At 26.2% G+C, this 72089-nt stretch overlaps 2 protein-coding genes across 2 annotated transcripts in view; both read left to right on the top strand.

Moving 5' to 3' along the window:
* LOC145835876 (uncharacterized) overlaps positions 1 to 14147 on the top strand; it is a 15961-nt gene extending 1814 nt beyond the window's left edge. Inside the window, exons 3-17 of the mRNA XM_082943624.1 lie at positions 154 to 288; positions 1728 to 1838; positions 2251 to 2397; positions 2757 to 2845; positions 3050 to 3238; positions 7477 to 7639; positions 8151 to 8321; positions 8834 to 9013; positions 9250 to 9429; positions 9837 to 9967; positions 11260 to 11419; positions 12160 to 12318; positions 12614 to 12842; positions 13194 to 13396; positions 13685 to 14147. Of these exons, the coding sequence (XP_082799750.1) occupies positions 154 to 288; positions 1728 to 1838; positions 2251 to 2397; positions 2757 to 2845; positions 3050 to 3238; positions 7477 to 7639; positions 8151 to 8321; positions 8834 to 9013; positions 9250 to 9429; positions 9837 to 9967; positions 11260 to 11419; positions 12160 to 12318; positions 12614 to 12842; positions 13194 to 13396; positions 13685 to 13809 (2372 nt within the window). The 3' untranslated portion in view covers positions 13810 to 14147. The remainder of the gene's footprint in view (positions 1 to 153; positions 289 to 1727; positions 1839 to 2250; positions 2398 to 2756; positions 2846 to 3049; positions 3239 to 7476; positions 7640 to 8150; positions 8322 to 8833; positions 9014 to 9249; positions 9430 to 9836; positions 9968 to 11259; positions 11420 to 12159; positions 12319 to 12613; positions 12843 to 13193; positions 13397 to 13684) is intronic.
* Positions 14148 to 19812: 5665 nt separating this feature from the next.
* LOC145835629 (chondroitin sulfate synthase 1-like) lies at positions 19813 to 51325 on the top strand. The gene is made up of 13 exons (XM_082943304.1): positions 19813 to 20028; positions 23297 to 23447; positions 30463 to 30600; positions 30808 to 30902; positions 34860 to 34986; positions 35409 to 35490; positions 35752 to 35961; positions 39889 to 40090; positions 42493 to 42668; positions 47627 to 47872; positions 48230 to 48482; positions 48808 to 49137; positions 50704 to 51325. The coding sequence occupies exons 1-13, from the start codon at positions 19821 to 19823 to the stop codon at positions 50925 to 50927; spliced, it is 2442 nt and encodes an 813-aa protein (XP_082799430.1). The 5' UTR covers positions 19813 to 19820; the 3' UTR covers positions 50928 to 51325.
* Positions 51326 to 72089: the final 20764 nt, after the last annotated feature.

The raw sequence follows: 72089 nt of genomic DNA, 5'->3' as shown, positions 1-72089 counted from the left end.
TATAAAACTTTGAAATGTGTTTTGTTTTTATTAAAAATGTAAAACACTCATAGTAGTTATAAAGTAACATTGTTACATTTATGTTCTTAAAAGTATTTCAGTGTTTCCAAAACAAAAAAAACATGCTTTAAAATACTTCAATTTTTTTCTCAGTGTTATCAAATGACACGTGTAAGGACGTGAACGTTTGCAACGAATCAATAAAGGACCAGTGTCACCGGTCACAAATACAAAAGTTGTGTCCCATTTTGTGCGATATTGGATGCAACGATAAATGGGTAGACCCTGGTAGGTATTGTTTTTTAAACTTTTTCCTAAAATAACAAAAATAAGCTTTAAAATTTTCTTTTCATTATTTCATGAGTGTTTTCTTACAATATATTATTGTTTGTTTATTTTTTTGTTGATTGCGGTTTTATTATTTTATTTATTCTAATATGTTGTTTACTTATTCAAAACGATAAAAAAATACTTTAAAAAATAGACTCATAGAACTATGATAAGTGTTTTTATTCAGACTTTTATACTTAATTTATATAATTTATCATTTATAACCCACGTTGTAAGCGAGGCTTAACCTTAATTTATTTTTAAAATAAGCTTAATAAAAACGGTTGAGCTATGAGAAAGTATGCTTTGTAACTTTCAAATCTGATCGTTTCTCAACATATTATTTTTCATCAAAAATATTTGAGAAAAGTCTGCGGTCGCCTGGCAACTATTTAAATTTGAATAATTTTACTTTTTGTTTTTGGTATGTATATTACGTAGGTATACTTTTGTTCTAGTTACTATTTAAATTTGTCAAATTCAATGTTTATGAAACATGAAAATAAGTAATACATCGCTTTAGTGTCATTTCATTTTTCACTTGAAAACTTTCTTTAACTTATTTTTGTTTTTAGTTATGTTTTATAGTAGTTCAAGTATGGTCATTGATAATACCATTGGTCAAATGTTGTACTTAAATAAAAACATTAGTTATTTACTTGAAAAATTTAAGTTATCTTGAATCAAATTAAGAAAAAGTTTTTGGATATTTTATATATTGCTTTGTATAGTTGTATGTAGTTAATGAAACAAATTGTTTAATGTTGTAAAGTCTATAAAAACAAAGCTTTAAACTCGATTCCAAGATATACTTAAATAAAAACATTAGTTATTTACTTGAAAAATTTAAGTTATCTTGAATCAAATTAAGAAAAAGTTTTTGGATATTTTATATATTGGTTTGTATAGTTATATGTAGTTGATAAAACAAATTGTTTAATGTTGTAAAGTCTATAAAAACAAAGCTTTAAACTCGATTCCTTTTATAAATAAAAATAAATTAATAAGTATCTAAGGTTGAAGGATGAAGTAATTTAGATGTGTTTTAACTATAATGTGTGTAGCTATTTTTTAATGTTTACTTTACCATTGAAACGAAATTCAGATTCAAATATTTTTTATGGTTTCCAAAAGTTTTAAAGAAGCACTACTAATATGTTTTGATTAATTATAAGTTAACTACACATTTTAAAGAAAACATACTTGTGAGTAAAACATAAAACTAAACATTTTAATTGAATACATATATTCTAAATGTTTTAAAATTTTAACAGTCCAGCTTTCAAAAAATGGTTGTAGTCAAACTTGTGAATACATTCACATGATATTAATTAATTGTCAGTAAAATAATCAATATTAAAAAACTGATTGTATAATGTTTTCTAATATTTTAACAGTCGAATGTGCAAATAACGGTTGCAGCCAAACGTGTGAAAAGCAGTCACACGATGGCGCTATTGAGTGCAAATGCTGGGAAGGATACCAAATGATTGACGGAAAGTGTGAAGGTAAATAAAATAATACTTGCAAAAGTACATGCTTTAATAAATAAGCTTTTAACAAAAAGGAACTATTTTCATTTAAATATTTATAACGTTTAGAAAAAATTTATAAAGAAGATCATGTATTCATTTTTTAAATTTTCATTTAAAGCTTTTGCTAAACAAACCATATTTTAAAGACAATTTTTAAATTCATGCATAAAAAATAACCTGTACCAAAATCACTCTTTTAATTTGTTTTAGTTGAAACAAAATACAAACTATACAGAAATCACGAGTCATTTGTAACCTGTTGTACTGGGCTCTAAACTTGAGCTTAACAAACCAGATTTTGTATACTATTTTTGATGCATAAAATTAATAGTACCAGAATCACTCTTGATTTGTAATGAAGTTTAAATACTAAAAACTTAAACAGATATTGACGAGTGCCTGACGAACCCTTGTGACGAGGGATTGTATTGCAACAACCACTTGAGAGGTTACGAGTGTTCAACCAAGCACCAGTGCTATCAACCTCTCATTTCGTACATGGAACAAGATAAATGCTGCAAAATATCGAAAAGTGAGGCTCTTGTACTTAAACTTTAGGAAAATTTTAAACACTTCTTTTTTGTTTAATTAACTTTTATGACTTTATCGCAATTAAACTTTTTCGTACAAGCATTAAATAAAAAGTTAACTTAACAATATTTTGATAAGAAACTAATAATGCTTCCTATGTAAGTCAGTTCAACTTAACGCTGATAGGTTATTCATGAAACTATTAATACTTTTAGACAAATATGGCTTGAACCGATATATTTTTATCGAATTTTATCTTAACTTAATAACTTTTTTTTTGTAAACAAAAACTCATTAAATACCTATTTTTTACAGTTTAATGTAACATTGATAAACTGATAATAGGGACAATATTTTCAGACAAATGTGGCCAGAACAGACACAATGGGAGGAGGCACGATGATTTATTGGAAGGACAAGATCCAAATTTACTAGACTTTCCATGGACTGTGAGTTTGATTCAAGTGTTTTTGTTTGTTAAGTTTTCTGCATGTACGTTTTAAACATTGAATGTTATCCTATAAAGTTTATTTAACTTAAATTTTAAATACAAACATAAGTTCCAATCTTAAAATTCTAGTTAAATTTAAAACTTCAATTTTAAAGATATGCAGTTGATAAAGTTGTCTAAATAAAAAAAAAAAACATTAAAGGCGCTAGTGTACGTGGACGATCAGCCATGCGTCGGTGTCCTCATATCATCAGACTGGGTCCTTACTGCAGCTCACTGCATAGATGTTGATGACTTTAACAGTGTTCACGTTCAGTTCGGTAACAGGGGTTATGGGGGTTACGTGAGGGATTACGTGTCAGGAGGATTCCAAGATCTGCAAGTTTACGAGGTATGGTAACAGTTTGTTGAAAAAAAGTTTGTATATATGTAAAATCTTCAAATTTAAGTCAGTTACTAACTAATCAAATAGAAGTTATATATATTGTATAAATATAAGCATAAAAAAACCTAGTGTTTTCTTTCAATTTCTTTACTATTTGAGAAGTTTATTTTTTATTTTTTACTTAACGAAAAACTCAGTTTTTAACAAGTTATGTTCTTTGTTTAATATAAACTAAATTTATTGTAGTATTTTGAAATAAAGTTTTATAACGGAAAACTTTAGTTTACCTATTTATATGTTTATTACCCAAGCCTAGTTGAAATTGCATTGTTTTATTGGTTCTACAAGCGACACAACTTACTCTGCAAATACCAAACTTAATAACAGCAATAATGTATACTACATTGAAGTTAGAGGTACTTAAAATAAACGATTTGTTTTGTTGGTTAAGTTATAAGTACAGTAAAATTTCTGCTGAGTATGAGCTTTTCAGGTTAATTTACAGTTTGGTTTGTGCTAAAAGCAACAAGAATATTACTTTAGTTTATTTAAATATATGATTTACTTTGACATAGTTTATAGATATTTATGACCGAACTAACAAAACATTTAATAAAACTTAATTTCAAATTAAAATTATCAATTTTCATAGTTTAAATTAAAAAGATTACCACCACATTTATAACGAAACCCATAAAAAAGGGCAGCAGTTTTTATTTTTAATTGTTACAAAACTTACAATTACAAAACATTGCGACTCTGTCACCACAAACCAAGTTTTCAAAACAGAAAAAGAAGAATATGTCATTTATTTAATACATGTTAAATAATTGTTTAATTTTAATAAAACTCTCTTTCATAAAATACTTTTGGAATTTACGAAGGAATCGAATTGTATTTTTTACCTTGACTAAGTTTTTATAACTTCGAAGACTTCAAATAATTTCACTGAAACATGCTTTTAAAATATATAAATTGAGAAATCAATACGGAGCCAAAAAGGATTTTTTCTCTTTTTTTTTTTTGCAAACTTTATATTTTCAGTTTTATTTGCGTTACTAATACAATTCTATTCATACACGGATCACACAGATTAGGGAAACTTGGTTTATTACTAGTACGAGAACACATAAAAAAATCACACGAGAATCAAAAATTTCACAACATCAAATTATCCCAGGTGCGGCCGAAAAGTCCTCCTGCGACGTTCACCGGACGGAAGCTGGTACCTCAACGTGACCAACCCGTCCTTGTTTATATAATCCACACCCACCTTGATCCCGTCGTCCCTCTCGAAGTCTTCGTTCTTCCAGCCTCTATCCGCGTACTCCCGCCTGTCCATCTTGCCCCAGTTTCTTCCTCTGATCCTGCCGAGGATCCTGCCCTCACCATCGGTCTCCACCCGCGCCAGGTAGTCTTCCTCGTCTCGCCTGCTTCCGTTGAGCGCAAGGTAGAAATGTCTGTCTGGTGGAAGAAACAGTAAAGTTATATACGTACACAAGAGCTTTATTAATTATGTTAAGTAGGTAGGAGTTACGGACTGGGAAGATTAAATAAAGAAATTGTTGTCTTCTTAGTTCAAGTAAAAGTAAGGTACATTAGTAAATATATATTTAACTTGTATTTATTTTATGACTGCCAGGTTAGCTAAACAATAAAAATCATATTCAAACTTAAATTTTGAAGCTTTTAGTAGAAGTGTTTAAGAAAGATGTATACGTTATGAAAGCGCTATCTGCTAACTTTTTTAAGTAATAGACCAGCTAAATAATAAAGGAAAATATTGTATTGAAACTTTGCTGCTTCAACTTTGATGTAGCAATTATTTAATATATTTATCGTAGTAGTTTATCACTTAAAATTTTAAGTTAAGTGATTAAATTTAAAAAGTCACAACTTATTCTTACTTCTTAAGATACCGATAACACGCCTGTAAAAAATGTACGCTTCAACCAAGTCGTTTTCAGGTAATGGTAAGGGGTTTCTGTTGGCTGCCATATCTTTTTTGTTTGTTGGAAGTTAAGTGTATTAGATGCTGTAAGATTAAAAAAAAATATTGTATCTTTTTATAAGATTATTGGAGTAGAATGTGACTTTACAATTAGTATAGATTAATTATTAGGATTTTCAAAAAGAAAGTAGATATTAGACTAAACAGATTTAAAATACTTTTAATTTAAGTATTTTCCCCATATAAAACTTAGCACACTTGTTTTAAAAAATTAATTTAAAATATTGGAGATAAAACTTAAGAAATGAAAGTGTTAATTATTGACAATACTTTTAATTATTCTTGTGAACAATTTAAACGATATTGTTTTGCACATGTGATCCTTTGTTAAAAAATTGTTGTATAAAAAAAAGAATAAATACGTAAACTTATGCTCTTTAAAAACATTTTTAAAATGTCTAAATTATAAAAAGAGTAAAAAATGTTTTTTTTTGTAGTTTAAAACTATAAGAGATGCTTCTTAAATAATGCTTCAGAAAGCTAATTTAACTTGTTTATATAACTTCTTTGTTAAACTTATTAATTAAAACACCTGCATTAGTACATCATAGAAATTATAAATAAAATCTATACCCAAATTAGCATAAACTAGATTTAATAAAATCTAATAAATACTGCTTTAATCTAATGTGATTTACTTAACAGAAGTTGTTAAAACAACTGTAGATATTTGAGTGGTTCTTTTATATATAAACTATAATTTAACAGCAATCATTAAAATACCCAACAAATGATTGATTCTTATTACTAATCGAAAATTACTTTAGATTGCAGTAACTATTGCTTTTGATTACCTTTTACCACTACTATTGTCATTAAAAACTCTCAAGCAGTCTATACCATAATTGATGAAGTTGTTTTGGTTATTAAATTCAGGTTACTATTAAAAAGTTTTTTTTTTCTTTGTTTAATTAAAGGCGCGTTATTAATACTTTTTAAACTTTTAAAACTAATTATACGCAAATAACAAAAATAAGATACGACGTCTGTAATTATTAAAATATTTCTTATTGATTTAGTTTTCTTTAAAATAATCGATATTCTAAATAGCTCAAATAATTTTTATTTTTTCAGATTATTAAAATACTTACAGATAACTGAGTAAAAACTTTTGTCTATCTAATAAAAGTATCATAATTTTTAAAGTTTTCTGTAAATTACAACAAAATATGGCTATATATATGATAACTATTTACGTAAATAATATACTTTGGTAGTTTTAAGAAGTAAAATAAACGTATTTTAACCATACGAGAAACATTTTTAACTTGGTGATTTTATAAACTATTATTTTTTGCTTGTTTGTTATAATATAACTTAAGTAATAACTCGGTAAGTAATATTCTTTTTTTTACTTTTCTCATTTGAGTTTGTAGTGTGTTTGGTTTGAAATTTAGATTATCGTTATAAATTACATGTTTTAATTTTATTTACGAATAAAAACACAGAAAAATTTTATCTACAACATTTATTTGTACTAACTTAAATATATAATATTAATGCTAAATATATAAGCTAAATTTTGTGTTACGTTTATTTTCGTGTACTATAAAACCTAGTTTTAGTTTATTAATTATAAAAGACAAAAAATTACTGCGCTTTTGACAAGTTAAATCTATATTTCAGATTTTTATTTGTGGTGCAACTAATTAAAGAATTTAAAAACATTTAAAATTATTATACACTTTTTTGTACTAAACAACAATAATACTTTTCGTTATTTGTTTGTTTTTACTTTTATTTTTTTTTTGTTTTAGGTGTTTATCATCTTATATTCTACTTAAATTTTAATTTTACTGCTTTAATTATGCTACAACTAGGACCTAAACAACTATTTATACTTTATACTTTTTCATTTCCATAAAATTGTACATCATCACAAAAGTGATAATCCGGGACATGTTCAAAATCCACCCGCGTTCAAGTCCGCCCAGTCAAAATTTACCCAGTCAAATTCGAGAACCGCTTACCGATCTAGGGTTAGCGTTAGAGGTAACAGTGGTAGTAAAAATAAATTTAAAAAAAATTTAAATGCAAAAATATATAAATTGAATAAAATATTAAATAAATAAAGTATAAAAAAATTGGGTTGATTTTGAAAGCGGTGGATTTTAAAAGTATAATGATAATCCACATTGTAGTTTTGTGATTACAGTAAACTCAATTTACTTTTAAGACCTAATGTTTTTGTTTGTTTTTATACAAACTTAGAAAAAATAACTTTTGCTATTAGGTGATAATTCACCCTGATTACGATCACCCCAACAACGACTTGGCCCTGCTCCACCTGAGCCAGGATGTTAAAATGACGGAATGGGCCTACCCGGCGTGTCTTCCTTCCGGGGAAAGACCTAATGTGGGAGACAAGTGCTGGATCAACGGATTTGAAACTCACGGTTAGTAACTATTTCTTTTATTTTTATTTGTGACGTTCCCCTTCAAATTTAAAAAACTATATTTTGATTTAAATTTTTAAAAAATTTGAAACTATCTACAAGATTTTGTTTTATCTTTATAGGATGGTTAATGAAGTTACAACGTTCAAAATTGTTTATACCTTTAGTAAAACATTTTTTGAAGCCTATGAACCCTTTTTACATTGATTATACCAATTTTTAAACGTTACAGACTAAAACATTTATTATTAATAAAAATTTTGTTAATAATTATAAATGTTTTTGTATACAGTTAAGGTAAAACTAACTAGTACTAAAATAATTTATTCAAATCGAATGGTTTCAACATAACATTTAAGTTGAAGTAATACATTTTCAGGATTACAGTCTGGAGTATTTAAAAACATTAAAGCTTTGCAACAAATCAAAAACAAGATGTTTTTTTTATTCAATTTATAAATGAAACAATTTGTTTAAGTAGAAAATTCAACGTAACATTTAACTTAAACAGTTGACGAATACAGCGATGATTTCGACGTAGCGCTGAAGTTCGCCCACATAAACATGACGGTTGCCGACACGAGCACGTGCTTGTATGCGGACAATATGGTCGATTACGATGACAGCAGGGCCTTGTTATGCGGACAGTTCACATACAACAAGTACAGAAGCAGCTGTCCGGGTATTTATGTTGAAATCTTTGATGTTGTTAAAAAAATGTAAAAGTGTTAGCTTTACAAGTTAAAAGTGTTGTGAAATTGTACATTGTAAGTTTTAATTTAACTAGTAATATAAAAACCTAAATATATCGAGGTGAGCTATAACAAAAAAAATGAACTTTATTGCACTTTATTTGTCTCCTAAGAAATGCCTATACATATATAAAAATCTAGTTTAGTTAGAAAAACTTTACTGAAAATCATAATGAGCTGAACCGTACCGTAGATATTATAGTTACAGTTTGAAGGTTATAAGTTTTTTTATTCTTTGTTGTCGATTTTTATCTAAGAACTCAAAACAGACAAGTTCATCATTATTATCTTATAATTTTCTAAGATTATGTATTACAGATAAATTAAATTTTTTAATAAATTTATGATACTTATCAATTTTTTATTTGCTCTTTACTTAAATTTAATCTAATTAACCGAAACAGGCGAGTTTATCGATTGTTATTTTTGTTATTCGAAACAGGCGAGCAAGGGGGTCTGATGATCTGCCAGCGATCCACATCTTGCGATTTCTACATCGCGGGTGTCGCCACTAGAGGCGATAGTTGCGTCTACCCCGATCACACGTCACTGATGACGTTCACGAATGTTGACTGGTACAGTGGATGGATCGAATACAAAACAGGGATCGCAACAGCTACTAGTGAGATACTTTTTGTACTTGTTATAGATTTTGAATCGTTCACAATTATTGTTCAGCAATGAGTAAAACTTTTTGTTAAAAGTTAAACTTGATTTGTTTTGCATCCATATAGTTTTGAAATTTCAAATTTTAGATTCTAATTTTGAATAAGTTACTTAGAAACATTTACTCAGCTGTATATAAAGTCTAAAGTTATTTCCAAAGAATAACTAATAAAAATAAGAAACTTTACACAGCATCTGAAGAGAAAGTGAGACCTCAAGGTTGGTCTGAATGGTCGAACTGGACGGCTTGCAGCGTTTCCTGCGGTGAGGGCACACGTGTGAAAAGGAGAAAATGTCAGGGTAAGTCCCTAAACTGTGCTGGTGATGATGTTGTAGAAGAGAGATGTTACACGGCAAGGTGCAACATGCCAAGTTGGTTTAATACTACTTTGGTTAAACTGGGTTTTAAACCTATATACAATGTGTATGTTTATTTAGTTATCTGCTATCAAGTGTTTCTAAACCATTTAAGTGTATGCTTATCTATATGCTTTGTTAGTTTTATTGTATCTAAATAATGTTAAATGAATCATAACTGATTTTACAACTAAAAAGTTTTTTTTTGAAGCCTGGTGTCTTTAAACCGTTTAGTGTGTTTATTTATTATTAACATTAAACATTTGTTATATAATTGGCCTAAAAGCTTAATATGTATGAGGTTATACTTTTGTTCTGATAAAACTTCACTCAAGCTTTATGTTTTACAATAAAATCATAAAGCCATTTAAACGCGAAAATTCTCAAAAAAAATTATATATACTTTAGTTATATCATTTTAGCTTGGGCTGACTACAAGCCGTGGTCGGAATGCTCACGTACGTGCGGTGTTGGCGTCAGAAGGAGAAGAAGGACTTGCAGCGGGGGACAAGTCGGTCAGTACGGTTGTTGGGGCGCTCCTGTGATGACCGAGGTATGACGTCATAATAGTTGTAATAAAAATAATTGTATGTTAAAAAACCATAAAGCGAAGTCATAATTCGAACAGTTCTGCAAAACAAATTAGGTACTTTACCGTGTATATGTTTAGTTTGACAATTTTTTAAGGATTAAAAAAATGCAACTTTTTGAAAAGTTTGAAAACCAAGTATAGATACTAGGTAAACTTTTATTGATGTCTTTTTCAGTAACATTTACGTACTGAGGTAAGACGTCGTAGCATACTTAAGTAAAAAAATTAGTTTGTATTAGGGATTACAAAATAAAAGATGCAAGTAGAGACGTATTAATATATACCTGTTATGTTTGGAAGTGTACTTTACTGTTAAAAAAGTACATAGCTAGTACTTTTTCAAATACTTTAGAAATATATACTGATGTGTTTGAATGGTTAACATGAAATAACTTATTTCTATAAGTAAGTTTAGGCAAAACTAATGAAAAAATGACTTGAAAACCATTAAAGTGATTGTATATAATTTAATTTGAGTTCACTTTTAAATTTCTAAGTTTCATAATATCGTATATTTTCTTTTTGGGGTTTATCGTTTATATAATTATTTGATCAAACGTAAATAACAATTTACCTAATAAATTACTTATTATTGTTCATCATAGTTCTAAAAAACGAGTAAAGCTTAATGTTTACTCTGTTAACTTTTTGATTATATGCTTAAGTTTTAAAATTTTTGAAGTATAATTTAAAATACAAAAATAAACAACAATTACTTTTGATACTAGTTTTTATTTTATACGTACAGTAAAATGACTACTAAGAAATGTTTTTAAAAATGTAATCAAGACGGATTGTATTTCAAAAGCACGTGAACTGAACTGGATTGAGTTTATTTTAATTACACCGTGTGCATTGTTTTGTAAACAAACATGACTTTGTTGAACGAAAAAATACAAGCATTGATTTCCTGTATGTTAATTACTTTAAACTTTGTACTTGGATTTTTTTCTTTCTCAAATCTATGCTTTTGATCAGTAAAGTAATGTTTTAAAATACCGCGTATAACTTATAATTTAAGCTTCAAAATACTTTTAATACCATAAATCTATTTCTAAATTTATAAGTAAACTTTTAAGCAAAGTACAGTTTACTTTATAAAGTCAAATCAAATTAATTTTAGTCTATTTTCATTTCAAATCGTATTTCGAAACACAGCTTGGAAAATTACCTCGTTTTAATGCAATGTTAATTAGTTCATTACACTTAACTCAATTTTCTTATACGTCATACAACTTTATTACCAACCACAGGAATGCAACGTGCAAGATTGCGAGCAGTGGTCACAGTGGTCGAGCTGGGGCGAGTGTTCTGAAAGTTGTGGGGTCCAATCAGTAAAAGAAAGGACAAGGGTTTGTCAGGGAGGAAACAACTGTCCTGGTGATGATACTGAAGTCGTGGACTGCGAGAAGTGTTGGTTTAGTTTTAATTGTTTAAGTAAAAACAATTTTGAAAACAAATTAACTGAACAAAGCTAAAATTTATTTATAACTTTTTGCTACAACTTTTATAGCAAATAAAAAAAGAAGTTCAAAAAAATCGCGTGGTTTGAAGTCATGTTTTTTTTAAACTTTTAACAAAGAGGTTGGTAAAAATATTTCGTCACAAGTCCAAAACAACATAAATTGTTTTAGGCATTTAACATTTATAGCTTTTTGTTAACCTGTTTTTAAACAAAACTGGTAATTGTTTGTTATTTATACATAAGTCGTTAATAAAAGATTTTTTGACTTGTTTTATATTTTTTTTATTTCAATAAATCTACCTAATCATACTAAAAAAACTATTTAAAACACAATAAGTTTTTAAACAAAAACAAAAACAACTATTGTGTGAAGTGGCACTATAAAAAATCGATAAAATATTATTAAAACCTGAGTGATTAGTTTTTAATAAACTTAAATAACTAATGCTTAGTTGCAAGGTATACATTAAAATATAAATAAAACATTTCAATAGAGATTACTATAAACAACTTGTTTATGTTTATTGATTTTTAATAAAGTCTTAAATCTAAAATCAAAATACTAACAGCATCTTGTGTATCATATATGTTATCAGTATGGCCGTCATGGCATAAACTCATGTTTGTAGCTTTTTAATAAAATATTATAAACTTAAATAAATTATAAAAAATAGAAAAATTTTTACAGCGCCATGCGTAATGTGGTCTTCGTGGGGTCAATGGAGCGAATGCAGCGCGAATTGCGGAGGAGGAGTTAAAAAGAGAGTGAGATTTTGTCCGGTTGATGGCGCCTGTGAGGGTGACGATGAAGAAGAAGATGAATGTAATACTATTTCCTGTGATTTCTGTTAGTTTTTACTAATTGAATACAACTATTTACTTTTAGTTGATAACGTAACCCGTGAAGTAAAGTATTAGTCTTTATAAACTAACAACTGCTTATTTGAAGTGTATAACGAACAGAGTTAGAAGAAAATTAACACATTAATTTGAACTATGAATGATCTCTGAAAATCAAACTTTTAGTTCTTAATCATAATCATAAAATATACTTTTTACATTTATCTCTAAATATTCAGATAAAAATTCTTTAAACTCTAACTTATACTTGTTGATTGTGAAATAACTTACTAATTATCCAGTCATGGACGACTGGACGCCGTGGTCATCGTGCACGCAAACATGCGGAACGTCAGGCGTCAAAACGAGGACCAGGGGCTGCCCGACGGGACAGGTCTGCCCCAAGGACTCGAGTAAAGAGGAAAGAGCTTCTTGTGGCGAATTGCCGCCCTGCACGTTGTGGGCGGAATGGAGCAGCTGGTCCAAGTGCCCGGAAAAGTGCGGAGTTCCTGGGTTGTCTACGAGGATGAGGTTTGTGACGTCATAAGGTCAAACTAGTGTCGTATTTAGTTTTTATATACAACTGTTGTTTCTACAAATTCTTTAAAAAATCTTTTTACTTAAAATGTTCTATGTTTTTCTGCGAGGAAATATTTCAAAAACAGTAAAAATTTCGCTATGGTGGTCACATAGAATTTAACAAGCTTTAGTGTATTTTATATAATAAAGTTATGTGATAAATTCTGAATCACTTACGTTTATTAATTAAACATACTTTAATTTCCCCAAGTACATTGATCGATATGGAAAAGTACATGTTTTAAATGTTCATATATAATTTAAACATGTATTTTGTTTTTATATCGCAAAACTCTTATCCAGAACATGCCCACACGGTGACAAGTGTGCCGGGTTGTCGATGGACGCCAAAGTGTGCATAGGAGAGTGCCAACTAGCGGACGAAAATTGCGATGAGAAAACAAACGAAGAGCCTCTCTCGTACTGCTTGAACAGGGTGCCACAGTGTAAAACGGATGAGAATGTGAGAGTGAATTGCGACAAGACTTGCTGCTACTCGAAGAGAAGTTTGTTTAAATGTTTTATTAATACTTTTGCTAATAGCTTGAATGATAATGAAAACTCTTTTTATTAATTTAATTTTGTAATAATGCTGTTTTGTAATTTTATTTTCATACTATAAATACAAGTTTGCAATAAGGAAGCATTGTGATAACTTATATTTTTATAAAAACTGTTTTTCTACACAAGATTTAGTTAGTATTTTAAACTTTATATATAAATAAAAATTATAAATAACTTCACTAGTCAACAAACGTTAAAAAGTACATCAACTTATTTTCGAACTGTTTTAGTTACGGAGGGAGGCATCTGCGAGGACCATGTTGAATGGAGCACGAGCTGCAAACACTTGAGGGCTTATTGCAGCTCGTTCAGCAGCATGAAAATTAACTGCAAGAAAACGTGCGGGCTCTGTTGATGACGTATTGATGACGTCGTTTTTTTTAATGACGTCGTACTGTACTAATGATTACGTTGTTTTCAAAATTTTACAGTTGCCGCAACCATTTCATACTAGTTAAGATTATTTAAACAAGTTGATACTCAACTGTCTGCGAAAATGTTAACGAACAACCATAGTACGTTATAATAACTTTTATTTATTTTAAGTTTTTCATTACTAAGGATAGTTTAAAAAATTTAACCATTATAAGTCAAAATCGAGTTGTTATGTTACTTCTGTTGCGGTTACACTTGTTATGATAAACTATTTGCTTAGATAAAATATTTATTTCGATACTATTAAATCATAACACCATTAACTTGATCACTGCTGTTTTAGTTAATTTTGAATAGACTTTTTTACATAAGTCATTTGTTATTCATATTTCATTTTTAATGGATTTTAATTTAATTTAAATTATGTACGACAGCCTTGATTTATTTTAGAAATAAGAAGTTGAAAGAAACATTTTATTTTAATTATTTTAAGTTTTTTTTTGTACGTTTGAGTTTTTATTGCTTTTTTTAAATAAAATATAGTTTATTACAAAATTAAAGCTTAGCAAACATAAAACTATTTTTTATGTGTAAGTGACGATATAATGATTAACAAATAAAAATATACATACATAAAGTTTGAAAAAATGTTTTCAATCTTTTATCTTTACAAGCGAAATAAGTCAAACATGTTTCGGTATATTTTATTAAAAGTTATACAAGCTCTATTTTAAACTTTATTTTTATTTTAGGTCTAAATTATAATATGTTTATATTTTGAAGCAGTAGTCCTTACAGAAAAATTACATTTATGGGAATTTTAGAAAACTTTTTGTTTTTTATGAAAAACGTTTCTTATAAAATTAAAACATGTATGTACTTCGTGTACAAGTGCATTTTATTTTGGTAGGCGTCAGAAACGCACAATGGGACACTTTTGCTACGGGTTTATACTTTATTCAATTGTTGTTATTAACATTTTTTACTATCATCGTTACCCTAACTCTTACCCTGAATCGGTAAGCGGTTTCTTCTGCCGGCTTGGCGAGCAGTGGTTGACGATTGTAGCGGTGATTTAACAAGTTAACCGTGCTAAGCTGTCACATGTGCGCAACTGACCCGTCTTGATCTAATCTCGAGAAACAAAAGTTTAAACTTTAGAGCAGTACTATTTTAAATAAAAAAAATACTTAATAGCTAAAAATATCAAACAAACCTCGATCGGATCGAACATGTGTTAGAAATTTGTATTTTAATACTCGTTGAAAATATTCGTATGGAATCAAAAAATATGTGCATACAAAATTGTATGCTTAGCGTGATTTTTTTCTAGTGTATAGTAGCATTCACAATTTCAATACTTTAGAAAGAAAACTAACAATACAGAACTTAAAAAAAACTTACAAGGAAATCTACTAAATGCGAAAACTAATTTATTTTAAAACTTACAAACAACAGTTCAAACTAAAAACTAGTCAAAAAAAGAAACTAAGTCTTGTTAACTGTTTGTAATGTTAAAAGTATAACAGCTAAATTATAGGTTGCAAGTAAAAAATAAATCAAACAACATCCAAGTAAGGTATACGATGTATACTATACGTACTTACTATAAATAAGATATTTGGGTTACGCAGTGATAAAAAATTGCAAAATAAATAATATAAACATAATTTAAACCTTTAAAACTATGTTTAAGTTTACAAAAAGTTTATAAAATATCAAAAATTTTTGTTTTTAGACTTCAATAATTAAAATTATAATTAAAGTTTAAATAAAATAACATACAATTATAACGATCTGTTTTATCTTCTATGTACAAACATTTTTTTTTAATAATCTAACTAATTTTCAAAATTCAAATAGTCATGCTATAGTCGTTTTTTAATTAAAAATAACCAAAATAGCACTTTTTTTAAATAGGATAACAAAATTCACACAACGTAAAGCAAACTTTATCACAATTTACAACACATTTTTTATAAATTATACAAACTTAGTTTTAAAAAATGCATGACTTTGTATTTGTAAAACTTTTTGCATTTAACGTAAACATACCACTTTCATAGCCAACAGTGTTTACCGAAGTGTTTGCACACTAAAATAAACAACGTACTATACAGTACACAGTACAGAAAAGGCACAGCTGATGTAGTTTTGACGACTGTAGTAAGTTAGCAAAAAAATATTTATACGTTTAAAAACCTATTGGTCAAACAATTATAAATCTATTTTTAATTTTAAAACGACTGCAAAAATTTTCATTGCGCGCAATTTTGTTTTTAAACTTTTGAAACCAAAACATTGTAGTTTAGCAAAGTTTACTAGCAGACGTGAATCTTATTTAATTCTTTACCGTCTACTAAATTCAAAAAACTCAAAAACTAAATACTCTGCTTTGTTAACAAAATCAGCATGTATGCTGCCATTAGATTCTAATGAGGTTTTTTGAACAAAAAGTAAGTTGTCAAAACTAAACTCGTTTATTTAGTGTTAAAGTTATTCAGTCTCGTAAATAATATATTATGTACTTATAATTAATTATATTGCTGATAAAGGACAAGTTGTTGTATATAGTCATAATTTTAAAACAGTTTTTCTACTCATTTTGTTAAAAAAGCGCAGAGGAACCTTAGTTATAGTAAACAACGACTAGATTTTCTTAAAAATATACATTCTAGTTTTTATTGTTGTATATATTGTAAAAATATCTTTCAGTAAATATGACGCTTATCTTCAAAAAAAAAGTTATAAACACATAAAAAAACCCAAACCTATAAGTCTTAAGATTAAATTTAATGTTGTTGTTCAACTGCAAAATACTAATATTGCATACCTATTTGTAATATACGCGCAGGGTGTTTACAAAATAATTAAAACTTTTAGGTTATTACCCTATTTTAAAACTAACTTGTTTTTCTTCATACCAGCTAAACATTATTTGAAATGTAAGCTAATAAACTGTACACTGAAATAAAAGTGATCATAGTTAACAAATTAAGAACTTTGGAGAGTAAGAAACATATATAGTGTGTATCTGTAACCAATAACGTTGTTTATCTTTCCTAAATATGCACCAAGTTTTTTTGAGAAGAATAAAGGAACAAAATTTGAATAGTTTTTTTTTTTAACAAATTAAAAATAAAACTTAAATACAGCAATAACAAGAAGGTTTAACCTGGAACCATAGAAAATTCTTGAATTCGATACTATTTGAAAAACTTAAAATTTCAAATAAAATTTTAAAAAAACCTCAAATTTTAAACAAATTGTGTAATAGTTTTGAATTAGATAAAAAGTACACAAAAACTTAATACATTGTTAAAAGTGATGTTTGTTGTTTAACACATTTAAAGTAACATTATAGTATCTATTCAGTAATTAAAATACATAAACAACCTTAAATTTAAATTCTCATTAAACTAATAAGGAATTTTTTTTATATAAATCACATGACTGTTAAATATTCTAAAAAATCTGTGCCTACCATGCAACAATGACAAAATAATGTTTAAAAACACTAAAAATTTCAAAAATGTACAAATGAACAAAATTTTTTGGATAAGTGCTGAGTTTTATGTAGAAACTGTATGTTTAAAAAATTATAATTTGTTTGACTTTTTGAATATCTTTAGGTCTATTAACAAATTTGTAATTTAAAAATTGACTAAATCACACAAGTTAAGATGAATATCAATAAAAGTTATAGAAGAATTTAGTTTACTGAATTATTTATAATACTTTTTTTTAAGTTGAAATGCATAGTTTTTAAAGTTTTTGACTTTTTTTAAAACATCTTAACACAAAAAAGTTTAACCTAAAGTGCAGATAAATCTGAATAAATGTTAATTTGAGATTTTTATTATTTGTCCTAATTTACTTATAAAAAGTCTAAAGCTCATTTAAACTATTTCTTAAAACAAAAAAAAATTTTTAAGAAATGTTTATTGTGTAATTTTTTAGTTCTTCAAATAAACATTTAACAGCATGTATGATACTTGGTAGTTTATGTAGGCCACTAGCTTAACAATTTCCCAAGAAAAAATACTAAAAAATGTTCAGCAATAATAAGAATAATAAAATAGTTAACATAAGTGATTATTAAGGGCTCAGGTTTAAGATTTTTTTTACAAATGTTAACATCAGCTTTTATTTCAAAACTATACTATACAAAAAAAGAACAAAACTATTTCAGTTAGTTTTCGAGATGTAAAAAGTTTTGTAAAAAAAGTCTGATATATTCAAAAATTTTAAGACCAGCTTTCTCAGTTTTCTAAAAATTCACTATAAATCTACATTTTTCTTCATTTAAAAAAATAATTTGTTCAAGTTTTTAGGAAATGTACTTTTTAATATTTCAAACAACTTGTAGAAAAAGGATTTTAAAAATAGCACTTAAATTAAAAAAATGTCCAAAAAAATATCTGTTAATCTTTTGTTCATTTAATTTTAGTTTTGTGTTACAAATAGTTTATATTTAAAAAAATTCTATACTTAATTTAGTGTTTGTTAGTAATAATTATGAAACACAAAAGTGTGTTAAACTATTTTACCTTGAAAAATATGTTTAGATTTTTTTTTACATTAAAGAACATTTGACAACATTTAACATTTTATTTTTTATTATCAATCAAAATTACACTAAATTAAGTATAAAAGTTTTTAAATATACAAGAAAAAAGAAAATTGAAAAAAAAAATATTTACACTATGATCACAAAAAAATATTCTAATAAGGTTTTTAGAAATGTATTAATAAGGAATTGTTTATATATTATATTTATATTTATTTTTTTATATAATCATGTAGTTTAAAGTTTAAAATTAACTTTGATTTGAAATTAGTTAATTACTTAATTAGTCAATGTTCTAATTTGATAGTTATTTACTTTCTTACTTTTCAGTAGCCACTAAAGTGTACCAAATTAAACTTCAAATAATTAGTTCTTATTTTAATACATTAATTTAAATGAGTTATCCTATTTTATTTAATTATTTGGTTTTTTAATTTAAAATAGAATAATAATATGTCTTTTGTAAGAAAATTTAAGTTTTCATATTTTAAAATAAAATTTTGGTAGCTTTATTTTGAGTTGGTAAATAGACATAAACCATTTATGCACAGCAATGCAAATGACATTATACCAACTTCATGGAGTACCTTGTTTTTCATAAATTTGAGTTGAAGTTTTGAGTGATATTTATTATCAACCATTAATCAATATAGCTGTACAAAATTTTATATCCTGTTTCAACAATTTGTTTAAAAATAATTATAAAAAAAGTGCAATTTGTTGAAATAAATTTTTTAATTAATTTTTGCAAAAAAACTACAATTTATGATATCTAAATAAATTTACAATAAATTGCATTAATCAGTTAAGTATAACTACTACCTAAAAAGTAAATACAAATTTAAATATGGATAAGCTTGAAGTATTTTAGCAAATTTACTCTTAGAAATAGAGATTAATGTTAACTTTTTAGAATTTTTATACTTAAAATTTGTCTATAATGAACATTTATATTAAAAGAAATCCGGATTTAATTTTTAACAGTAATAATTCAGTAAACAAAAGTAATTTAAATTAAACATTAATCTATTAAGATTTGTCAGTTTAACAAATGTAGAAAACAAAACAGAAACAATTCATGAACAATGGTCAATGAAAAAATATAAGTTAATTTTATTAAAATGTTTAGTTAAGAAACTATAAACAAACAATAAGTTTTTATCAATATTTTTTATTAATTTAATCTAGCATTAAAATAGAACGACTTCATGAACAAAATGCACAAAAAAAAACATTTAAAAAAAGTGTTTTATATTTTATGTAACAAACTGTAAGCAAACTATAATTTATTTACAGATTATTAGATAAAATATAAAACACTATTTATTTTTAATTATCATTATTTTTGAAATTTTATATATATGTTATTTTATTAATTATATATATATGTATAAATTTTAGCAATAAAATAGAAACACCTCATGAACAAAGGCCTGACAAAGAAGAAGATCCTCTACTGCGTTTGCAGCGTGTTCATTGGCTACATGCTCGGAACGACCTTTGTAACACCCTGCCAGAGAAAAATGTTCTACAAAGACGCCAACCGTGAGTTCACTGAAATCAGGGGGATCAACAATGGCACAATGAAGAAGCATTATGAGCCGGCAACCGCTTCCAACATATTTATTGGTTAGTTTTTGTGGTGGTTCTAAAAATTGAGTGCATTTTTTACTTTGCTGTAAAATACTCATCCTAACATACTTGTTGGTTACTTGTATATGTTTGTGAGCTAACTGAAATATACATGCTAATAGCTAATGATTAATTAATAACCACTTCAGTGATTTTTTTTTGCTATAAAATTTTGCTCAAGGTCAAAATGGAGGCTACTTCTATTAAATGTTAATTTTTAGAGTTATTTTAATTTGATAAGATAAAACTTTTACTTTTGACAATTTAATAGTTTATTTTAAAAATACACATAACTCAAATTTTTATAACAAAGTATATTTCGTCATTTACTCTTAAGTTGTTTACTAAGCAATAAAAATAAAGTTTTAAATCCAGCTTATATAGTCAAAAGGTAATCAATGTAAAAGTAATTATTATGAGCTAAGAGTAATTAACAATAGATAAGTAGTTTTAATTACAATAAAACTAAGAATAAATAAAATTTACGTTATAACTTATAAAACTAATTATGAAAAAAAGAAACAGTATAATCAAAATATTTATATTTACACTAAGGTTTTCTTATTAAAATACCTATAGCCTCAAGTTTTATTAAATCAAAAATGCTATAACAACTTTTAATAATTTTAGATCTTTTCAAATCATAATTAATTGCACATTCAGGGTCATTAACTAGGTGTTCTGCAATAGCAGATATTTTTGGAGCATTTACTACTATTTTAGATATATTTTCTTTATTACTCATTTTAGAAAATTCATCAATACTTTTTGGAATATGTTCTTTTATCCTTTTACAAACTTACTTTGAAGTCATACCGACATACTATTTTCACAGAAGCAATCACACTGGTAAACTACCATACTTATATTTATATTCTGATATCAGATATACGACCCATCTTAACAAAACATTTTATATATTTTTAATAATACAGTTAATCAATACTTTGTTACTTACTTATACTGTTCTAACAAGTCAGGTCTTCAAATTATTTCTGTTGAAAAATAAAAAATTCCCACACCTGCTACAAACCACAAAATACTAAAAAATTAAGCTAAAAGTGGCTAGTTGTTCATAATAATTCACAAAATGTATATTAGGTTTTATATGCCACAATTAAAGTTAAAATAGAAAGTTGAAATAATAATAAGATTTCTAGTTTATTTCGTATAGTTTAATTACTTTTTTACACATGGATTAAAGAAAATACTCTACAGTTTGAAAATAAATGTTTATTTAATACTTAAATAAACAAAATACTTCAGATAAAATTAGTTGATATAAAAAAATAATTATTCCTGTAAAATAAATTTTTGTTTACTCAGTTTGGTTTACACATTGTAAAATGTTATACATTTTTATTTAAGTTGACAATAAAAACATAACGAGCATATGGTTTTAATTCTATTTGTAATAAGCAGTGATAAAAATAACTTTTCTGCTACAGGTAGAAATTATTTTTAAACATGTATCATTATAAAAAATTGTAACTGAATTTTAGCTAAATGAAATTGATCATGTTTCTTTTAACTTTTTTTGTTATAACAGTTTACATTTTATGTTGCTTGTAAGTAAACTGTGGTGTATGTTTATTTCTTTTACTACATAATCACTTCTTATTGGTTTAATTTGTTTTAAAGTAATGTTTTTAATAACACTCTAGCCACATTTTTAAAAACTATTTAAATATGGGCATTAAATTAAATAATTTGAACATCTGACCCTAGAATTCATAAAAGGCTGTCAAGACCTGCTTTATTTACCACAAACTTTGTATTTAAATGTTTTTAGAAATTAAGGTTAAGTTGTTCTGTTGTACATTAATTTTATTTATAGTACTGTTAATGCCCTGATGTAAATTTAAATGCTTTTTTTTGTTACAAAATACCTATGCTTTTTAGTAAGAAGTATGATTAAGGGTGAAAATGTCTGCTCTGACATATTTATTGAATTTGAAATTTGTTTTTAGTGAAAGTATTATGAAACCATATTTGTGCATACTTATGTGTATTTGTTCAGTTGAATTAATATGATTTTATAAAAATATGTATTATTTTTTCAAAAAAAAAGACCAAGTCTTTCTATAGTTTGAAAGTAGAAAGTATATCAGTAAAGAAACTTACAAAAAGACTTTTTAGAGTTTAAATGTTTTACTAGTTATGAGTACTCCAATCTTTATAATCCTATGTGTTATAACTCTATGTACTGTTATTTTATATTAATACCTACCAATTGTAGTTTATGTTCATCACCATTTTTTACACCAAATATTATTACTGCATTGAAGCTTAAACAAAGTGAAAACTTTGTTATAATCTCGTATAAGTTTGGAGTGTATTCAAAATTATTTACTTTGATGATCCTTAAATCTATTGGTAGTTAAGTTTTTATGTTGACTTAAAAATATCATTATAGTTAGTTGGTTTAAACTAACAATTTTTATAATCAGTATTATTTACAAACTTATTTATTTAGTTATTAAGAAGAATTTATGAAAATAAAAGGTAACTGTTTTTACAATTTTTTCATTTCGGTGTGATGATTTTTTCACATATGTACCAAAAATAGTATTTTATTTAAGACCAAGTATTAGCTTTTATTTTTATCCACCTGATTATAACAGGTGACCTTTTAAATAGTTGCCAGTTAACTGTTATAATGAATATTCTCACCCACTTGCTTACAGGAAATATGTGAGCAAATTATCTCGCATTCAATTAATGTTTTATTAAATACATTTTTCTAGGCATGATGTCAACAATAAAGGTTTTTATTATAATATTTTGTTATATGTTTTTGTAATCACACAGATATAATGTCAGCAAAGATATACTTTGTGTCACGTTTTAAACTAATATTTGAATGATTTTTTCCAAAGTGCCAATAGGTAATTTATCAAATACAATCTCAAGTGCCAATTAAATGTAATATATTCTCAAGTATGATGACGACCAAGAAGTACCTTGTATCTCGCATTCAATTAATATTTTATTAAATATATTTTTCCAGGCATGATGTAAACAAAGAAGGTTTTTATTATAATGTTTGATTATATTTTATTATATGATTTTGTATTCACACAGGTATGATGTCAGCAAACCTTGTAACTCGTGTTAAATTAATATTTGGATAACTTTTTTCTCGAGTGACAATAGATACTTTATATTCTCAAGTATGTTGTCAGCCAAGCAGTACTTAGTATCTCGGATAACATATAATTGAATATTTACGCTCAGTTAATACTTTATTAAAAAAAAATTCTAGGCATGATGTCGGCAAAGAAGTACCTGGTATCTCGGGTCCAGGAAGCGGTTGACGCGTGGCTCAGTAGAGGTGACTGGAAAGTTCAGGTTTTCGCGGATCCCGGAGACCTGAGGATTATCACTCCTGAGGGCTTCGATTTCAGTATTGTCAAGTTTGTTTTGTTTTATAACATATAAGTATTTAAATTGTTAGTTTATTTTATGTTTATTTCTGAGGGCTTCGATTTCAGTATTGTCAAGTTTGTTTTGTTATCCTTTCATACTTTTGTATAAAAAATTATAATATTTATTATAGCTGGTAGTAAGTTAGTATTTTATTGAATAAGTTATTATGTTTAGTTAACTACATTTAGTTTTTATTTAAATTTAATGAAATAGTTTCATGAACTGATTGTTGTTAATTACTTGAACTGAACATTATTTTGGATTTTAAATGTTAATTAGTTAATTTGTATGTGGTTAACAGTTTCCGACTTGTGTTGTATAAAACAGTTTTTGAATTAGTTGATATGATTAAGTTAATCAGTTTCAGTTTTAGATTATAACAAATACATCACATAACTACACGTTATTAAGTTAATTATTTTAATTTAATTTAACATCTTTTTATGAACTAATTAAATGTATTTATTTTAAAACTGTTAAGTTCTTTACATTAAATTAACTGAATAATAGAAAGTATTTATTTATATCATTCATGTTAAATTTTTCGTTTATGCGAATTGCAAGCGTATTCATATATTAATATTGTCTATATTTCACTAAACTTTTTTGTTACTGTAATAGTAAACACTAATTATAGTTTTAGAAGAAAAAAAAAACTTAAGTTTTTGATACTTACATAAATATTTATAAATATGTACTTCATGTATAAGGTTTATTATCTTATTCGAAAGTTAACATTAAGAAATTATTAGTTTTGTTAGAAGTAGCATACATTTTTAGCTTAAATATTTCTGTTTTTATAGTTCAATTTTCATTAGTTTTTATAAAAATAATAAAAGTTAAATTAGCTATCTTTTTACTATCTTAATTAGTTTAAACTTTTTTTAAAATATATGTTTTTTAGTTTATGCAAAAAATATGACTTTACTTAAGTTTAAAATAATTTAGTAGTTCATTCACATAAGTTTTTCAGTGCAGATTTTCAAAGTTGGAGAGAAAAAGCAGTTTTCAGGAAGATTGTAGTTTTAGTTGTGCAAAAAAAAATAGTTAGACTAGTTACATTTAGCAGAATTAAAAAACAGATTTGAAAATGAATTTAGCAAGCATACAAAAGTTTATTTTATTTTTTTTTTTTTTCAAAGAGTTAAAATTATGAATAAAATTTAATATTTTTGTGCTTAAAATGTCTTTCATAACTATATGTTAATCTCATTATTAAATTCATCTCTATTCAAAAACAAAAGTTAATTAAAATTAATCAAGTGTAATACTGATCAAATATTTTGATCAAGTTTCTGATAAGACCAAATATTTCGATTAAACTCCATTTTTGTTGCTATTAGTATTCTAACATGTTAGTTATGAATTTTTAAGTTTTTTGTTTTTAAACTTAATTCAACAGGAAATATTTTTTACGGAGTTTTGATTATCTTAATCTGTATAGATTTTTTTCTAAACCATATATGTGATTTAGTTTTATTAAGATGTATTAATAAAAAAAAAGTAGTTTAGTATGCAATAATAACTACTTTAGTTATTTCTTTTTCTTGCTTCAATAAAGATTAGTTTTATTTTAGAACAAAGTACATAAAAAAAATTCAGGGTAATTTTTTTTTAATTTAAGTCTACTTTTCATTATGTTGTGTTATATAATTTATGCTAGCAATATGATGTTCACTATAAAATTACAATGCTACTAATTATCTAATTTTTTTACCTTTAATTTTTTTCTCTGAAAATATAATATTTATTTGATTTTTGTATTTAGTTAAATTCAAGTTTTTTATTTTTCTTTAATAAACTGATCATGATGTAAATAAAACTACTAATAAAAAGAGTTAATACTTGTCATTTATCATATAAATTACAACTGTTTTAATTATTCATTTAGAAAAGCTTCTTTTGTAAACACAATCTAAAAAAATGAAAGTATGACAGTTATATTTTTGGACCATATGTTTTGTATGTTATAATAATTATATATATAAAATGCACTATATGTTATATATATAAGTATATTAAATACAGTTATTTAATTAATATTATAATTATATATAAAAATAAATAATAATTTATGCATAGGAGCAATAATATTAAATTTAAACTGTTTTACTGTAACTCAAACAAACTTGTATGTGTAATAAAGTTTTTGACAATTTTGTGCAATTATACAGAAATAATTTTTTCTTATTGCATATTTCAGTAACTGACATTCATCACACCCGATTTAAATTACCCGTGAAAGTTTTCTCGGAAATTTGTGAAAATGCATATTAGAACATATTTAAAACTACTGGTTTTTGTTTGTATTTTTAGCAGACCTCATAATATACAAAGTGCTTTTGTCACTAATTGAAGTGAAATTTTTGAATTAGGTTTTCTACAAGTGGTTTTTATATAGCTTGAATGAGTAAAGTTTTGCCTTTTATTTATTTTTTTTTTTTTAATTCAAAAGAAGTTTTATAATCATGAATTTTTAGTACAAAAAATACAAATTATTTTAAAAATATTATAAAATAAACATTAAAAAATGTTAAAGTTCAAATGAAGTTTTACATTTATGAAGAGAGTATTATTAATATTTTATACAAACTGTAATTTAAACGAGTCATTACTGGGTATTGAATTTATTGAAAAACCAGTATTTCAAAAACAAATAACAAGTAAATGCTTTCAAGTGAAATTAACTTATACTACAAAGAATTCCAAAAACCTTGAAATACACGTTTAATTATTTGTTCAAAAATAACGAACAAGTTGTAAAACTTCATTCATACTATATTTACCGTGTGAATACACTTGTTTTAAGTGGTTTTTAGAATAAATAAAAAACATTATTTGTAGGAAATAGGCCGAAAAGTTGCCCCTAAAATTGCAGAAACACAAAAGATGAACTAATTTTTAATCCATTATAAGAAGTTTTTGGCAGTAATTTTTATACAAAACTTAAAAATAAAACATTAGTTTTAGGTAAAAATAACAAACAGGTTAAAACGTTTTATTCATACTATATTTACCATGTGAATACACTTGGTTTTTTTAACTAATAAAAACACTATTTATGGGAAATAAGCCAAAAATTTACTCTTAAAATTGCACCAACATAACAAAAAACATTATAAATTGCATAATTGTTTTTCAGATGCTACCATTAGTTCAAAAAAATATATAATTAAAGTATTATAGTTAGTTTTAGGTAGAATTGTGTTTATTTTACTTTTATGACTTAATACACTACTTTAGTTTCAAACAAAATTAGTTGTTAGTTTAGGTAAGGTTTGTTTTTTTAATTTCGAAACTTAATACACAACTTTAGTTTATCTTCTCCAAACCAAAGTTTTGATTAGATAGTTTTTTTATATCAGTCAAAATGTGTTAAAATATTTATCTTATTTCAACACTTTAGTACTAAAACTTATAGTACTTGAGTAAATATGTGTTTAGCGCGCACAATTTTTTTCAGTTGTCGTTAATCGTTTTAAAAATGTTTATTGTCAAACTCCATAAAAAATGGAATTTTTTACTACTTTACGTTAGCATAAGTTTAGTTTGTTAGACTTTACAAAACTTTTGTAAATTTTAATTAATCATGGTATTTTTTTTATAGAACATCATATTAATTAATTTAACTATAAGTTTGCATAATAAATAAGTATAGATAGAGTACATAAAAATTAAGTTTGATATATTGCAATCAACTGCATTCTTTTTACAAACTTCATGGAATGCAAAATTTATTTCGGGAGTTGTTTTGATCGACACACTTTGAAATTAACTAGTTTAAAGTTAAGATGTTTTGTTGCAACGTAAATTTCACTTTAATAAATTAATCCGGCATTTTAACTTTCTTTTTGATTTATAACTATTAATTTAAATGAATACTAAGACCCATTTTTAATCATACACAAACAAATTCACAGATAAAGAAATTATTGTAAATTAGCTTTTTGGTTTCATTAAAAAACCTTTTTTTTGATAAAGTTTCGAAGCTTAAAATTAGTGTTTAGTACTATGTTAAAAAAAATAAACTAAACCACTCTAAAACATTTAATAAGACCGATTATTTGCTAACTTTGTTTTTTTAAAACAACAGAAAAGTACTTATAAAATTTGATAAGTAGCTGGACGCTGTTATCTAGCTACTAAAAAGCTTGAAATTAGGAACACCATTACCGAATTAAATGAAAAATAACGACTCTTTAGTGGCACAATGATCAAACTATTTGATATGTTGTTAAAAATGGTCTTTCACGAAACAAACATGCTTTATAAGTACTTAAAACTGATGAAACTGCTTTCCTGAACAAAAACAAGTTAAGATTAAAGTGTTTAGCAATAGTTTTTACAAAACCTTGATATTTCTGAAAACTGTTGAAATAATAGCCTACGGTATTTCTTACAATGATAAAAGCAATATATTCATTTTTTTCTCAACTTCAAAGTACTTTTATGGCTACTTATAAAATATTTATAAAAAAGTTGGAAAACAATATTTTAATTTTTCTCAACATTTTTGTGGCTAATTAGAAAATATTATCTGTTGTTTGTGTTACTGTTGATACTTTACACCCATATTTGTTTGCCATATGCGAACTACAGTTTTGTTGGGACAACTTTTCCTTATCAGTCAAATAAAGTGTCGCAATGTTTGTAAACTTGTTTGGCTCATTGTTAAGGTTTGTTTACTTTTGAGCTTGTAACTAAACACATAAAGCTCACTCTAAGTATAGATTAATTATTTACGCAAGTTTGTTGTTAAATTTAATTAATTTAAAAATAACCAATTTATTTTTTATTTTCAGAAAATTGTCATGTACTTTCAAATCTAATTAAAACTATTTTAAAGATTAGTAATTTATTTCCCAAAACACTATTATCGTTAAAATAGTGTAAAAATAAGCTGGAATAATTCTTTTAGAAGTTTAAAGACCTATAGAACAATATGTGTTTATGTATTGAAATAAGTCTATACCTTTGTATGTTTTCGATTGCAAAAAGTATAAGTTACTTAATCTTTATAATAGATTGAAACTACAAAAATGACAGTTTGATTAAATCTTTTAATGTTTTACTTACACTAAAATACACAAAACCAGTCATTCAATGGAAAGCTTATTTACAACTAGCTTATAATTTAAATTTCTTATTGTTGAAATTAATCATGTTCTTTATTTTTAGTAATCATAAAAGTATTTTAAGCTTGTTAACTCAAGTAAAGTAAATAACATCAATAGTTCTGAAATGTTAAACTAATTTTGACAAAAAATGCTTTTATGATTACTAAAAATAAAGAACATGATAAATTTCAACAAAAAGAAATTTAAATCATAAGCTAGTTGAACAAATGAAGTAAATTAAATTTATAAGTATCTAAAATACGTTTTTTATACTTACTGGTTAAAAGATTTTAGTTTTTATTTCAACTTCAAACAAAACCGTTAAAACGTTTCAAACAAGCGTTAAGTGTGTCACCAGTGAGGTTTAAAGTTTAAATGTGTCACTAGTAAGTAATAAGGTTTTATGTGTCACTTACAAATTCCCGCAAATCTGCTTAGAATAAATTAACTTTTAAGCTCGCCCGTGAACTTCAACTTAATTTCGCCCTGAGGCTCCACATTGCAGCAACACAAAACTCCTTCAGAAAACTTCAGCAACTGACGAATTTCACAACGGTCACTTTTGCTCTAATTTGACTTTGATTAGGTGTATTTGAGATATAGGAATTTCATCAAAAAAAATTCTTTACAAAGCTCTTCTGTTGAAGTTTTTTATATGACATTTTAGTATAAGGCCTTTGTGTTTGTATTTCGAACTTGATGGCAAACTTTGTTTTAAGAATTTCGTAATGTTTTTCGCAGGTGCTAGTAACGTTTTGTAATGTTTTGTAACATCGTGCCGTTGTTTGCAATCTTTGTCAATCAAGTAGCTTTATCTCTAAAAAAGTTGGAAGTTATTTTTGGAATGTTTACATTGTTTTGTTTTTACATGAGTAGTAAGTAATTAACATTGAAGTTTAACTATAAACTTTGAGCTTTAATTTAAACATACTGATAATTTTTTTTACAACAATAGATGATTCAAATATAAAATAGTTTTTGTATAATATTACATTTTAATATTTCTTTTTGCGATGTTATTTTCATTAGGAGATTGACTTATTGTTTTAAATATTATAACACAAAGTCTATGAATATTACTTCAACAAAAAACAATCAATAAATGATCGTTATATGAGTTAAATAAAACGTTTCAGTACCAAGTACTAACTTATCAACTTAAAGATTTTTGTTAAAAAAATGTAAACGTAAAGATGATGTTTTCTCAAAATTCCTGGTTGTCAAATAATTCCTTAATAACTATCTGACAGTTCAATCAAAAACCACAAGCTCAGAAGTATACATAGAAAATAGTTGATGAACTTATTTCAAATAATCAACTTTTGATAAGTTGTAAAATGAAAACAAAACCTTCATATAAGGACTTAGGATTTTTTTATAGGAAAAAAATTTATTCCTCAATCGACGTTTAATTTTTTTTCTAATTTAATGACCTTTTAACATTTTTATGTTGTGAATTAATATTGTTCGATATTTTACTTACTATCTTAATCTAACAAAAGTATTTTAGACATTTTTTAATTTAATGATTCAACAAAAGGTTTGTAAAAACTTTAAACTTTTATGCAGCGATCGCAGAAAAAGTTTAGCCTACAGCAGCAAAAGTAGACAATAGTACTTTACTTACCCTTACTTAGTTTTGATTAAGAAGTAAACATCAGACACGAACACGTGTTCAAGCAATCATAAACAAAACATCATTTTTATATTTTTTTTTTATCATACAGTAGTACTACGGCAAATAAAGTAAAACAAAAAAAGGCAATTAGTTCTTAACACATTTCTCTGGAAACATACTGCCGCTGCAGTAATATATACCTAAACTACTTTTAACTGTCCTAGCACAACAACTTTGAAAATAATTAATTAAGTTTATTTTTTTCAGCATTCACGCAGTAGACGACACGGCTTACCCTCCGCAGCAGAAATCATTTTCTTTATTACGTCACATGCACGACCAGCACATAGACAATTTTGATTGGTTCGTCAGGATTGATGACGATTTGTACCTACACTCTCACAGGTTTGTTTTTTGTTGTACTTTTTTTATTTTGAATTTTTTTAAACAGGTATTTAGTATTAAAACTCGATGTTTAACTGCTTATTTAATTGCTGATCCACAACCAGCTCATAATTTAAAAACAGAGTGTTCATGTATTCAGAAATACAACAGAAGTATTTTATAAACTACATATCAAATTAAAATTTTAACGACCTGTACTTCCAACAGGTTGCACTTATTACTGTCACGCATGAACGCCTCCAGACCAATTTATTTGGGAAGTCCCGGATTTGGAATTGATGAAGATGACGGTATTGAGGAAGGTTGGTTTTTTTTCTATACTTTTTAATAACGTTTTTTCTATTCAACTTTTTGGTAAACTATTTTTTGTAATTAATAGCATGCGATTTAATTTAAGAAAAAAAGTTGTTAATTAATAAGAGGTAAAATAGTTTTATCGTACTTTTATGCTATCATTTAACTTAGCTTTCATTTATGCTATTTATTTATGATGGCATCAAATAAGTTTGAAGAAAATTTACATTTTTTTAAATATTGTATATTGTATAAATTTGCATATGATTCAAAAAAAGTATATGAGAAGTACATAATTTTTGCATCTATTAGAAATTTGAACATGTATATATGATGGCACCTACAAGGTTTTTGATACCTATTAGAACAAAATATCAAATTCATTATAATGTTAACATTTATTGGTATTTTCTTTGCTATATATAAGTGTCTTTGACATGTACTAAAATGTAGACTAGAAGGAAGCAATTGTCTAATAAAGTATAATTAAGCTTAAAATTAGAAAGCTGATATACACAATCAAAATTACCATTGAGTTCTGTTGCGTTTATCAAATTACTAATTACCCTGAATTCTTGTTTGTTTGCATCAGAAATTTCAATAACTTTATTTGATCTAACATCTTCCTTATTTAATTGGTATATTTTGGTGTTATAAGACACAAAATTAACTTAATGTGTTTTAAATTGACGTGTATATTCGGTGCGTGGTATATAATATGTTGTATGTTATCAAATGAACATGAGATCATAAGTTCAATCATAAGTTATTTTATCTAAAACGTGTTACTTTTTTTCATGTGATACTTGCTAGAGTTTTCGTGCAGAAAAATGTTATGAACTTTTAAGCAAAAAAATAGTTTTAGTTTGTACGAGAGTTTACTAATTTAATTTACCCCTTGAGAATTTCGTTTAAATTCCGATATAATATTTTTTAAACACAAAGTGTGCTTAAAACACATTTTAATTGACCACAAAATCTACAAACTAAAATATGTTGAAGTATGATACACAAGTGTGCTATTTGCTCATACTTAACTACTTATCAGTATTTATCTGTAGTTCATCATAGTGTTGACATTTAACTTTCGTGTTATCTATTTTTAACTGGTTATCTTACACTAGATTTGATAACAAAAATTTAAATTCACATAGAAAATACATTATGAAAAGTACTAAGTAATTGCAACTTTTAGAAGTTTAGTTATTTGGGACACGTTCAAAATCCACCCGCGTTCAAAATCGACCCAGTCAAATTCGAAAACGGCTTACCGATCGAGGGTAAGGGTTAGGGGTAACAGTGATAGTGAAAAAAATATATATAAATATTTTTGATATATTTTAGACTAAAATCACCAACAAAATTATAGTATTAACATTTGTGGATGTTTTCTTTGTTATTTTACATTGTAGACTACAAAGAAGCAATTATCTAATAAAGTATAATTAAGCTTAAAATTATAAAAATAAACTTTTTCTTCAAAGTTGTTATTGAGCTGTGTAGCGTTCATACAATTACTAATTACCCGGTCTTATGGATACATTAAAAAAATTATTTTCCTGTGATTTAATGTTTACCAATTTAATTTATCATTTTAAATAGAAAGTTGTTATTTTTTTTATCAAAGTTACCATTCAAGCTATCTAATGTGTATTCAGTCACTAATTTCCAGGTCTCAACTATTTGCAACAAAAAGTTCAATAACTTAACTTTTTGTGAATCTGATATTTTTAATTTTTGTCTGGAAAACATAAATATCATTACACAAAGTTTACTTAATGTATTTTAAATTGTCCTGTATTCAATTTGTGGTTTATAATGTGGTGTGCGATGCATAATGAAACAAGACCACAAGTTCAACCATAAGTTTATTTATTAAAAAGTTTTGCCCTAAACCTGCTATTTAATAGTATAATTAGTTTAATACTATACTTAATCATTTATAAATTCCCAAGATTATAAGTTATAAAGACTGTTAGAAACATTTATTATCTTTAGTCATCCCTTGAGATTTTCGATTAAAATGCTGGTAAAACACCTTTTTTTAAACACCAACTTCCTAAGTACACTTAAAATTAACTTTTAATTGACCACAAAACTTACAAAATACAGATGTTTAAGTTTAATAAACAAGTTTACTATTTGCTTATACCCAAATACTTATCAGTACTTATCTGTCATCCATCTTAGTGTTGACATTTCGCTTTTGTGTTATCTGTTTTTAACTTTTTATCTTACATTTGATTTGATAACAAATACTTAAAATCATCAAAACAGCAGTTTCCTGTTTAATAGTAGAATAGCACGGCAAGTGTACGGTACAAAACTGAGTTAGACAAAGTTGTTAAAAAGTAGATTAATTGTACCGGCGTCTGCATAAGCCGTTTGTGGCAGGAGTCTTGTTTAGTAGTTTAAATTAGTGATACATTTTTATCTCTTAAAAAAGTTCGCAGTTGTAAACATTTTAACAATAAGCTTTGAACCTAGTTAGAAACTGTTTGAGCATTGAAACCTGTTATGTTTCTCAGAATTGTTAGCATAAACTCATGTGCATATAACAACTGAAACTGCAGCTAGTTGCAGTAACAACACCAAACCGGTTGTGTTTTTAATCGTTCATCGAGCAAAATATTGATGTAAACCATACACGTAAGCTGTTTTAGTGCATATCGGTATTAGTTGTTTTTAATCATGCAACTTTTTCATGCACTATTTTTAGTCAATGCGCTGTTGTATGCGCTTTAAGGTTTTTCGCTGCAATAAAGGTTTTAGGTTTGTTTAGTAGTAAATAGTTTCATTCATCAAAACCGTGTTTAAGAATATTAATCACTATACGTCCTTGGTTTCAAGTTTTTTAATTTAGTCTTGTTTTGTTAGAAAGCAGTTTACAGTAAAACATAATTCGTTATGTCTATTCTTCGCCTACAAAAAGGAATTACAAATTTATTTTAAATATTTAAAAAAACATTATGTTATTTAAGTTATTCCAAAAAATAAAATCAGCAATTACGACGCAAACTTTAGCAGTGTTAGACTTGAACTTTTAAACTGAACAAAACCGAGTTTTTTAATCATATAAACTTATATAAATAAGGAAAAATTGTAAGTTTTTATGGTAGTTTAAAGTTTAAAGACCTTACCTGTCAATTAAACACTAACATTTAAAGTTTTTTTTTTACATAAATGTTTGACTTTATATTTATTAATAAACAGCACCGCCAGTTATGAAATCCATCATCTATTAACCCTTATTTTTCATTTTCACATTGACGTTATACTTTATTATAAACATCGTAATACTAAAGTATTATACGTCACACATGTATGTAGTTCCTGATGGGGTACTAGATGTTATAATAAATATTTAAACTAATATATTAAGCTTATTATACTGTAACCTAGCTCATAAACTGTATGGCTTATTGTAATCTTATTCATGACGTCACAAAAGTATGTAGTTCTTGATGAGGGATCTTGGTGTTATGATGAGTATTTTAACTAATAATTTAAGCTTACTGTACTGTAGTTTAGTTGATAAATTGCATGGCTTGTTTGTAATCTAATTTATGACGTCACATTTGTGTACAGTTTCTGATGGGGACTGGGTATTATAATGTATATTTAAATTAATATTTTTAGCTTATTGTACTGATAGTTAGTTCATAAACTGTATGGCTTATTTGTAATCTTGTTTATGACGTCACAAATGTATGTAGTTCCTGATGGGTAACTTGGTGTTATAATAAACATTTAAACTAACATTTTAAGTTTATTGTACTATTATTTAGTTTATAAATTGTATGTTTTATGTATAATCTTATATATGACGTCACAAATGTATGTAGTTCCTGATTAGGGATCGGGTGTTGTAATGAATATTTAAACTAATATTTTAGCTTATTGTACTGATAGTTAGTTAATAAATTTTTTAGCTTATCTGTAATCTGATTTATGACGTCAAATAGGCATGTACTTTCTGATGGGAGGACCGGGTGTGATTATGAGCAGAGGGTTGCTGATTGAACTGAGAAAACACATGGGGTACTGCGTAAAACATCTGTTCTCTCCGCATGAAGACGTGGAACTTGGAAGGTGAGACTTTATTTGTTTGTAAGTATTTGATTGTTATTATCATATGGGATAATGCGTAAAACATCTATTCTCTCCCTACGAAGATGCAGAACCTGGAAGGTGAGATTGAATGTGTTTTTATGCGATTAAACTATATATAGAAAGAGTTCTTTTTAATGTTAAAGCTTACGTAGAATGGTGGTTATTTTATTTTCTTAGAATTAAAGGCTATCAAACCAGGTTGAAACTTGTTATCATAAAAACAAACTTTTAAGTTAAACCTTACATGGTACATTAAATATTGTAATGTCAGTCCTTTTATAAGTATGTAATTAAAATTTAAAAAATCCTTGTGTTAAATAAATTGATTCTTATTAATCTTAGTTTGTTAGAAAATAAAGAGCATTCTGTCGTATTATTAGTTGATATAAGTTATTTTTTAGATGTGTCTGGAAGTATGCAAAAGATGCAATAATACCAGTCGCATGGGAAGTAGTTGAACTGTTTGTACAGCAGTACGATAAAGTAAGTTAATATTTTTTATGAATTTTATTTGTTTAACTATTAAAAGCTGTATTTTTTACAACTAATAATTATTTTAAAAAGTTTGATAAGGTGGATAATTAATGAAAAAAGTTTACAGCTATGTATGAGAAAACATTTGTAATTTTTTGATTCAAAATAGCTTGACCTGTGGCATGAAACAAGTTTTAGTACGCCTACGATTTTAAGTACCTTTTATTTTTAAAATCTAAGTCATCTAAAACACTTTGTTTTTTATTGCAGAAAACGGGGGACACGATCAACATCATACTGGACCAGCTCACCCAGCTGCAGAAGGAGAAGCCGGTGACCTACCACTCGCTGAAGAAGGCCTCCCTGATGAACGATCTTCACACGAGGCTCCTGCAAGACGACATCATGAAGCTGGTGGAGAAGACGACGAGCTTGAAGCAGGAAGTGCTGGCCATGAAGACCATGCTCCAACTGGACAAGGTAATTGAATAATAAAAAGTATAGTTATTATCTGAAAAATAAATATTTTAATTATATACAGTGTGTGTAGTTAATGCTCCATCTTGATAAAGTATATAAACTGCTTGTCATTAACCAGTAAGTAATTTTGCAACTGTTTAACTTAAAACTTGTATGTTCAGTAAAAATAGTTCTTAGTGTTTCGCTATGATGACAATGCCCCAACTAAATAAGGTATGAGAATAAGTAAAAGTTTAATTTCTACTTACATTCGTATCTAAAAAGTATCTGTTTTAGTTTTTATACATGTGTGTTGTGTTGTATTACAACTAGACAGGGTTAGGATTATAAAGTCAAAGAAAACTTAAATAGCTTAGTAATATTAATAATAATTTGTAGAGCTATTTAGTATGTATATGTAGTTTCTTAACAAATAAACTATAGTTGATATTATATGATATAATGTTATAATGTAAGAACATTCTTAAGTTGATAAAAATCATTATAGGAGTAGTTATTAGCTGAAGTGTTATCCAAACTATTAATAAAGTTTTTTAATTTGTTATAACGTTAATGGTTTTTATTTTTTACCTTTGATGTTCAGTATTTAAATATAGTTTAAACGTGTTGGCCACGAAAGTATTATAACAGTTTTGTTTACATTTCCTTATGTAAACTTAAATTAAATATTTTTGGTTGTTGTTTATTTAAATACTAAAAAAATAATTTGTTTTTGGAATTATAAAGATGTCACAAATCAAACACTAAAATAACAGTTGTATTCAAATACAACTAAAATAACTATGATTTAACTTGATTAATGATGTGTTTGTTTTAGAATATAAGTAAGAAATATGTTTTATTATAATTTAGTTTTGACTGAGCTACCCTTATGGACTTATTTAAGATTAAATTTAGTTACGTTTAATTAATTACTTTCGATGTACAAACCTTAAAGTGTACGTTAACTATTTTAACATCAAACATATTTCTACTTTAATAGTAACTGAACATTTTTTTTTCCTTCAAAAACACTACTCACTTTTTGAAAAATAAAATCGTTAGTGACTTTAAAAGATTAACTAGATCATTGGCTCAAAGCAACAATAACGGTTTGAAATCAAGTCGATATATTTTTTGAATTCACAATAATACAAATAAAACAATATCAAGTTTTAAAGTAAATTAAGCACCAAGCTACTAAAGAAGATCTGAAAAAAAAAAGAAAGTCAATTTAATAAAAGATATCAAGTTTAAGTTTATATAAGAAAACATTTATGTGATTATTTCAGTGTCTTAAATCATTTGTTAATTGCTTTCAACTTAACATAATTTTACAAGTTATAGAGACTTTGATAATAGTTCTTATACTTTAACATAATATTTCTAAGGTTTTTGTTTTATTAACAGTTACTAAAACATTGTTAAAACTAGTGGTGACACCTAGGATTTTTGTTAGGGGGAGCAGAAAATTTACAAATTTTAAAAAAATCTCTTAGTTTGATATTTTTAAAACTAAATTTAGTAAAACAAAAATACTTTAATTACAGAAACTCGATAGTAAACAAAAAAAAGTTAAACTTCAATAGTCTTATGATTTTTTCAGGTGGAGTATCTGCTTTATGCTCCACCTTATGCGACGCCCCTAATTTGAAGCGTAAAAAAGGTTGAACATATAAACGGATCAGAACTATTAGTCCTGACATTTAAAACTTTAGAGGAAAAAACCTTTGTTAGTTAAATAAGTTAAGTTGAATAAACTTCACATTAACTTTGATGTTAATAGGCTTAGTCATGCTCTATAAGTGGATTTACAAACAAACAAAATAATTTCCCGTAGATTTACGAACAATGTTCAACTTTTCCTAGGTTTTGCATTTGAATAGGTAAACTTTTACTGTTGGAAATGCTTTATGGTTATTTATGAACTAACTAAGAACATTTTCTTTTGAAAAACGTTCTGTCAGTAATCTGTGTTAATCATGAACAAAAAATTGCTTAAGGATATTAAACATCAAACAATGCTTAACTTTTTTACCTCAAAAACCTCTTTTTTTTTTTGAAATATGTCACGTTATCGAAACAGTTATATAATATTTCTATTTAATGTACTGCTGCATTTAGTCATCTTGAAAGACAAACTTATCAAAATTATGGTATTCCGTTTAAATACCAAATAAAAAACTTTTCAATTTTCAGACGATATGTACTGCTTTATTACGTCATTTTGTTTAACAAATAATTTTTTTTGATTGATCTATCAGTTAATTTCAACAAGTATGTAGCTCATATTTCAACATGTTATTAATCAAGATTTTACAAGTGTATAGATTTTTTGAACCTTATATCGTTCCTAAAATGTTATAAAAGTTTTCTTTTCAGCTTATATTACATATTTAGAAATGCTAAATTTGTTGTTTTTGTACATGTTTGTATCCACCACATCGAAATATCAAAGTAAAACAGAAAAACTCAGTTTGTACAAAGTTACTGTAATTAAAAACTAATTCAGGAGAAATTAAAAGTAATTTACCGTTTGAAATTATAAATAAAAGTTTCTTACTAAAAACCATACGAAATCAGATATTCAAATTTCAAGTATTCTAATTGATAACATCTTAGAAACCATATTCTTGGAAAGTATTTCTAATCTTAGTCATGCTTTAAGATTATCAAACAATCAATAACGTTTTGGTAATGACTTTGAAAAGGAGAAAAATAGTTTTCGGAAATATAACTGACTTTGTACACAAGTGTCATGTATTCAGGTTCATTTAAGTTATATAATCCGTTTTTTATTGATTTTGGTATTTCTAGTAGCAATAAAGACATCTATGAAGCTTTTGATAAAAGTAGTATATATTTTCATAATGTTTTGAAGTTAAAAATAATAAAATTATTTTTCATCAATTTTTTCAATTTTTTTAAATAACAAGTTGTTAACTCAAGTAAATGTCGTTTTTAAGAAACTTGAGTACAAATGAAATTTGCTTAAGTTTAGGCTATGTTATATATATTCTTAATAATTTTGTAAATATCATTTTACAAAGTGACAAAAGTGATGCTATTTTACTTCTAATGGATAGTCTTAATTAGTTTTTAATACATACTTTTTAAACTACATCGTTCGAGTATACTTACAAACAGTTACTTTGTAGTTTACGTATTTCACATATATGCTTGGTTTTATGAATTATTGAACACTCGTAAAATACTGCAACAACTAAAATGCTATGGGTAAAATAAATATTTAATCAAGGTTTGTAGTTTTTACTGAATTACGTAAACATTTCAATCTGAAACTCTACAACTTTCCAAATGTTTTGAAGTAATAAAAGTGTATCACTGTTTGAAGTTCCCTGTGCAATTAAATGTATAAAATTTCTCTATGATTGAAAATTAAATACTTCTTTTAAATCCTTTGATGGGGTTTGAAATATTATTTTGCTTTTTGTAAGCTCATAATAGCATGGGAAACAGTCATACCTACATAACCAGTTTATAATTGTAAACAAACTGTTGCAGATAGTCAAGTCTTACAGAGTTGTATAAAAAGTTACTCTAATTATACGTTTAATTTTACTTAACATTTTAGACACCACTAACAACCGTTATGAAGTAAAAAAAAGATTGTTTAATTCTTACAACAATAATAAAATAACTCAAAAAACCTATCAAAAAACTTATTTACTTTAATTTGTAAGTTTCAACTAGTTTTTAAAAGCTTTGTATATCTACTTGAAACACAACTTTTTTTGATACTATAGTAAATTTGCATAAACTAACTATTTTATCAAATTCCAAAAAAAAAGTTAAAACAGAAAAGTATGTTTAACAAACTTATAACAATTTTAGACTAAGTACATTAATTAATCGAAAATAAAATTATTGAAACCTTTTGTAATTTGATTGAATATTTTCTAATTTATTTTAACTCTCATTTTTCAGGTCTACTCTCTCAAGCCGAAGACTCGCAACTCGGAACATTTGTTGATGACGTCATACGAGAGAGACGACAAGAAGGCCGCTGATTGGCCGATTAAAACTACGTGGAACCCTACAGGGAAATACCCCGTACAGGTTGAAAGTTTCATTCCGTGGATCAACTTCGACAAGTACTACAGATTCACATTGGAGATTCCTTCAATGGGTGAGTATGAAATTATATATAATAAAATTATATTTAAGTTAAATTTTCAAGCTAAAATTATATCAAGCTCTTGAACTTTTTAACATTACTTAAACGTTGTAATACACAAAACAATCTAAATTTAAATTTATTTATTTTAAATGGTTTTATAAATCCGATTGCAATAATGATTTGTCCTATTTAATTTATTAGACGTTTTACTTTTTAAATATAAAAACAATAAACATACAACATTAGTAAGTAAATAAATATAATAAAATAAAGATAACGTAACAAAATTTAATTTTAAGCATCAACATTGTTAAACAAATAAGTGAAGTTTTTTAAACTTATAAAACTCAAAAGTTAATAGATAGTTTTAAATTAAAGTAAATACTTCAGTTTGATATAATACTAAAAATAAGAATAAGAATGGCGTTATCTATTAATAAGAAACAAAATGGGTTTATTGTACGATGTGCTGAATATATGAGGGCTTAAAATTGAAAAAATACGATTTGACAAAACTTAGAATATTTAAATCATTAAAGTAAACTATGAAACGATAATTTAAAGTTTAACAAAACGGTTCAAGTAGGAACTTCTAAAATGTTGGCATTACAAAAGTCATATTTTGTATTATTCTATGTTTATTGAAACTTAAATGTTTTAGCTAACAAATCTCTGAAAGTCTTTCTTTTTATAAATTATCTTATGTTTAAGTGGTTTTACATTCTACTAAATAAACTTATAAAGACCAATGTGAGTAAAGTTACAAAATGGATAAAACTTTATTTTCAGCTACAACTTTTTAAAAGCTAACTTATGAAGCATAAAAATGTTAGTTACGATCACTTTATTTAAAAATATAAAAACAACTAAACTTAAACAAACTTTTTTTGTTACCTTACTACAACAATACCAAGAAATTAACCACCATGTTGTTTTTGAAACTAAACATTACAATGTAAGCCTGATTAGGGTCTAATTTGCACGAAAAGCAAAAACCACAATGTAATTTCATTTTCGGTATAAAGTACAAAAAAAACCGTCTATATAAATAGGACATATAAGTTCATATGAGTGCAATTATTTCGTATTTGTAAAACGTCGATCAATAGCCTGCATATTTTGAATAATTCATCAGGCTTCTGCTGTTTTCTGCGCAGATTTTGACGGCTTTAGCTACATCGTTAGACAGCTAAATCCTATTTTTACAAACTGTATTTTAAACAATTGAAAACTTTTTTTTATAGTTTATATTTAGAAGGTTTATTTGTACGAAATTTTAGTAATAACGTTTAGTAATAACGTTAGACAGCTAAACACCATGTTTGTTGCTTTGGAAATCGTATTTCAAACAATAGATATGTTGTATTAAGAAACTTTATTTGTACGAAGTTTTGTAATAGAAAAACTTTAGACAGGTAAACCCTAATTTACCTTTTTTAAAACTTTTATTTTAAATAATAGACAGATTTTTAGTTTATATTTATGAACTTTATTTGTATAAAATCTTAGAAATAGCAACAAAGTAAGACATATAAAACATTTATTTACTACTTTGGAGCTTGCATTTTGAACAATAGATAGATTATTTAAAGTTTATATTTAGTGTATGGAGTTCTAGAAATAGGAACAAACTTACACACTTGAAACAAATTTCTACTACTTTGATACTTTTTTCAACAATAGGTTCTTATAGTTTATTTTAAGATATTCTATTTGTATAAAATTTGTATAAAATCAATATTTTTATCTACCTTCATATTTACATCTTCCAAATTATTAATCTGAAGTTTATATTTCAAAACTTCATTTAAATTAAATTTTAGAAATAACGACAAAGTAAGACATTTGGACCACATTTAAACTACTTTCATACTTCCTTTAAACAATAAGTAGGTTTTTTGTAGTTGATTTTGAGAAAATCTGTTCGTATAAAACTTTAAAAACATCTTCGAAGTGAAATAACTTTTTAAATTACTTTTATTTTAAGATAGTTTTCACATTTTTAATTTTACGAAGTTTAGTTTTTCAATTTGTACAACTAGCTTTAAACTTTGTCTTTAAAAACTAATAAATTACTTTTATAAATGTTTCTCTGATTTTTTTTCTTAACAAATTTCGATGAAATACACTTTCCTTTGTCTAATGACAAACATTTAAACATAAGTGATAAATAATATTAAAGTAGTTTAGCAGCATATTCTATATTTTTCGATGGCATGTTTTTAGTGTATTTAAAATTTTTAATTATCGTTGTTTACTTTAGAATTTGTCATATTTCAAATCTCATAAAACAAAGCACTTTTCTTAACGCATATGAAATCCTCACGTTTTCGTAAAATCAATAAAGTAAATAATTTGAAACTAATGCAACATAACTTACTCATAACTCAAACACCTAATAATGTTGCCAGGTCACAGTGCTAACGAGAGACAGGTTTACACGGACCTGATAGAGAGAGCTGAGAAGGGTCTGATAAAGTTGCACTGTCCGGGATTTCCCGAGAGAAGCCACTTTGAGCACGCTTACTACCAGATAAACCCGAGCAGGGGAGTTCAGTACACACTTAGGCACAAGGCCATTGTACAGGTGAGTCTAACGGTTTCAATGTGTAAATTTATGAATAATGAATGTATTTGACAAAGATTAATCAGGTAAAGTACAGTGTATTAGTCGTCATAGATTAATAAGAAATAATTTTTTTTTTTCTAATTTTTTTATTAAATGTATGTTTTATTGTTTAAAAGTTAATAGATAAAAAATACTTTAAAGTATCCTCTTCATTATATGTTGGCTAAAATTGTGTAGCTAACAAATAAAAAAGTAGAGTAACTGTAAATAATTATTAAGAGTAGTATATACAAAAAACTTTACAAATCGAACTTTTCAATTTTTTTTGTAATTGTCAGAAGTATTTTAGCACAATTTGAAAAACTTCTAGCATTACAACGTTACTATCTTGAATTGTTTGTTTTAAATATCATGATTAGTCAGGGGAAATGAATGTTAGCCAAACAATATCGCCTATTTATTAGATACAAATATTCCGAATGTTTTAAAATCCCCGTGTGTAACTTTCAACGCTTGAGAGATTTTCACCGAAGCTGCAATTACTGATTGTAAGATTTGTAGCTGAATTTGTAGTAAGTTTTATTGTGTTTTAAACACGTGAAAATAACATATGCAAAAATTGTAACAAGTTACAATGTAGTGTAACAAGAATGAAATTAAATAGATCATCGTTTAATATCTTTAAAAGTATATTCTAAAATTTACCTATGGAATAACAGTTAAAAAAAAATTTTTTCTCATACAATAAATAAAAATAAAATATTAATAAAACACTTTCTTAACTATACTAACTAAAAATAAACCAAACAACTTATATACTTTTTAAATATATTTCTGCTGTCTTAGTTTAAGGAATGCTAGTTTAACTTGAGGTTTTATTGAAATAAGAACCGCAAACTTAAAGATATATTATACAATTGTTTTTTAATTTGTTTTCATTAAATTTATTTTTATAGATTAGGATTGAAAAAGATATTTCACTTTAGTTTGCTCGTACACCAAAACTTGTTGGTTAATATTTTAAAAAGTTTATAACTTTCTAAAAAAACCAAAAAAGAAGCCATAAATTTTTTTAATTTTATTCTTATTTTTATATCAATAAAATATATCATTTCAAAGTTATAAAAATATGAGGGCTATAAAAAGTAATAGTTTGACACAAATTTGAAACTATTTTGTACATTCGAAAATACTAAAAATGTTTAAAACAACATGTTTGTTCAATCAAAGTTAAAAGTGAACTTTTGTATATACAAACAGAAATGTACTATCTATGATAATCAATAATACAACCTATAGCTTTCAAAAAATCGTTACAGGTTTAAAAAGTTACATTGAGGTTAAAAATTCCCTACTAAACTCTAAATATTTGCACGGGAACTATCAAATTTAGATTTATTGTTTGAAATATTCCATAATATTTATTCAATAGATAGATTGATTACACAATTAAAATGAAATTGTATATATTTCACATGACTGTATAAATACTAAAGAAGTATATCAAAAGTTCTTGATTTACTTGGAAATGATGATATATGATAATTTGATAATCTCATGTTCGCTGACAAAGGCAAAAATACTTGAAAATTTTAATGCGTAAAAAATTTTACTTTGAAGTTCAACCTTTTTGAACTATTCGTTAAAGTAGAAATTAAAAGCATATTTAGTTTCAAGTTTCTGCTGTTTTGTTTTTAGCTTAGTAACACTACTCTTATTTCAAACTATTATTTTTTTAAAAGTTTTATAGACAAAGGTAATGTATATTAAAATATATTCTTTATTTTATTTTAAGATTTTGAACTGTTGAAAAGGATTTAAGAGTTTTTCAGTTATTTAAAGGTTTAATTGATCGTTTTTAAATAGTTTTTCTAGTCAGTTATTAAATTCTATAATTTTAAAAACTTTTTTATTTAATTTATAAACAAAGATTGACTTTTTTTTTTTAAGTTTTTTTGACTAAATTTAAAAAGATCACTCGTAATAAAATATTTTGTTATTTTTTAATTTTAAACATTTACTATTCTAATTTGAATTTATAAACCTTTCTTCGTGTAAAATTTTAGCATCACGTTATATAAAAAAAACACTGTTTATAAATAAACTAAATTCTAACCACTAATGATAAATCAATTTAACACGTAGAATTTAAAACGTGTTAATATGGTCTAATATTACGAAATATGTGAGTTTTTAGTGGCATATTCGTGTGAACAAGTCGTGCATATGGCTTCAATACGGCCTTGTTCAACATAAATAAACTGTCCAATACAAGATCGATTACAACATTGTCGCCTGAGCAAGTAGACTTGTTTGTTTGGTTAAATGAGTATTGTTTATTTTTACAACCTCAATAGACTGCTTTGACGTGTTTTGTTGATAACAGAAATTTTTTAGTGTTTTTTAAAAGTCGTTGATAAATGTTTCTTGTTTAGTAAAACGAGTTTTGTTTATTCTTGTAACCACGACAAGCTTTCACAGCCTGAACTATTTTGTTGACATTATTTTTGTTCATTCTAGTTCCGTGGTAAATGTGTTTAATTAGAACAAAACTGGTTGGTACACAAAATACTCAAATAAATTTGAGTTTTGTTTATTTTAATAACCACTAAAGGCTGCTTCAGTCAAGACGTTTTTTGTTGGCAACATAAGTTGTTAAGTATTTTTTAAACACTCGTGGTTGATGTGTGTTATAAATACAACAGTGAATGTTGTAAAAAAAATACAGTTCTATCTTTATAAAAGTTTGCACTGAATTTAAACATCAATTTGCACATTATGTTTAGAGCTAATAAGTGTAGGTTATTGTTAAAAACTGTTTCTAAAGAAATATTAAGATACATTTGACTGCGAAATTTTAACCACAAGTTTTATGAGACAATAATCCAATTTTAGAAAGTTCCTTTTTCTGTATTATACAAATAAAATATTTTTGTAACAAGTATTAAGATACATTTTACTGCGAAATTTTAACCACAAGTTTTATTAGACAATAACTCAATTTTAGAAAGTTCCTTTTTTTGTATTATACAAACAAAAATTACTTTAAAGAAAATATTAAGATACATTTGACTAAGAAAGTTCAACCACAGTATATTGTATGATAACTTAATTTTATACACTTCCTTTTATGTATTATACATATAAAAATTACTTTAAAGAAAATATTAAGATACATTTGACTGCGAAAGTTTAACCACAAGTTTTATTATATGATAACTTAATTTTATACAGTTCCTTTTTTGTATTATAAAAAAAAAACTAAGTGTTGTGTTCAGACGCAGAAACCTTTAAAAAAAAGTACAAATCAAATTGATAAAGTTGGGTAAATATCAAAAGAAGTATAATAAATGTTACAAAACTTTAAACTAGTTTAAAATGACTGAATTTATCTTAATTATTACAAAACCGAGAGCAACTTTAATTTACATTTTGTTAAATTAGTTGTGCAACTTTAAGTTTTATGCTTGAAATAAAAGATTTATCATACTTAATTCGCACTTTTCTAAAGAATTAATAATCATTAAGATTTCTGAGGTCTTTAATACTTATGAACTTTAAATGTCAACTGTTTTAATTTGGTGATTTTTCTTTATAAATTAAGCTTCATGTGACCTTAAAAGTAAGATTAAAGCCTACTTTTTATTTTAAACCAGATTTAACACACCTTTAGGGTTTGACTCTCTTTTCAAATAAAGTTAATTAAGATTTATGTGCTCACTATGACCAAGTAAATATGTAATTAAGCTTACTTTTATTTTGTGTACAATACTAAGTCTGTTTTGAAGTATAAATTTTCTTCGCCTTATAAATTTTAGCATACCAGTATTGATAACTCAGTTTGAGATTATAATTTAAAGTTTTCTTATTGGGTTAATAAACAAAATAGCAAATTTTAAGTTTTTAAGAGCTGGTTTTTGTAGTTTTAAATTTTTGTTAATATAACTTAATTTCAGATACAATAAATCTTAAATAATAAACATGCATAGTTATGTTCTAAATAGTTTAGTAAAAAATGTTAGAACTACAATTTTATGATAATTTATGTTTGAATAAAGTTAACCTTTGAATCGTAAATTCGAAACTAAAAAAAATATTGCTTATATATGAATATTGAATTATTTAAATTTACCTAAACTTTGTTAAAATACTTACAACCATGATAAAGTCTTTTTTAATGATTTACAACTTGTGTAAGTAGTTTTTCTTAAGTTCTACACGTTTTGTAAACATATATTCAGATTTTATTTTGATTTTATTTTTTCTGTCTATATTTTATACTAATATTGGTTGTACAAACAAAACACCTAACTTCAATCGGGAACAAAAAGTGAAATAATAAATTTTTAAATCTCCCGAGCTAGGTTTAGTACTAGATATATTTGAATAGAGACTTTTAGTTAAAAATAGTAGTTTCAAATAATAGTTACAAAATGTTTCTACATCTTAATTAAACTATTTTAATGCTAAACTGATCAATTGAAAAAATTTTTTAAAACTGTGCTCACATTATGCTACTTTTAGGCTTCTAAAGGCTTTGCAGTGTCTGCTAGCACATTTTTCTACCTATTATTATAAATATTTATTGGCGATAGTTTTCAAAATCAAATTAAGCTTTAAATGTTATAAGATTAACAAAAATAAGACTATCTAAATAAACAGTAACCGATTTAATTTAAATAAACTGTTACTTTTACACTAAATCTTTTAAGATTTTTTAGATCTAAAAAATCTCAAGTAACACCATACACAGGGCCACATTACTACCATAAGAATAGCATTACAACTATTATACTTTCTAAGTTATGATTATTTAAACTTAAAATAAACCCACATGAACACTGTAAACTATTTTTTTACATAATGCTAACAAATAAACTTACTAACCTGACTCCACATCCAAACTATATACCTTTGTATTCTATCTTTCCAACGGTTATACTAACAAAAGATCTTACAACAGCCATTTTACACAGGGTCAGGACAAGTACTGCCGGCTGAAAATGGTCCGCAGCTTCGGGGTGGAACTGGTTCGTGACCACACCGCGGGATTCTCGCACCAGTACAACGGGGACCATTTCAACCAGGGACTCACGTTGGACCAGTACCTGTACAAGTTGGGGCACGTTGAACAAATGCCGCCAAAGTATCCACAGGTGGAGGATGGCGATGTGGACGTTGACAGACTGGTGTTTGTGGTTCCTCTGTCTGGTAGGTATCAGGTTGGTAGTTCAAAAACTGAATTATTTATATTTAACCATTAAATTCACGAATTGTTAATCTAAGATAGAAAGTTGCAAAAACGAAATCAAATACAGAAGTAACCATGAGTTTGCATTGCCTATTTTTTGGACATTTTTCTAAATATATTTAGTGTATTAACAACCTTATGTTATGTTCGGTACAACAAACTCTTTGTACAACAACTTGTTGTTATACATACTTATCACGTAATAAAAGTTAATACACTGTTGTCGTTTTAAAGCTGTAAAATGAATTGATTTAGTTTAAAAATACAGCTTTTACCACGTCCATTCCCTGTATACAATTTATTTTAAATCAATACGTTTTCTTCCCAGGCCTTAGAGAAGTTCATGGATGGGTTCAAAAAAAGCTTCCTGGAACCCCGAACCAGCAAAAACCCCCTCGAGGAAAACGTCCTCCTAGTGGTGGTTTTGTTCGGAGGAGGTGGCGACGAGGGGGAGGCCATGCGGAGGGCGAACAAGCGGCTGTTGCTAGGATACCGGGAGGAGTGGGGCGATGACGTCATACAGTGTTACGAGGTCAATCACGACGGGGCGGGAGGGAAAGCGGCGTTTTCCAGGGGCGCAGGTTTGATGGCATGACTTTTCTTTCTATTTATAACAACTATATGTACTTTGTTATATATGTTAGTTATGTTCTGAATTACTAAAAAAATGTTTTAATACTTATCTCGTTTAGTAGGGTTAAAAAAATTATTAATTTTTTTTTATATATAGTAAAAATTCATTTTTTCTCAAACTTTGTTTAGAAATAAAAAATTTAATTAATATTACAAAGAGCTACTGAAAATAACTTAACAAAGTAAATAAAATAACAAGTATAATAATTTTTCTTAGAGCTACATACAAGCAGTTATGAAAAATTAATTTTCATGCAAACATCACACACACAGGACTTCAGTTCGGATCGCTGGTGGCCAACGAGAACGACGTCATCTTCTTCATCGACGTCGACATGCTCGTGACGTCGTCGCTCGCGTCGCAGTGCCGCCGCAACGTCGTCCGCGGCAACCGCGCCTGGTTCCCCGTCCCCTACTCCCAGTACTCGCCCAAGAAGCGGTGCAGGAGCGAGGAGTTCGACGCGGAGGAGAAACGGGATCACGTTGAAAGCAACCTTGATGTTGGGGAGGAGGAGGGGTTCTGGAGGAGCTTCGGCCTGGGCATCACCTGCATGTACAAGAGCGACTTCCTGAACTCGGGCGGCTTCGACCTCACCATTGAAGGTTTGAAAATTTACACTGCAAAAGCTTCGACAAAAACATGTTTTGAATTGTTAAAATGATATATGCTAGGGGTGGGCAACGTACGGCCCGTGGGCCCCGGAGTCAAAATGACCAGCCCCCAAAAGTTTTTTAAGTTTAAATGAAATCCGGCCCGCGGACAAAATTTATCCGGCCCGCGAGTAGATGATACGGCCCGCTAGGCATTTTCAAAATTTATATGAAATCCTACAAGCCAATGTAAATATTACAAAATTTGTACAAAACCTTTTTTAAATTAATGTCACAAAATAAACTGTAAGACTTTTACCTGAAAACGTTTATAAAAATGGCTTTTAATTTTTGTAGTAATAAAAAAACTTTTTTATTATAGTACCTTGTTCTATTTCAAGTCAGTTGAATTAATTCTTTCTCAAATTACCCAAAAAAATAGTTTGCTGAACTAACTTTGATGATCTTACCTATCATAATGATTTTCATAAAAAATGAAATGTAAAAAAATGATGTCTTTCCCAGATGTGTAGTGAGTTGTTTTTATAAATGTCAAAAAAAGTTGTTTTTAATAACATTCCGGCTACTTTAAGTAAAACTGCTCAACTTTACATTTCAGTAGAATATTTAAAGTTGAGACTACAGTTTGCACTCTTTTCTGCTATTGATATTTTAATTTGGGAAGTTTTGGTTAATTAAATGGTTAAGTTTAATGATCACCAATTGATGACAATATCTCATTAACTTTAAGTATGATTTGTTTAATAAATTTATTTGTGCATGTTTGTAATAACAGTTTACAATCTAACAAAATTTTGAATGAATCCTTACAAGTTTTTTTAAATTAAAAGATAGTAGTTTAATATTGTTATGTTAGTTAACTCCTGAAAAATATTCTTAATGTAACCTCGAGCCAAGGATTACCAAAATTAGGTAATTTCGAATAGTTAAAAATTTTAATGTTTTAGTTTGAAATATTAGGCTCGAGTAACTTTTAGTAAGTTAATTATTGTTTTTATAAAACTTACTAGTATTAATTCGGTCCAGAGTTGTAATATATATAGAATTGTGAGTACTTACTTAATAAAAATTAACTTAAAATTTTGTACTTTAGAACCTTGGTAATTAATAAATTGATTCAAAATTTTTAAACATCATATCAATTAGCATCCACCTGAATCCAAGTCTTTTGAAATTAGTTCTATTCGGATACGAAACCTTGTCTAAAGTTAGTATTGAGCCGGATCCGGATAACATTTTTGAATAAAGATCCGGATATAAAAAAGGATCAAGATAAATCCGGTAGACTCCATCTCGAAATGCTCCGGCCCGCTGAGAACTATTTTTTTTTTGGATCTGGCCCGTCAATTATTTACGTTGCCCACCCCTAATATATGCAGTATTTATAAGACCAAATAAAAGGTATTTTTTAGTAACATTCCAAATTAAATAGATGATTTAAATTAAATAGTTTAATATTAAAAGGTTACTAAACAAAGTATACTGAATATTCAGAACCTAAAAATAAAACTTTAATTAATTACACACAAAAGCATATTTTTTACAAATATCAATCAGGTTGGGGTGAGGAAGACGTGAGGTTGTTCGTTTCGACCGTCCAATCGAAAGTGGACACATTCCGCGCCAACGAGCCGTCATTGGTCCACATCTACCACGACAAGACTTGCGACAAGACACTAGAGGGAGATCAGGCCACCGCTTGCCAGGGAACCAAGGTTTCCCATTTCGCCAGCCAGCGGTGTCTGGCAAGGAAGTATGACCAGAAGATTTTGGGGAACTGAACCTGGAAGTAGAAAAGTAGCAAATAAACAATTATTTTTAAATATTTTTTATTTAAATTTTTTAGAAATGAAAAGGTATTGGGGAGTTGACTTTACTTGAAATATAAATTTTTCATCAAGTTCATCAAAAGTAGACAATGATAGGTTTAACTTTATTCTTTAAACATTGAATATATTCGTAAGTAGTTTTTTCATTTTTTATTTCGACCAACATATATTCAATATTATTATCTTTAGAGCAGTAGTTTTGAAACAAGTATTTTTTTTTATCTATTCAAGGACCAATTTTACTTTTTTGATCCAAAAACACTTGAAAGCAATCCCTTTTCAAACTAAAATACATACTCCTAATATAACTATGACAAGGTATTTCAAAATATGTCTTATTGCTTATAAAAAAGATCAGAACTTTAAACATTTAAAGATTTTTATAATCTCTCTAATTTAAGTTTTGACGGACTGAATGTTTCAGTCGGACGGACTGACTGTTTCAGTCCACCATAGAAAACTTTTTTTGTCTTAAAGTTTCGTGGATAAGTTCATAAATATTTTTTAGTTTTACAAAAAAAAAACTCTAGTATTTTAGACTTTTCAGCTGATTGAATACTTTTTTATTCAAAGAAACACTAACTTTCAGTTTTGTTTTAACTTAAATGAAAACTAAAACTAAAAAACTTAGTTTTAAATTGGCTATACTTTGTTTTGGGTAAATCTAAATTTATTAAAGATCGACAATATTATTCTATTTTAACTTATACTCCCTCCTTATTTATTACCACACTGTTAGACACTTCTTTTTTAGTTAATCATTATACATTATATTGACTAAATAATTAATACCATTATCATTCTAACAATACTAAACCTTGCTTAAAAACTATGTATTTATTTTAAATCAGTCAAATTATCAAATATCAGTTTAAAACTCAAACTATTTAACATACTGTTAATTTTTTAACTAATTAATTTTGTAGATAATTTTTTTTCTCTAAAATTATATACTTTAAGCAGTTACAAGTTTTTTTTCTCTGTTTTTATGTGTTGCACTAATTGTTATTTATTTAAATAGACTGAAAGCACTTTGAAATGTTACAAAATTTTTAAGTGCCACAATTTTAAATGTTAGTTTTTATTTTGTTTACAATCATGCACGTTTATTTTGATGTTCTTTATTATATTTATTTTTTACATTGCTACAATTGTATCAGTTATAATAATAACAAACTAGCAACAGCTTACAAAAATCAATGTTTAAGAATATAAAAAATTAACAGGTTGAAATATTTTAAATTTTATATTTGTTTTTCAACACATGTTTTGAATTTTAAAGTAATACATACAACACCAAGACTATATTAAAACTTTTTAGTTTTCACTAAAAAAATATTTGTTTATAGTATTTCAAAAACCTAAACGAATTCGACTAATATTGCTTTGCTGCTGAAAACTTTACTTTTTTAAAACTTATAGGTTGGACTTTCATGCCGTTTTTAAATACTTCTACTTATAGTTTTTGATGAAAGTACTTTTTTTGGTTTTACTGAAGTACTTTACAGTATAAAAGTCACTTATATTTTCCAGAACTCAATTTGTTTAGTTCATATCACAAGTTGTGCTTTTTATCTAATATTTTGTCATTTTTATACCTCAGTTAAGCAATACAACATCAAACTATTGTGCACTTTAAAGTTTACCTTAAGTACACTAATGCATATTATTAGAATATATATATAAGTTGTTCAGTTGTTTATTTTATTTATTGTGTGTTTAGAAGCTGTATTTTCTTATAATAAAATCTTGTTTAAAAGTTTATTTGGTGTTTTAAATCTTTTAATGAAATTAAAGTTTATACTTATAGTTCTTCTAATATAAACTTAGGTCCTAAAAGGACACATTATTAATAGTGTAAAACAGAAATAAATAAAGGCCTTTATAAAAATTATTACTGAAATTACAAAACTAGTTCTTTTTAAATTACTTAAACAAAGACAGTTTTTTAACAGTACAAAGTTTTTTTTAAAAACAAAAGCGTTTATAAAAATATAGCATAAGTAATATAAAAAAAAAGTTCACAGACAGAATATTATTGATATATTATATCTAGTTTTAAATCTAATAACCTATATATTTGTTTCAAACGCAACATGCTGTGAAAGGTGCGTCGTTTTAAATCTTGATTTCTGATTAAATCTAGTTCAAATATATATAATTAATCTGTGATCTTATCAGGTGCTTTGCTTGACGTATAACTTATGCTTGTTTTGATAAATTATTTTTTTATTTAAAACTTAAAAATAGTTTGACATCATAATATTTCTTATTTAGACTTGAGCATGTTCAATTATTTTAAGTTATAATAAAATGTTGAATAGTAGGACCAAAAACAAATACTAATCTTTGTTAAGAGTCATTTTATATTTAAAAATAGAGGATAATAAATGAAGATAAGGTTGTTGTTGTCTTGAATATTTTAAAGTTAATAAATAAATATTTTGATAAGTTTCATTAAAGTTTATCTAAATAACCTTTTAAATGATTTAATTACACTTAACTCAGAAGGTATCAGATGAAATTCAACTTTACTTACAGTTTACTTAATATTTTTAGCTTATTAATTATACAAATGTTTAAATATTTTCGTCATGAGTTTTCTACAGTACTTAACATTTATCAAACTTAGCTGTTTTATACAGAAAGTACTTCTTCAACGAACGCAGTAATGGTACATAAACTTTTTATTCATGAAGTAAATGTTTCAAATATTTTGCTTTTTAAGAAGAATTTTCAATTATACATATAGCAGAAATTATTTACCTTAAAGACGTATTAAATCAAAATATAGAAAGTAGTTTTTTTTGTTCGGATATATTAACATCTATTTTTACAGTTTAGATGAAAAAACTAACTAAATATTGAGTATCAATTTAAAAATAGTTAATAATTAAAGTGTTATAGATTTTTATTTTGTATGTTACTAAAATCTTGTTAAGTAGATCTAAATGCGTTTTATTAATCTCCAAGATGATATTTCTAAATTTTTCTAATGCCGACTATATTATTAAAATGTACATTTTGTTAGCCTTAACATTTTAGTAAAAACTTTTAGGTAACTTTTAGTAAAAACCTTTGTTAAAAAATAAACATTACTAGAGTATAAGTTACAGATGCTGTACCAGGCACGTGGCTTGGTACGTTTCTGCAAATCTACAGAAACGTATACTTATATGCGAAAAAACTTGCTTTTTTTCAGCTTAAAAAGACTCTGCTTTCCAAGCTTTAACTATTCATTTAAACTTAGTTATGCACTCCTGAGAGATAATTTCAACATGTATGTACTCCCTAACATTTTTAGTTTCGTAGAGATTGAACGAATTAAATACATCCAGATTGTAGCATTTAGCGCGTTAAAGCTTTAATTTGTCAAAAAGCTGCATTGCAAAATTGATTCTAATGGAAGCTGTAGCTTCAAAAATCAAAATCATACAATTTTATGTTACAAAAACTTGCATAACTTGTTGTTACTATTGACTACGTTAAATGTTTGATTTTGAATACAATATAAATATTTTTGAGTTAAATTGTGATTTTCTTATACTTATTTTTAATGAATGTTTTCTGGGTTTACACAAGTGACAACACATAAAGAGTCATAGGGAGTGTGGAGCAAAATAAATTTCCTTGTATACAGTTATGACTCGTACTTCAATATTCCATTTTTGATGTATTAACATAACTGCATAGCTTCAGATTGAATTCAATAACATTAGAGGTAGTTTAAGTTGATGTGTTCCCGCTAGGACGTTATCACGCGTCATTTCAGATGCTTTAATTTTTGTAGACTTGTAAATTTTTTGAGCTAGCTACGTCCCTGCTGTACACTATTTATTTTAAAATATACTAATCTGTTTAAATATACTACCTAGATATTTTATTTAAAAGGAGAATTGAATTAAAAGTTTTTAAATTAAACTTCCGTAGTAAGACCACTTACAATTGATAAGTTTTAGAGTCTATCTTATACTAAGAACTTTGTAAGCTAAATACTTGACATAAACTTTAAAGCTGTTTTAATGTATCTTTTTAAAACACTTAACCTTGGATAAAACCTTGGCTTCCATGTTGATTGAATTAAAATTACACTTGAAACGAGACAAGAAAGTTTTACCTTAATAAACGTGGACAGTTATCAGAAGTTGTGAGTATTAAATGAGAAAACCTGTAATAAAATAAAAAGAAACAAATTTCTTATAAAGTTTTCAATGCCTTGCGTTTTTTAAAATGTGTATTTGAATTCTAAATACTTTACTACCTGAGTGAAACGAAACTCATTTTTGCTGCTATAACTTAAAGTTATATAATAAATCTTTTAAGTATTCATCAAATAGAAATTTTGGATAACTACCTTAATTACCTTAGTTTTTTCATTATTTAAAACATTAAAATTCTACAACTGTATAAGACTATTCTAAATTCAGTATACATATAGTTTTATCAATTAATTTATAAAAGTATAATTTTTTTCTTCATAAAAAGTTTTGAAAATCTTAAATCAACGGCGATAACAATAAAACATTTAATTGAATTTATTTAGCTAAAATGCTAGATTTTGAAATTGTAAAGTATTTGAAGCAAAACTGTCCAAAGCGAAATTGTTTTTTCATCATCAAATTGATAACATCAAATTGATTTGCTGTTTTTTAATAAACCATTTCATGTAGAAGTTCTGAACACCAATACTATACTTGATATGTCATGCTCGAGAAAAATTTTACGATCAAATCAAAGAAAAATTCGTAAATGTCGTAAAAACAATTGTTTTTTGTTATCAGATAGTCGACAGTAGTTTAGTTTGTATACTTTGTTAATAAACAAAACAACGCTAAAAATATTCGGTCCTAGGACCTGGTGAACGAAGAAACTTTCGGTTATTATTATAGAATTCATTTTAACGTCTTGTCAAGGACGTGTTAAGTTTAAAACTTATACAAAATGTCTTTGAGCATATTAAATGAGTTTTTATATTTGAAATCTTTGTATAGAGTACGCTATAACACTTTTAAAAGCTTTTTTGTTGCACTTGAAATTTTTATAACTTCATTAAGTTTATAAATAGTTTTGTCGAAACAAAACTAATAGAAAGTAATTGAATTAGAAAGTAAATAAAAAAATTTTAATGTAGAGCTTAAAAATATTTTCGTTTAGTCTAAAACTGAAATATTGAAAACTTTTGAATTAAATCCTAGCCTTGATTAGAAAGACTTTTTTTATTCATCAATTTAACTAGAATTTAGTTAGAGTTCTTTCTTACTGTCTTAAAATTTTTTTACTCTTAAGTGTTATAAAATAACTACATCTCTAAACTAAACTGCTGTAGTGATTTTTGTTTCTTAAATTCTAACCTTGAACTATGTTAGTCTCTTTAATTTTTATTATCATATGAATAATCTTAAGTAGCGTTAGTTCTAAAGTTTTAGTGTTTTGCACTTTTTTGAAAACAAATAAATGGATGTCACTTCTAGTGAAAAAGTAGAAGCGGGAATCTCCACAAAAGAACCTAATGTGACGAAAGCTTGAAGATGTTCACAAAAAAATAGTAGTCAGTTTAGCTTGTAAACACAAAATTTGCCATTGCTATGTAACGACGTGCATGGAAAAGGTTTTTGAAAGTTATAGAGTTTCGCTGTAGTTTAATGATGTTTTCAAGCAAGGTAACTAGTTAACATAAATTAAATAAGTAATATAAGCAGTGAGGGGCGTGTGAAACCTTCAAAGTTAAGTAGCACTTTTTTTTGTTAAATAGCAGAGTACATACTATAGAAGCATTTTATGAAACATTTTTATGTAAGTTTCTGCTGAAAAGTATAGCTTTTATTTATTATAATGTAAGTGAGTATTCATAGTTAAATATTAAATATTTATAATTATTTTAAATCATTTACATATTTTTACTAATTAAATCTTTAGAAAATAAGTATTTATTTAATATTTATTAAATAACTGTTAATAAATATCAGTACTTTTAACCGAAAATGATGTAAGTTTCTATTATAAAATTAAATCATGGATTTATCATAGTTTAGAAAATAAGAAAATGTACTTTCGCAAATTAAAAAAAAAAGAGCTTTATGGTAAATAATTAACATTTATAAAGTAGAACAAGTATTTATATAAAAAAGAAATAAAAATATTTTGACTGTATTAGTTTTGTCAATATTATCTTTTTTTAAATGTTGTAACGGTTTTAAAGTGTTTTTTTAAACGCTCAAAATATAAAACTATGTCAGAACTGAATCTGAGTAAGGTTTGCTGAAAAAAGATGCAAAATCAACTATAAGCAAACGCACCAAAGAAAAATTTCTGTTGAAAATGTTTTTTTTTGTTTCACTCCTTGGCTAAAATCAACAAAATTGATTCTGTTGCAAAGTATCTTCTTGATTACATAGAGCGTTGTTTTACGATGGTTGTAGAAACTATAAACTTTTCACAGCTAGACTATATATTTCTAGAAAAAAATATTTATTAGTTCGGAAATTAAACATTCACTCTGGAAATAAAGTACACAATGTAACAAATGATTGGTTAACTATGTACAGAGAAAAACGAAGCAAATATGCAAGAAAATTATTTCCAAAAGCTCTTCTTACTTTGCTGTTGAATAAGATATTTTGAACAGCAGCAGCTCTTTATTTACTGAAAGTATGGAATGTACTAACATACTCAACAATGCTTTAGCGAAAAAGGAAATCGATTCGAGTAACTTTTCGTTGAATAGGTGTTGTAACCAGTACATGTTTGATATACTCTTGAGTGGTGGTTTACATAATGCTAATATACAAGTTACAACTTGGGAAGGGGTTAATAAAATTGATGGGAGCAACTTTTAAATCGTTAAAAACTTTCCTTCAGTGGTAACGGAAAGATTATCACAAACAGCAGTTTGTTTAAGAGGAGCAGTTTATTCGTTTTAGGGCAATAAAAGGGGGTACTTTGAGTACTCACTTTCTGCTGACTATTGTTACAAAGTAGGTAGTAAAGAAGGCGTGCATCGTGAAGACTTTTGTACCTGTTCATGCATTGATAAAATATTTTTGGAGGATTTTTGAAGATCTTAATCGAAGGTCATTTTGATGAAGATGTTGATGTTTATGACTAAGTTGGAGGCACTACTAATCAATGTCTACAATTTGACCAAAAAAAAAAAGTTAAAAAGCAGTTTCTAAATAAATTACAGCAAAAGAATATGCCGTTGTACATTATTCCGGGGAAATATTATAGTTTACGGTAGATATGGCTCGAAATTTGAGACATTAAGTTCAGTTGTATCTTATGATACATTTGCTGGCGAATGGACGTCAATGTCAAACATGATAAACGCTAAATCAGGTAACAAATTATTTGTGTCAAAAGTTGAATGTATGTTATTGGTTGTGGGCATCAAACTTGTTAAGTTTTTAATAATCTTTCTAAAATGTTTGTGGTCTTAAAGAAACCTTGCAATTTAAATGTGATCGGGTCTCTTGCAATCAATAATAAAGTCTAGGTAATTCAAGAGTATAGCTCATCAATGTACTGTTATAACAATCGTACAGAAGAATCATTTGAATTGTCAATAGAACTTACATATCTTGATAATTTTGATGAAGATACCCTGGTACTAAAAATATAACTATTATTGAACTTTTTATTGTGAAAAATACCTTATGAATATACTTTATAATCGACAAACTCTAACTAGTTTTTATGTCTCAATTTTAGTTAGTTGGTTTACAGTACTTGACTTTGAGTTTATAAGTTAATTTAAACACAGGAATTGGGTCGTTTTTAATATTTAATTTTTTGAAGAAGTTTTATAGTTTATAAGAAATTTATATTAAATTTATATATTTATATTTTTTTATATTGAATCTAATTATTTCTGATGTTGATTTAAGTTTAAATTAGAGAAATTTTTAATAAATTTTGAAGTTCAAAATAAGTTTTTGATAATTTTTTAAAATGGAGTTAATATTATATTCTAGTTTTGATTATTTGTAACTTAAGACTATTTTGATTACTTAAATTATCTGGATTAGATAAATTGTAACATTTTCTTACAGTATGCTAGTTTTTATAAACTCGATAAAGTTTTTACAGTACTTTTCTTAAATAAACAAAAACGTTTCTGAATTACGTTTTTCCTATTTAATAAATGTTTCTACTTTTATTGTTGTAAAGATTAAAAATACTTCTATAAAATTTTATTTAACTAGTCGCGGGTAATTCTCGGCAGACAAAGTTGTCAGACTTTTCAGAGAAAAAATTTTAAGCAGTCTTCATTTGTTTAAAACAGTAGCTTTAATACACTATTCTAAAACAAATGTAATATACAAAGCATTATTAATTATTAGTTAACAAATTAAGAGTCTAATTTGTAATTTTTCTACCACTAAAACTAAATGTTAATTATTTTATTATTATGAAAAATATGGTAGTAGCTTAACTGTACATAACGGGCTACATTTTGTCAATCCCTGATTTACGAAGATATTTTTTATCTTTTGTTAGTTTTAAAATTGACTTCACATTTTAATTCTTATCCGACAAATATTATTTTAGTTTATTTCTATTATTTTAAAAAGAAAACAAGTACAGCAGTATATGATGTTTATTTTTATACTGTCAGGGCTAAAATTGTAGCAACACCTTAAAAAAAATTCTAATTGTAAAATTAAAGCTCTATAGTGTGTTTGTTAACATTTTAGTTTAATTACGTAAAAGGATAAGTCGACCTAAAGTTTTGTATGTTTACCATACTAATATATCTAAAAACTACGGGTAGGTGTCAGAGTATAAAGTGATACCCAAATTCATAACCAAGCACTCAAACACCAAATATATGAGATATGTTGATGACTGTTTCATAATAACAACTAGTGAAGAAGAAAACAATCTTATATTCCTTGAACTAAACAAAGCAAATCAATCCATTAAGTTTACCAAAGAATCTGAAACAAGTAATCAATTAGCTTTTCTCGATGTTCTGATTGTTAAAAAAGATGGAAAATTCACAACGAAACATACAGAAAGCCTACCTTCAACAACAACTACTTAAACTTCTAATCATTTTGTATTAAATATAGAAAAATTGGTTTGATTAAGACTCTATACAGTAGAGCACAAAAAGTCTGCTCACCAGAATACTTAGCTGATGAAGTTAACAATATAAAGTCAATTCTTTAACTCAATGGGTATCCCGAAATGCTAGTAAACCGAGTAATAAAGTCACAATCTACCAATTCAAACACAGCTAAACCTTATGGACCAGATAAATGCCCAATATTAATGAAACTTTCATATATTGGTGCTGAATCGAAACTATTTGAGAAAAAAATAGTGGATATAACAAGTAAAACATAGCATGCGGTGAATCCTAGATTCTATTCATGTCCAAACCAATACTTCAACGTTCGGAAAAAGACCTAATGACACAAAAAGAAAAAAGTCTTGTAGTTTACAAGTTTAAATGCTGCTGTGACAGCAGCTACATTGGTCAAACTTTTCGACACCTCACAACTAAAATAAAGGAACATGTTCCCAAGTGTATCACTTCGTATATTAAAGACAAAAAAGACGAAAAGAGTGTTGCAGTCAAAAATGCATTATAAAAAAATCGCGATAGCAGAACATCTTGTGAATAATCCAAGTTGTGGAAAAAAGTTTGCATTATCTAATTTCAGTGTAATGCGACAATGTTCAAATACATTGGAGTTAATTAGACTTGAAGCCATTTTAATACATTTAAACAAACCAATTTTATGTAAAAAGAAGAATTTGACTACACCTTAGCCTTATTTAGTTAAAACCATTTTGTGTCGATTTTTAAATTTTTTTTTGGTGACATTTTTGTTAATTACATTTACGTTTACTTAATCGATTAGTTAATTAATATGTAAAACTTTTGTGTATATACTCGTTGTGTTTTATTGTATTGTTTCAATTGTAATTTCCCTGAAGAGAATTTGACGAAATATATTGGAAAGAGAAAATTTGAGTGATTTTTGTTCATTAAAAATTAATTTTTAGTTATTTTTTACATTTTGTTTCATTAGTAATTTTTGTATCCTTTATTTGTTTAGTCTATCTGTAACCCCCTAACATTTAACCTCGGTCGGGATTTTTTTTATCTTTTATTTTTGTTTTTTAATATTTTTATTTGTTATTTTTTTATTTGTTTTTTTTCTCGTGCAAAAGTGTGTTGGTGCAAAATTAACTCTTTGTGCAAAAGTGTGTAAGTGCAAAAATGTCTTCGTGCAATAATGTACCTTCGTGAAAAAGTTTCTCTTCGTGCATAATGTCTTCAAAAGGTCACTTTTGCACGAAAACACTTTTACACGGTGAAAGAAAAAATAATTTATATTTTTTTTATTTTACTGCCACTGTTACCACTAACCCTCGATCGGTAGATTTCATTTTTCTTTTTTTTTCTTTAAATCATATTTTGTTTATTTTTATTCTTTTTTTTTTTTTAAATTTTTATTTGCTATCTTTCTCTTTTTTATAAATATTACTGTCAACTCTAACCCTTACTCCGTAAGTAAAATGTTTTCTTCTTTTTTATATTCACTATAAATTTTTTTTGTCGTTTTTTTATATTGAAAAAAAATAAATAAACAAAATCAAGTACAAAAGTGTCTTCGTGCAAAAGTGTCTTCGAGCATATTTGACCCGTCATTAATAACTAGTACCTATCATCGAAAATTTCATGAAAGGATTAATTATAAAAATTTGAATGTAACCATCATTTGCGTCAAGTTGTTGATTGCTTATAAAATTTACGTTTGTTTAGAGAAACTATAAAAATAAGTAAAAAAATTTTTGTATAGTTATTCTATTTATCATAGATCAATACCAAACTCTAACAATCAGATTTGTTTAAGATAGTTTAACAAAGTGCGAAAATGTTAAAGCAACCAATATATAATTTATTATTTAAAAATTTCAATCAGAAAACAATTTTTTCTCAATGAGCACATCAATACTTACGTTTAAATCCATGGATAATACTAGATTGAGAAAAAAAATAAAAAATAAAAACTTTGATTTGACAACAATATAAAATTAAATCATAATCTTAAGGTTAATTTTATTATAAACTCATTTACAATCAAAAATTTGAGGTAGTGTAATTTTTAGAAATTTTCGTGTTATTATATTAATATGATATTATATTTAGAAACACAGTTTATATTCGAAAATTACAGTTGGAAAATTACAGGTTTTATGAAATAGATCTTCTTGTGATAAACTATAGAAAAAGGGTGGGTAGTATTCAGCACATTGGTCAAGTTTGAGCCGACAAAAAGAAATATATTTCAAAAAAAAAAACTCTTTTAAATAACTGATAAAAATTATCTAAACATAAAATCGCATCTAGAAAGTGATATTAAGCAGTATATAGTAAAAGTAACCATTTTTAATAGTTTGTAAAACTAGTTGCGAGTTATGATTTTATAATATTACAAATCTTTTACTAAAGCTTAAAAAAGCTACAATGCTTTTTTTTTATTGTAAATGTAATAAGTTTTGACTTACTAAAAATGTGTTAAGAAAATTTCAAAAGTTTGATTTTATTACTAACAAATTGTTATTTTTATTGATTTTTAGATACCATTGATTTTTATATTTATTAATTCATCCAAAGCTTAATTTTTTGTTATTAAATGTTTTTTATAAAAAAAACTCTTAAGAAAAGCTAGCCTTGAAATAACTTTTTTTTTGCATAAACAGACAATTTATTTTTCCTAGAAGCTTAAAACCAATGTAACCGAAGAAAAAAAAAAGTTTCTGTAGCTTACAATGTTTTTATATTTATTAAGAGTTTAGTGTTCCTAACAACAGCCCTCAACGTTTAAATCCTACTGCTCAAGTTAAGCAATTTTAACAAAAAATACTCTTAAAATTATTATATGAGCTTAAGTTTGTATGTTGGTTTCATTTAGTTCTTAAAATATGTATATATCTTTATTTTTATTTTGTTTCTTTAAATTTTTATTTAGAGTGCCTTTCGTACTAAAGCATTGTGAAAATGAAAGATTAAATCATTTGAGAATTTCGAAGTTTTGTGCGTAAAATATAAACTTTTTTTATATTACATTTTTTATGAAGTATTGGAAATTCATAAAACAACGATAGTGTACAGTTACATGATTATAAAATGTACGAATTAATTTAAGAAAAATAAAAATAAAGAATTACAAGTTTATTATGCGTATACGCTCTGACAATTTTTTTTGATAATTTTTTTTTTCATTTTGTTTAAGGGCTTATTAAACTTTATACTTAGCATTATTACAACTCTTTTTTACATAAAGTTGCTCGACAAAAATAAAGAAAAATAATAAAATCTTATATTTATTTTTATTTCACTTCAAAAAGAAAACGAGTTCGAAATTTCCAACATTTTCAATAGTAATACAGTACTTACAATTTATAATTAAAAATTACAAAGCAATAAGAAAACAAAACTATTTCAAAACAATTTCGTTTTTAAGAATTCGGTAAGTTCTTCTAAAATTGAGTTAAATCTATTGAATAACTTATTCTATTCTATAAAATTTTGATTTATTTTGAAAATTTTAAACACAAAAAAAAGCATTGAATTAACAGTTGTTAACGAGTAATATAAAAGGATCAGTCTTGTTACTTTTAAACCAAAAAAGTTTTGTTCTCTTGTTACTACTTTTTTAATACTTAACTAAATCAAATACATTAAATTTTATTTTTTATACACTTAAAATTACCTTTTGTACTAGCCAGTTTTCTAAACTAATATCTTTTTAATTACTTTAACTAGTATAACTTTACAAGTTAACATTAACTGTCAAAAATATTTATTCTTTCATTGTCTTATAAACTAAATCTTTAAGGAGATTTTTTTGTTGTTATGTTTTGATAATTTTTTAATTACACAGCTTTAGTTAAAAAAGTTTTGCTGTTTATTTAAACATTGTATAAATTTAAAAAAACAAGACTCTAATAAGTTTCAATTTAAAATTATTTAATAGTGTTTTTTAGGGTGGGTGTCAAAGTGACATAGCGACAAAATGACACGGTGCGTCACTCTGGCACGGTGCGTCACTTTGGCACAGCGCCAAGGTGACACGGTGCGTCACCTTGGCACGGTGCGTCACTTTGGCACGGAGGGTCACTTTGGCACGGAGACAAAATGACACGGTGCGTCAGAATGGCACAGCGACAAAATGACACGGTGCGTCACCTTGGCACAGAGGGTCACTTTGGCACGGCGACAAAATGACACGGTGCGTCACTTTGGCACAGAGGGTCACTTTGGCACAGCGACAAAACGACACGGTGCGTCACTTTTACACGGAGGGTCACTTTGGCACAGCGACAAAACGACACGGTGCGTCACTTTGACACGGAGGGTCACTTTGGTACAGCGACAAAATGACACGGTGCGTCACCTAGGCATGGTGCGTCACTTTGGCACAGCGACAAAATGACACGATACGTCACTTTGACACAGCGACTAAATGACACGGTGCGTCACTAACATGGGTTGCATAAGTTTGCATGGATTAACAAACTTATAAGCAAAACTAAACTTCTTCAGTAATACAACTTTTAATTGGAAAGTTTTGATAGTAATTAGTTAAACAAAATATTTATTATATTTTTTCCAAACTATAGTAGCTTGAAACATTTGAAACTATATATGATACATTGCTTTTAAATTTAAGTCATAGTATATTTTTTACGTTTCACGACTTTTCATATTTATGTAATGAATAAAATTTCGTATTTTTTGTTAAAAGTTTAATTATTTATTATCAGGAATTGTTATAAAATATAACTAAGATTTAATTTAATACAGAGTTATTTCGTAGTAAGAATAAGTCATGCGTGTTTTAACTCTAGTTTTTAAAAATACAGAGTTAAGCTACTTTTGTAGTAACTAGCCATTTATATTAAATATGTATATATATTTATATTCAACAAAAGATAATAAGTTAGGATGTTTAATTAAAACTCTGTATTAGAATATATAATAAACTTGTCTAAAAGCAAATAATTAAAATAAACGAGCCTGGAGCCTAAATTTATGAAAAAGTTAAAAATAGTATAATGAACAGTTGAGAGAAAATTAAGAGTCTGATGCAACCATTCATGCGCATTTATATATTTATCACTTGAAAAAAATTAATCACTAGAAGAAGTTATACATACAACATTGCTGCTGCAGCCTTCTAATTAAAGCTGCAGCCAGAATATTAAAGTTAATACCATAAGTCTTTTTAATGTTTCCAAAACTTTTAAGTCTAAAATATCAAAAATTAAACTTAGAGTATGACAGAAATTATAGTATTTTATTGCATATAAGGATTTATACTGCATTTATATCTAATTCAAAATCAGTAAATAAATTTCATAATAATACAGTAAAAGTAGATTTTAATTTACTTGTAAAAAATTTCTACAACTTTATATTCTTGAGTTTTATTACAAAGTTTTAAAAAACTCGGTTTTGTCTTAACTCTGTTATGAAAATGATATTTAATTTTCTATTTTTAATCTTGCGAACAAAAAAAGAGGTTTTAGTAAAAATAAATACATTTTCTTGGATTTCTAAAAACTTTTTCTAAAATTTTAAAACAATATTGTTTATTAATTAGGAGTTAATTTCTTTCTGATGAAAAAGTAAAAAAAAAAAAAAATATTATTATATTTTCGTCAGGGAATGCAGTATTTTTGTTTAAAATTGCAACCTATTAAATCGCCAAAAGAGCGCAAGTATTAATTTTTTTAAGCATAAAAACGTAAAATAAGAACCGCATTAGAATTTAGAATTACAACAGCAGAAAAGTTGCTTTCGATAATGTCTGAGTTTTAGTTTATAAAACTTATTTTCCTCTGTATTTACATCTACTAGTTTATTGTTTTGATGTACTGAATAATTGATCTAAAATGAAGATTGTATTTTTTACATCAGAATGTTGCTGAAGTTTAAAAAATATGTTTATATGAGTTTTTATCTTTTTAGTCGTAAAATGGCAAGTCATTTTCTAATTTTTATTACTCGTTTCAAGTTCTAGTACTAAACTGTGTTTAAGTTTTTCCATTCGAAAGAAATCAAAAATAAATCCCTTTAATTTTGTCAGTCGAATTTTGTTAAAAAAAATGCTGCTTTTGCATCTTTGTGAACGTTGTTTGATACAAACAACTAGTTGTTGTTTATTAAGCACAGCTTTTCAGCACATCTAACACCTTGCTACTGCTTAAAAATTAGCATGTTGTTTATAAGTACGACGATGAGAATAGATGGTATAAACCAGGGGTCGGCAAACTGCGGCCCGCGGGCCAATTGTGGCCCGCGAAGGGTAAATCTGCGGCCCGCGAGCACAATATTTTTTTGAATGGAATGCGGCCCGCGAACAAAAATTTTGTGGCCCGCGAGTATGTAAATGTGGCCCGCTGAGCAAAAATTTATTTCAAGTTAAATTTGTTCGGTAATTCGATTTAATGATTAGTTAGGTTTTAAGTCTCTGTATAATACTTTAAAATAATTAGAAGAAATTACTGCTTTAGTTTAAAAATATAAAAAAGACAGATTAGCATTCTAACAGGATATTTTTCTCAGTTTCATAATAACTTATTTTTTACAACAGCAAGTAATTATCTAAAAAAAGAGTGTTAAGAGTGCTTGGATTTAATAAATTAGATATATAATACCTATTTATTAAATAAACTAAATGCAAATGTTTTCCATTTTATACAAAAGTTATGCAAGTAAATAACTAAATTAAAATGGGAAAAAGGTAGTTTTCCGCTTTTGATTTTAAAGACCGAACAGGATTGAATTTTAGATAAACAAAAATAAAAAATGGTTAGAACAAGCAAAAAAATCAGTTACAGTCTTATACAAGCACTTTGAAGAGATCTTTTGTTTATTAAAAACCAAATATTTTCAATTCTTATTCAAATAGAAATAGATATAGTTTAAGAATTGATAGTATTTGTTTTTTAATAAAAGAAAGATCTCTTTGAAATTCTTGTAAAAGACAGAGACTGATTTTTTTGATGGTTCTAACCATTTTTTATTTTTGTAATTAGCTAAAGTGTCATTTCTTTATAGCTTAGATATTCTTTTTCATAACTTTATACCTAAGTTTCCTTTATAAATTTTTTATTTGTAAATGTTATATTTTAGTGTAAAAATATTTAACATAACATAGTAATAATAAATAAGGGTTATTTGATTTTTGTTTTGACACATTTTAATTTTTTAAAAGTTTCTTTTGCACTTAAAATAAATTTCTATGCACACCAACTTAAAAAGATGCTCATATTTTAGATTACTTTTTATTTAATACTTTAGTTAGTTAAAGTTTATTTTATGCGTAGTTTTCTAACATTTTTGTTTCTATATGTTATATCTAAATTATACACACACATTTAAAAAATATATATATAACATAAATTTATATAGTTTTTGTTAGGTATACATTTTCATTTTTCAATTTTTTTTGTCAAACTTGGTTAATTTTTATGCCTTGCATATCAATACACACAATTGATTTTTTTAGAGCTACCTATTTAATATGAACTAGATTTAGGGAAGGTAAGTTGATTAAGTTTGTACATTGTTAATAAAAACAGTTGAAATTCAAGCAAATAAACAACTAAACATTGCCAAACACTCAGACTATCAATATTTGAAGATTTTAAATCTCAGGCCAACTAAGTCATTTTTAAAGTTTTTGGCTAGAATTGCTTTTTGTATACAAAAATATCAGGGATGTTTTTGTTGACTCAGGCTGGCTTTTTTGCTTGAAAGAGTCATTAATTAACTTATGATGTATGTTTTGCTAAATCCACCATGTTAGTTTGAGCTATAATATATGTTAAATTTCAAGTCTTGCAGCTTATATAATTCAAAGTATTATTTATATTATTGTGCACATTTAAGTGTGAACAATCAATGTTGCCAAAAAATTTGAATCCCGGAAAAGCTTTAAATTTGAAAATTTATGCTTAAAAATTCTGGAAAAAAACTTGAGTTTCAGAATTTAAAAAAAAACCTGGAATTTCAAACAATTTTTACATATAAAGTAATAAAATTTCGATTTAATAAAAAAAACTTACGAAATAAATATTTCCTATTAGAAAATATATTTAAGTAGCTTAAGAGTATTTTCTAATATTGACATATTTGTTAAGAAATTTCTTTTAACTTTAATTAAACTTTCTACTAAAAGTAGAAGAAGGAATTATAATTCCAAAAACTTTGTTTTGGTGAATTGCACCTTTACTTGTAAAATTTCACCAATTGTTGTGCTTCGCCTTGAAACTGAACCAAGAAATTCTACTAAAATGTCAAAGTTAGTAAAAACACCTTTAATAAAAATTCTCAGATGAGCAATAGTTTTTTTATCAATGCTCTCATGTTAACAGATTGATTAAAGTCCTAATTTGATTTATGCGACTATAATATTAATGCATTTTCTAAACACGACTTCTAGTTGTCATTGAAGAAATAAATAAAAGCTTTTCATTACCGCCAACATAAACTCTTTAGAAAAGTTTTCAATTATAAACGGTATCTCATTTTTAGTAGTAAATTTTGCTACTTTATAACTTGCCTTAACAATTTTTTCTGATCATTCTGTAGTAACTTAAGATAATCATGTGCTTTGTTGGCAAAACTGACTTTGGTGATTTGTTTTTTTATCGTTTCTCGCAATAACTCCAAGCTAAAGTTTTTTTTTTTTGTTCTTGTAGCTCGTCTTATATTTTACAATTATTATTTTTAAATGCAATATTCTTATTTCAGATAAAGAATTGCTTAAATGCTTAATAAAAAATTAGTTTTTCTACTTTGCTAATGACTCAATAGAACTTTTGTTAAATTGGTTTAAAAATCTTAATTGCCCATTCCAGCTGACTTATGTTTCATTGGCATGTAATATATTTTCTGTTAATAACCTTCGTTATTTCTTTATGTTGTGAACTTTATTTTAACTGGGTTGCTACACAAACAGGCTATTTTAAAAGCTTGAAAACTCAGGTGTGTGTGAAACTTTTATTTCAAACACTTTAAAGAAATCTTTCAATTTTTAGAATAGTTTTTATGACTGTAGTGTAGTTTACTAATTGTAATTTTTTCTTGTTTTCCTAAAATTTGTGTAAATTTTGATAATGATGATATTTTAACTAGATATTTAAGCTTGATTAACAACTATTTATTAGTTTTTTCAACTTTTAATAAACTTAGGCTGGTTTGATACAACTCAGACATTTTTGCTTTTTAAGTGGCAACCATGTAAAATACTAATTACTTATAAGATATTTTATTAAAATTTTTGAGAATTAGTTATGTTAAAGAATTTGTTTTAGCTTTCTGGAATACAAACAGGTATTACTTTTATTAAGTTAACTAATTAATAAATTTTCTAATGAATGTAAATTTTAACAGGCAAAAACTTTTTTTGAAGTAAATATTCTTAGAAATATGAAATTAGAAAATTTGATAATATAACAAATGTATAAAAGAAACCCATAAACTGTTTTTCAAGTTAGGTTTTTATATGAGTTAGGTTGTAAGTAAAATTACAAAAGTAATAAGTTTAACTTTTTAAATGCTTTTGAAAGTACATAGTTTATTAACACTTAAGTAAATTAATCAATTTAAATTCTATTCTAATAAATATTAATCTAAATAAGCATTCTATGTATTGCTAAAAGTCATTTAAAATAACAAGGTGAATAAAAGTAAAACCTTTCTTTAGTGTGACTAAAACTAAAACCAAAATATTATTCAAATGTCACTAAAACTAAAACTGCGGCCCGCGAAGACTTTGGAAACTTGAAATTTGGCCCGCGACCACCGATTGCCTGCCGACCCCTGTGTTATATTGTGCAAATCAAGTTCTGTAACTTGTCCAATTTTGTAAAAGTAAAATACAGAAGTATAAGTTTTCCTATTAAATTAGTGATCGAGACCTTTTTAATGATATTAAGGCTTGTTAAGAAAGTATTGTGAGTTAAAGCGATTAAAATTTTAGTTCTTTTAAAAATTTAGATACAAAAAAACAAACTTGCCTGTATTGTATTATGATCCCAGTCATTGTTAGTCTATTGTAATAAGTTATTTAAAACAGTTATTTAAAGTAGTCAGCTAACATTTCTAATCTATTTATCTATTATTTGAAACTTCTTTAGATGCATAAACAATTTTTAAGTTCTACCTAAAACAAACAAGTATTAGAACAGTAATGTTAATGTTATGAGATTTCTAAGTTAAATAGAAATAGTAATAAAAGTAGCGTTTAAAAAAGTATGGTAAATGATTTAAGTACTTAAGAAAATGTATCAATAGCCAAAGTTAAAAACGATATTTAAATATTTTACTTATGTTTAGTTAAATATCTAGACCGTTATGATGAAATTAAGAGTTACTAATAGAATTAAAAATTAAAGGGGCTTTTAATGTAAGTTAAAGTTTCAAAATTAAAAACAAACTCTACAACCGGCTTGTTATTTTATTTAAACTTCTTTATTGCTTTTCACTAAATATTAGAAAATAATAACTATAAAACTAGAATGTCTACCCGATAAAATTTATAAAATTAATAATCTGTATTTTGTATTTCTAGTTTTAACGTAGGTATTAACTAGTAGAAAATACAACTTCCAGTAAAGTATTTTTCATCATTATTTGTCAACATTTATAATATGAGTTAAGAATACATTGAATTTAAATAAATACTGACAGTAAAACATTCAATTTAGCTTTAATTTATTAAAAATTAGAGTAGCAACAGTTTAAAATATTAAAAATAGCAAATTAAAACAATTAAGTTTTATTACTGAATACTATTTTTAAAAATTTAAGCATTCTATTATTTGACTGTTTTAAAAAACCTGAAAAAACAACTCAAAAACGTATAACAATTCGTAAAAAGTTTTTTCTATAAACTAAGGCCTGCATCATAGGTTTGTTTAGCATACAATACACTGCTAAATACTTTTCTATAACTATACTATATATAATGTTTAATGTTTAAATGTTTAAAAGTAATGATAACATTTCTTATGTTCAAACGAGAAAATTACTTTGTTTAGTTTTGTACTACTACCAATTAAATTGTAAATATTTTTAAGTATCGATTCAAAGTAAATTTGAAGTTGAGTACTCGCTTCTTTGGTGGTTTAAAAAGTTAAAGAAAGTATTAAAAAATTAAGTTAACCCTTAACTTTAATACTTTTACTGATGTCAATTAGTACTAATAACCATGCTTGATTTTTGCTAAAACTATATAATTATTTCTAGGGATATCATGATACCTTCTGCTTTTTTGATAGTTTTAAGTTGCTTCAAAGCAGCCTTATTAAAATATCTACAGAAGTTAATGTACAAAACTAAAGATAACCGCTTCATTTAAATTTAGCGTGTAAATTTATAAAACCGTCTTTTATTCTGAGCTTACAAATTTTAAATAAAAGTATTAAGTTTGCTTTATATTTCTTAGCTTGTATCATTAACTTAAGATAAACTTTTTTAACAGAAAATAGAGATCTAAGATTAAAAAGAATTGGGTTTGTTTTTTTTACCATGTACAAAATGCGTACCTAAACGGCAGATTTCTGTATCTAAACATTTTTTTATTGGCCGCTATTTTTGCAGTTCAAAATTTAGTAGCACTGAAAATACCTATGTAATTTCGGAATTAATTATTATTTATACATTAAATCTACTTAATTCAGTTGTTAAGAATTAGTGACGTCAATAATGTATTCTTGAAATATTCTTTTATTTTAAGTTGTTTTCTAACTTTTTTATTTACATTGTTTACAGTACTAGATAGAGTGGTACAAAATTATAGAAATAAAAAAAAACCAAATGATCAAAACTGCTGTAGGCTAATACGTTAATAAAATCCAATTACTCAATGTTTTAAAATAATTAATTTAATAACTGTTAGCAGAAAGTTAATAAGTTTGATGTATAGATAGTTATATCCAACCTCGCTAGTTTGGATAAAAAAAGTTAAAAAATAAAGGAAAAATACATTGTATATATACTTACTATTTCTAATTTTAGATGCAGAGTTTATATATTAAAACAATAATATAAAATTAAACTAGCCTACGAAATAATGTAGT

This window comes from Thalia democratica, chromosome 5, assembly GCF_965202585.1.
Source record: "Thalia democratica chromosome 5, ktThaDemo2.hap1.1, whole genome shotgun sequence".
NCBI classification, from domain to species: Eukaryota; Metazoa; Chordata; class Thaliacea; order Salpida; family Salpidae; genus Thalia; species Thalia democratica.
This window is presented reverse-complemented; position numbering and strand designations above follow the sequence as displayed.

What these genes read in the sequence shown, in the direction of transcription:
- LOC145835629 (XM_082943304.1), top strand. Translation starts at nt 19,821, where the DNA reads ATGAACAAAGGCCTGACAAAGAAGAAGATCCTCTACTGCGTTTGCAGC. An exon ending in TTCGATTTCAGTATTGTCAA is followed by an intron (nt 23,448 to 30,462) that starts GTTTGTTTTGTT and finishes TATTTTTTTCAG; the next exon opens with CATTCACGCAGTAGACGACA. An exon ending in ATTGGAGATTCCTTCAATGG is followed by an intron (nt 40,091 to 42,492) that starts GTGAGTATGAAA and finishes TAATGTTGCCAG; the next exon opens with GTCACAGTGCTAACGAGAGA.